Genomic DNA, 72089 nt, shown 5'->3' on the forward strand with positions numbered 1-72089 from the left:
AACTGAGGTAGAATGACACAGATTGCTAGGGGAATGACTATTCATGTGTGTAGGTCACTCAAATTGATAGTGAGTGAAGGATTGCCTATGATCACCCAAATAAATAGCAATGTCAGATTAAGCTTGGGAGATCATTATTTTGCTTAATTTTCCATGTAGATAACCATTGTCTGAAGGACTCCCTGTTGTCTTTGAAGGAATAAGCAATTGCTTTTCCTCCTTTCTTCCCTTCCTCCATCCCACACTCTGAATTCCTTTGTTAGTAGCTGATTTTTGTCTACAGTCCACATCAGCCCACATACCAAATCCTAGAGTGACTCCCGAAGTTCAGAGAAGCTCATTGACTGGGGAATGGCTAAACTGTGGTGCTTGGATGGATTAGCATATTGCTGAACATTAGTATATTGCTGAATATTAGTATATTGCTGAACATGAATTCAGAGAGACATGAGTTTTCCATGAATTGAATGAGTGAAATAAATGGAACCAAGGAAATAATACACATGACTACAACAATATAAATAGAAAAAAATTAAATTAAAAAAAGCAACTGAAAGCTATTTCACTATAATAACCAAATTTATTCCCAAATATGAGGTGAGAAATGCATTTGTTTTTCTTATCTGTTCTATTAAACTTGGTGAGTGTGTTGGCTAGTTTTTATCAACTGATTTTTCTTTCTCTTTTTTCTTCTTCAGAACAAGGGCTAGCTTTTTGGGTTTAGGAGTGTGGAAATTATGTTCATAAATGAACTTGATGTTTTTTTTTTTTTTTAAACTAGCTATCTTATTAAGTTGTGTGCCTTAGAGCCAGTCCTGACTCAGAATTCCAGAACACTGGGAATAACAACTGGTTGGGGAACAGATCCATCTCAGGACCAACTCAGAGTCACTTCAGAGACCAAGTGGGGTTTGTAACTGACTCACCTCCTGTGGCATCTTCCATACTAGGAGCTCTCCTGGACAAGACTAACTTGGCCTTTTCAATTCCCTTCTAGTCTTAACCAAATAGTCAGGGTGGCCCTGAACCCATTCTGGTGTCTGGCATGCACTCTGAGGGCCTTGTTTAACATGGAAGCCATGAAAAGACTCAAAAAATAGTTGTTTCATTAAAAACAAACAAAAAATACACATCACAAACCCCACTATATAAGGAGGTGCTTGGTATTCTCTTGTAAAGAATGATTCATATTGGACAAGTTTGGTTTGTAGGCGGTCAATTTGGTTGTTGGTTAAAGTTGTTCAAGATCACAGTATCTGTCTTCACATGAATTGGTCAGCTTAGTTCTAGTTCATGGCCTTGGGACTAGGGATCTCTTGGAGGACTGAGCCACGAATTGTGGAAAAACAATCATAAATCTATATGTACTACCAAGAAAACAACTTCAAGCTGATGTTCTACCTACCTATGCAGAATTCAGGAGGGGGAAATGAGAAGTAGGGGGAGAGAAGACAGAGAGACAGTAATAGAGAGACAGAGACAGAGACAAACTGGAAGGAAGGAGAGAGAGAAAGAGGGAGAGGGGGAAGGAGAAAGAGAGAAAGGAGAGAAAAGAGAGTAAGAGAGAGAAAGAGAGAGAAAGAGAGAGAAAGAGAATTAAATTTGCTTTGGCTTCTTCATTAAAAGGGAATTAGTTTAGATGAAAGCTATTTTCCAGATCACCTAGTGGCAGCTTAAAACATTTCTTTTCCTTATCTCTTTTTCCTTTTCAAAAGCAGTCATGTTTTCTCTACTAACTATAGAAAGTCCTCAGATATTCTACCTCCTGGGGTTCAAACTGGAATTATGGTAGAAGTCATTCCCCCTAACCCACCTTCTCCTTTGCTACTCCCAATTTAACTAACCTCTTCTTTAGCTTCAGACAGATGGAAGATTTCAAAATTATCTAGGGATTTTATTTTCCCTTCTCTTGTATAAAACCAGAAGCCTCTGTACTTTAAGTAAAGAAAGAAACTTTTGAAAGACCTTTAGACTTTAGGACTTAAAGAGAAATGAATGTTGAAATTCTTGAGTATTTTTAAGTCACCTGTTGATTCTTCAGTATGAGATTATCAGCATGAGAATTACTCAAGCCTCCTTGACTTCTCTCCTTTTACCTTTTGTAGCTTGGTGTCATTTCATTAGTCATTGGTGTCTAAATTAGCTGAATCTCAAAACATTTAATTACTCTCTAGTTACAAGTAAGTCTATTTTTATATTAGTTTCAAAAACTTCAAAGGGATCACTATGGAGCCCTTCAGCTCAGAGAACAGAAATTAAGGAGACAATAAAAGAAGACAAAGCTTCTCAAGCTGGCTTCCTCCAAAACCGGTGCCGCCTCTTTACAGGAAAGTACTGGGACACTTCCCTATTTCCAGAGATTTATAGAATCTATGCTCTGCAAATGCCTAGGGATCCTGTACTTTGCCAGCCATTACATTTGATTTACATTGAAATAAATACAAGTTTATAGCAACTCTGTGATCATTTTTTGTTACTCTAAGCTACCAATAGGAGTTTTTTATTAAAAGTAATTTATAAAAGGGATTGCTATAAGAACAATAGAACTGAGAAGCCAACTGCCATTGATCAGGCAACTCCAACCTAAACCAAATTACTTGTTATATTCATAAGTAAAATCCCAGCCAATGTGGAACCATGGGAATATGAATCAATAAAGTTTGACTGTGTACATAGTTGAAGAAAAATGGTGTAAGCATAAGAGCTAGCATTTTAAGGTTTGCAAGTGACTTTCCAATTCTTCTCATTTAATCCTCCAAGATTAATTCTTCTTGGAAGGTCAGTGATATTAGCATCCTCATTTTACAAATGAGGAAACCAAAGCTGAGACACATTAAGTGATTTGTCCAAGATGATACAGCTAGTAAGTGTCTGAGGTAGGATTTGAATTCAGATCTTCCTGACTCCAGACCCAGCACTCTCTCCACTGTACCACTGAATAACCCTTGATATGGGCGGATAGAACCTGGGATCAAATTCTGCCTTTGCAGTTTACTACCAGTGTGATGTGGGCAGTGGATAGAGTACCAAACTTTTGTGTCAGGAAGAACTGAGTTCATATCCAGCCTCAAACACTTAATTGTGTGACCCTGGAAGAGTCACTTAACCCTGTCTGTCTCAGTTTCCTCATCTGTAAAATGAGTTGGAGAGGACATGGTAAACCACTCTTAATATTTTTGCCAAGAAATTCCCAAAAGAGGTCACGCAGTCAGACACAATTAAACAATAATCACCTTTGATGACTGGGTATATCATCTACAATTGAAGTTCAAATGATCTTCAGGCTTTTATTACCTCTTTTTCTTTTTCTTTTTTTTTCAATATTATCCTTGTTTTCTTACTTTTTTCCTTTCTCTTTTTCTTTTGTGAGGCCTTTGGGATTAAGTGATTAGCCCAGAGTCACACAGCTAGGAAGTGTTAAGTGTCTGCAACCCTATTTGAGCTCAGGTCTCTATCCACTATGCCACCTAGCTACCTGTCTTCCCCCTTTATTTTTTCTTAAGTTTTTGCTCCTTAACCTCTCTGAGACAAAATTTTATACAGCTCAGTGTAACTCGATGAGGTTGGCCAGGAATTACCACAGCCCTCATTAATCCATTGTCCCTTTTTTATTTTCAGAAAAGGTGGCTATTAAGATCTTGGACAAGACGAAGTTAGACCAGAAAACCCAAAAGTTACTGTCACGTGAGATCTCCAGTATGGAAAAACTTCACCATCCCAACATCATCCGCCTGTATGAAGTTGTAGAGACGCTCTCTAAGCTCCACCTGGTGATGGAATATGCCGGAGGGGGAGAGCTCTATGTGAAGATCAGCACTGAGGGGAAGCTCTCAGAAATGGAAAGCAAGCTCATTTTCTCCCAGATTGTGTCAGCGGTGAAGCACATGGTGAGCTCCATGTTTCTGAGCATCGACAGGAGCAGGTCTGGCTAGGGCTACTTGACCAATAGGTTAAGCACCCCTTGCTGGTACCAATCTAGCCTTTCTATGGAGGTTAGCAATAGGATTTAGGATTATGGACCCGTGGTTTCAGACAATTTTTGTCAACAGGAATCCCCAAAAGAGAATAGACTCTGACCCCTGCATTGCCTCATCAAGTCTATCACTTGTATTTTATGCTCAGCTCAAGCTGTTCTCATTTCCCTCTTGTGCTCAGAACACTTTCCTTTCCCTTTCTATTCCATCAATCAAAAACCTGTTCTTTCCTTTAGGATCTCTCTCAAACCCCATCTTCCTCCATGTACTCTGTCCAAACTATTCCAACCTACATTAAATGTTCCTTTCTCTGAATTCCTTCTTTCATGTATATCCAGTGTTATGCCATTTAGCAGGTCTAAACTTTCACTTCATTATTTCATTGTGCAGTCCTATACTTTCTTGTTTTGGTTTTTAGTTTGTCCACATGTATAAATTCTATTGCCAAAATCAGAATGCAAATTTCAGGCTCATCTTTGCCCTTTTGTGTAAGGCATTTGAAAACTATTTAATACTTTTTACTTTTCTTTATTCTTTCCTGCCTCTTGTCTCAAACATGTTCACCATCTCACCTAAACCACATTTACTGGTACAATCAGCCAGGAAAAAAAAAAAGAGCAGAATGACATAGTAGAAAGAATAATGAGTTTGAATTTGGGCCTAAATCCTAGTCGTCCTCCTTATTAGCTATGTAACTTTGGTCCAATCACTTGCTCCTTTGTAAAATGGGGATGAGACAGGTATATTAGGTGATTTTTAAACTTCTGGGTTCAAAGCCTATATGAGGGTTGCCTGGTGCTTATTTAAGATCAGCCACTTTAAGGGTATTTTGGGAGGGAACACTGTCTTTCCTCATGGATACAGAGATAAGGTTATGGTCTGGGTCAATAAACTCTTTAGCTCAGACTGCTATCAGTGGCCTAAGCAGTTACTGGTAGGCCTTTGTATTGAGAATGGAAATTTGGCATGGGGTAGATAATAAGAAAAATATAAGATTTTCTGTGTGTGTGTGTATCTCTGTCTTCCCCCATCTGTCTATGTCTCTTTGCCTTTTTCCTTTTCTCCCTTTGTTTTTCTCTCCTTCCCTCCCTCCCTCCCTCCTTCTGTGTTTTTGGAAGGGCAGGAGTGGTAATGTTACCACTTAGTGGCACTGGTTGCCTTCTTTTGTTGGAGAATGGGCCAGCCCCACCATGGCTGTGTTTCCTGGTAGCATTATATCTTTGAGGCAGAACTCTTTCCATATATTGGTTTACATAAAGCACCATCTCCTCACTTGTACACCCACAGAAAAAAAATACAAAAGATTACCCAAACATCGATTATGTTTATAAATGATTATCAAATTTTTTTTTTTTTTAAGTTGAAATCCAGCATCCTTAGCTTGACAGATTGATAGATGAGGAAATAGACCCAGGGAAATAAAGAAAATTGCCCAAGCAATGAATAAATAAGAAAAGTAAGATTGATTATACTCAAGTCCTTTAATTCCAAAACCCATACTGTTTGAATTAATACCATATTGTCTGCTCCAAGACTGGAAGCAAACATCAAGGGCCAAGGATATATGTTAGGGGATTGCTAGGTTGGGATCAGCTTCTTCTGGAAGCTGGATTTTTCATAGTGTTTTGGTTGAAGTCAAGGAAGCCACCTACAAGGTTGTATTCCTCTATGGTCCTGGGCTCTAGCCCTTATTCACATTTCATTTTCAATCTTTTTTTGTGGGGTCTATGACAAAGGTAATTAGCTGAAAGTGCAGCCAAAGGGCTCATTGTACTCTTTGTTATTTTTCCTCAGTAGTGCTAAAGCAAAGGAGGACTTATCAAGCTAAATATTGTTTTGCCCAGGGAAAGCAGTAGCTAAAAATTTGTTTTTTAAATTTATTTTCAGCTCCATTCTCTCCCTTGCTTCTGTTGAGAAACCAAGAAAAAATTAAATTAGTTACAAATACACATAGTCAAAGAAAACAAGTTCCAACACTAGCCCAATCCAAGAAAACAAAAGTACCTCAATGTGCAGTCTTACTATCCCTCTATCTAGAGATGGGTAGCATATAACCATAAGTTCTTTGAAAGTGTGTTATTGTGTTGAGCCAGGTCTGCTTTAAAGTGCTTAAACAGGAGGCACATTTTCCCCTTCAAACCAATTCCTCATCAGTGTGTGTCAAAATGTAGTTCTTTCTTCCCTGGAATTATTCAGACAGGGCTATTATAATAAGGATTCCTTTGTTGTTTGGGTTAGATTGAATGACCTCTGAGGTTCCATCCAAATCTTAAATGGTCATTTTGATTCTATGTAACAAAAAACAAACTTTCCTTCAATAACAGCTCAGTGCCTGGCACATAGGTAGGATTTTAAAAAATGTTTATTGACTACCTTAAAAAGCCCATTGGGCTTACGGCTTAAAGCAGTCAAGTTCTCTAATGTTTAAATGAATTTTCATGCTTCTGTAAATGATTATCCAGGTGTCTAAATAGAATTATTGAATATTTAACACAGATTTTTATCTTAAATCATTTTTCAAATTGACTTTGTCCTTTCTTGCTTCACAGCATGAAAATCAAATTATTCATAGAGATCTGAAGGCAGAAAATGTATTTTATACAAGCAATACCTGTGTGAAGGTGGGTGATTTTGGATTCAGCACAGTAAGCAAAAAAGGTGAAACCCTGAACACTTTCTGTGGGTCTCCTCCATATGCTGCCCCTGAGCTCTTTCGGAATAAAAATTATGTGGGCATTTATGTGGATATCTGGGCCTTGGGGGTCCTGTTATATTTTATGGTGACTGGCACGATGCCATTTCGAGCAGAGACAGTGGCCAAACTGAAGAAGTGTATTCTCGATGGGACATACAGCATACCCCATTATGTCTCTAATCCCTGTCAGAGGCTGATCCGTGGCGTTCTGCAGCCAATACCTACAGAAAGGTATGGCATCGACTACATCATGGACAATGAGTGGATGCAAGGAGTATTACACCCCACTCCCTTGGAACCTTTCCAATTGGACCCCAAGTATTTGTCAGAAAAAAGCATACTTAAGGAAGAAGAGAACGAGGTCAAAAATACCTTAGAAAATCTGGGTATTACTGAAGAGCATATCAGAAATAACCAAGGGAGAGATGCCCGCAGCTCAATCACTGGGGTCTACCGTATCATTTTGCACAGAGTCCAAAAAAGAAGGGCTTTAGAGAATGTCCCAATAATGATGCTGCCAGACTCCAAGGAAGGAAACTCAAAGAAAGCATCCCGTGTCTACCGGGGCATACGACACACATCCAAATTTTGTTCTATTTTATAAATTCAATTAGACTGCCAATAAATTTAAACAGTTTTTGGATTTGTTTTTAAAATTTTCCACAAGCAAACTTGGATTATGACAATTTTCTAATTTTAAATAAACTCAAATGGTAATTTTGCAATCTATTTTTCTTTCAAATTGACAAAGCAATAAACCCCACTTAGATTTTCTGGTTTGAGGGCACCTTAAGAATGTGGTATGTGTTATTTGTCAAGTACTTATTACTCAGTTTACTTAATGACCAGTCACACTCCTAACTTCTCTTGAGGAATAATGCTCCCAAGAAAACGTTATGGCTTTGTTAGCTAAAATAGACAGTGCAGGTCAAAACCCAACAGAATGTCGTATTATTCATATAAAACAATTTGCCAAGGCAGGCAAGCCTTGGATAATACTTCAAGCAACAGCAATTATCAGTTTCCATCTCTATGCTGTGAATTTTCATACCTGAAATGTTATAATTGGCTATGATGATCCAATTTAGCCTTTCCTAGTTCTGCCTGGTCTTGCATATGACCTTTGTTATTTCTTTGCTTACCGTATTGTGTGGTTTAATGTTAAAGTGAATTACTCAATTCATCTTTTTTCTCAACATTGGCTTCAGTATTTGAGATGGCCTAGTTAGAAAGTTCCAGCTGTGTAAATAAAGGTTTCTTGGCCGGGGCAAAAGCATATAATTTAAATGACACTGTGTATCTCTAACTTTAAACAGTTCCTTTGCTAAAATTCCAGGCTGTTCTGAGTAGGGGGCTTTTTGCTCTCCAGACTAATTTTCTTCTCAATTCTCAAACCTAAACCAAGAGTTGGAACTCTCCCACACTTGAACTCAAGATTCAGGGTTCAGATGAAATGGGCCAATTCATGGTTCCTACTTTGAGAACTGTCACTGTTACTAGTGGTTTTGCATGTTTAAAGAACTTTTCCAAATCAAATTTTAAAATTTCATTTCCCAACTCCAACATTTGCCCAAATAGGGCAGAGATGCTACCTCCTTTTCTAGCCTTAAGTTTGCCTGAGAAGCTGAACCAAAGGAGGGAATCAGGGTCAGAAACAGTGAACATGTTGGAACAAATCAAGGTTACAGCAAGCCTATTTCCTAAGGGTGGGGGTGGGGCTGAGGCTGGAGAAAGAGAGGGACCCAAGAAAATTCACTGCAAGTTTGAGGATTTTTCATGGCACAAAAATCTCAACAGAATACCATTACCTCAAAAACAGATCCCACATGACCAGGTAAATTAATTCCTAACATAATACGGAGTCAAATAAGCATTATCTCCATTTTTTCCCATTTTGACTCCAGGCAGCTTAGCTCCTTAGAAACAGTATAACACAGTTTTGTGTTACCTCAACTTTGGCCTTTGCAGGAATGAGGCCTGAAGATTAAAAACTGTCGGGTGTGGAAAGTTCAATCATGGTGTGATTATTGGAGGCATTCAAGTTTAATATTGTCTTAAAACTTTTTTTTTTTCCTAATAGATTTAATTTTCAGCTTAGAAAAACAAAGAAACAAAAAAGCTCCTCCCTCCCCTTAAATAAAAGGATTTTTAGAAGGAATCACTTGATCTAGCTAAATTTGCATTTCAAGAAAACTAAGGCTACCAAATTCAAATGTGTCTATTTTTAAAAACAGGGTATTATGAAAATAAATTAATGCCAACTCAGTAACCAGAAATTCCCTTTCTCCTGTTTTTACTTTCCTGACCTATGCTTTCATTGAATTCAAACTTTCTTCCTCCCTCCAGTTCCTTTTCTCTTCTGCTTTCCCTTTTTATTATAGTCTAGAAAACCTGGTTTAAGTTGGTGGTCCTCTTGATCCTATATTTCTTCCCACATATTTTCCCCTCCCTAGAAATCTAGACTCAGACACATCTCTTAAAATGCACCTCGGGGCTAGTTTCCCCTTCATTCCATTCCTTTTCCCTTATCCTTCCTCACTCAAGCTCACATGCATTCTATCTTCTCTGCAACCTCTCCTCCTTTAATAGTCCTCCTTTCTATAATCAACTTCTCCCAGTTCTTGTCAGTCATCTACAGAATTGTTTTTTCTCCCTACTCTACACATCCTTCTCCCTCAATCACCAAGAACGGGGGCATTAATTTAACTGTTCTCAGTCTCAAACCCTTGTAGTGTCTCCCCCAGTTTGCCACATAGCTCGTTCCCTATCCTCTTCAAAGGTTTCCTCCACCCCACGTGGTCTTTCCTTTAAAACAAAATTCTTAAACCTTGCTACCTCTTTAAACTAGGTTATTTCCTCCTTTTTACCACCAAACCCCTATACCCCATCCATATCATCTCCCTTGAGATCTGGCTTGACCCTACTTACTAATACTACTTAAGTAATACTACTTACTAATCGCTCTTCAAAGTTTATTTATAGTCCTGAGTAACTCAATGTGATGACAGCTTATGACACAACGCCAACCTCCAACCATTGCTATTTTCTATTTTGCACAGTGCCTGGCACACTGCTGGTGCTTAGTTTAAGTGGTTAATTAGTTCTCTCTCTTACCGATAAAACTTCTAGTATCCTTTGCTGAATCACCACCAATTTTCCATCCCCTTAATGTGGAAGTGGACACCTGTAGATATTATTTCAAATTTCTATCCACATAGCCAACATAATTCATCCTGTCCTATATTCCTTGATTGATCTCCCTATTTCAAATCTCTCTTCTCTTTATTTTCCCAAAATATTCTTCCTAAACACATGGCTCCAACTAGTGAACACCTCCCTCCTATACAGCTCAACTGCTTTGACTTGCCTCTAAAATAAAAAGGCCTCTTGCTTAATTTTTAAGGTCCTCAAACTCCTAATTTCAATCTATCCTTTCAATTCCATTTCATTTTGCTCCCTTGTTACATATTCCTACATTCTAATCAAGTCAGATTTATGGATGTTTCCCAAATTTGACATTCTGTCTATTTTGTCAGGGCCTTTTGCCCACTAGTTGACATGAGTTTTTGAAGACATACTCTCCCTTCCCCTTCCCCTTTTTGCTTTTTGGGGGCCTCTTTCTTCTTCAAAGCTTCCTATCCTTTCTTTGGATGTTTTCCCTTCTCAAATTATCTTATGCAGTTATACTTTTATTTCAAGCAGACTATAAGCTTCTTGGAGCATTTTATTTTTTACATCTAGCACTTTAAACAAATCTCTACTTCTTCACAAAGTTTGTTATAGTTGTTTTCTTCAGTCATGTCCCACTCTTCATGACATCATTTGGGAGTTTTCTTGGGAATGATACTGGAATAGTTTGCCATTTTACAAATGAGAAACTTTGGCAAATGGGGTCAAGTACCTTGCCCAGGGTCCCAGAGATAGGAGGTATGGGTGGCTAGATTTGAACTTAGGAAGAATCATCTTCCTGATTCCAAACACAAGGCTTAATCCACTGTGCCATCTAGCAGCCTGAACCACATGCAACTAAACTACAACTTCAATCCATCACTGTGTTAAAAACTGAGTAAAACCAACAAATTCTTCATGCTAATTTCCCCTCAAAAAATGGAAACGTTTTGTTAAAATTATGTTCCCTAGCTTCTTACACGATAATGGTGGTGGAACAAAGATGTAGAATACATTTTTGTTTGTTTTTTTATATGATTTTAAAATCACCTATTACTGTGAGCTGGGCTGTACTTCCTTTATATTCCAATATAGAACTAGAGAATTCCACAAAAAACTTTTATAATTGTGTCATTTTCAGTATAAAAAAATTTAACCTAAATCCAACTTCTAAAAGCACTACTGAGGAAGTTAAACATCTCATTCACCAATATTGTCTACCCAATAAGGGCAGAAACAGGATTATGGGGATTATTTGGTTAATGATACACATAAGATTTCTAAGATTAACTCTGGTTTTATCACTTAAAATTATTTCTCTTTCCATAATTTTTTGAAAAACTATCTGCTATGCACACTAAGTGAGCTCTATTGTCCAGTGGCCACTTATGTTATACACAATTCATAGGCTACAAACCAGGAATGAAAAGTTTCAAAATGGGCTTTTAAAAATCTGTTTGTTTGGTCAGCTTAGTTGTATTTTAAAGAGATCAAATTTATTCTGAGGACTAAATCAAATTAAGCCCAAATATGGTAAAGGCAACAGAATTGGCTCTTACAGAATTAAACAGAATTTTAATTCTGGAAGAAGCTGGAGGAAACCAGAGCTCAAAGAGATACAAGGGATTTGCTGAAGTGATTGCTTACAGAATCTGAGTATCTGAGTTAAAGAAATCAAAATGATTGCTGCAAGGCTGACCAAAAATTAACAAGTTGCCAAGTCATACCACAGAATAGTTTGAAAAGCCATAGAATAGTTGTGTTATTTAGACAAATCGCTGCTATGTCTACCTAAATTATTTGATACATATAAAATGAAATTTATTATAGCTCTGACAATCACCTCACTAATTAGCTTCTTAAGTAAATTTTTAAAGTTTTTATTGTTTTAAATAAAATAAAGCCTAAACAAGTGATCTTTTGTGAAATTTCATATCTCAAAAGAGAAAGGATGCTTCTTAGTAGAATAAAAAGAAAAAGACCTTTATATGTTTGAAATTTCTCTTAAAACTTTATTTCAAAGTTATTCACCTCATCCTTAATGAAGTGTATTGAATTAATATTCTGTGCCAGTGGTACTAGGTCTGTCCATTGCCGGCAATGAACTTTTCATTCACCCAATTCTCTTGGCACCCAAAAGTTAAATTATTCTTTTCAGAACATTTCTAATCCCCAACACTTGCAAAAGCACTGCATGCACCATTTCCCCATCAATCTTTAAATCAGAACTTACATCATTAATCTATATCAGGTGTTAAAATGAAGTCATTTTAACTTGCTTTTGACTGTACAAATCAAGAAAAAGAAAAGCTACTAGTTAATATTAGACAAGAATAATTTACAAACACATTTACGCATTACCTTGTAATCTGAAACATTACATTTCATGTCTTTGTGCAAGTTTGTAATAGATAACTGAAACTTCACAGAATTTAACAAAATAAAGTATTAAAAATTAGTTCTGTACATTAGTTCCAACTACCTCTGTATTTTTATAACCTAATAAGGCTCATGTTGTAGTTCAGCACCAAACGGGCCTACATAACTGTCCAATAAGTCTTTTTGTTCATTCTGACATATTGTTCATTCTATGACATTTTTCCTTTGTGGGATACATAGTTTTCTAAGTGAAGGTCTGAAAGAAAAGCTTCATGAATCAGACTGCATGACAGTGATGGGAAATCCTGAATTATTTTTTGGTCTGGTCAAACAAGGCCAGAAAAAAACTTGGGTCATTCCAGCAATTTTACTTTTGACAAAAAAAATCACCATGGATTTAGATTGTCTGAAGTTAAATCTGTAATACTGAAGAGTAACTCTAGTAAATTGCTACCTTCTCTTATTTTATTCAAGTTAACAAAGAAGGCCTTCATGCTTATAGAAGGTACTTATCTTGTACCCCCACAAGCCCCAAGTTAAAATAAGGTACAAAGAACTGTAACAGCATAAGCCTCCTTATCAATCTCAAGCACTATTAAAACTCAATGACCAAAGAGCTGGCACAGAGATAAGAACTACTCCTACCAAAGTTGCTACATGTCACAAAAGGTCCTCTCCAGAAGGAGCTTGTTCAAGATCCCTATTCTTTAGTTCACAAAGGCCATTATTCTGACTTCTGGTCACTACTGGGCTCAATTCAAATAGAGCAATAGTATTACTTCCCTAAAACTTCATTTTCTACCTCAGCAAAATACTTATAAAATTTAGAAAAGGGACACTTCTGGTTTTGCCATTTTCCTAGGTCTTATGTAAACCATATTAAAAAAAAAACAAAACCTTAAGTTTTATTTCAAAAACCAAAGGTGCTTTTAGCAGTCTTACTTAATGCTATTTAAAAATATTTATATATTAAAAAATTAAAGGTGTCTAGTGACACCTCCATTTTCCTCTGCCAGAAGCACACAATTCACCTTGACCACATCAAATGCTGAACTTGATGCTTACAAATAGTTGAAGAGGTATGAAGGTTTACAGAGCCCTTAACATCATTCCAAATACATTCATGCTATTTTAGTGTTATGTAATCACAACAGGAAGCATGTCAGCAAAATGAACTAAACAAAGACTTTCAGAAGTACACGATAGTTTCCAGGCTCCAAGTAAGACACATCAAAATTTAGGCAATATGTAATCCCTTTTAAGTTTTTCCCAGATGTCCCATTCTTCCCTTCCCCACACGCCCCCTCCCACTTCCCACACTGGAGTCTTCCACCTCACAGAGGTATCTCAGTGCTCCCCATTACTAATGGTAGCTGCTTCTGGTTCTGCTGTCGTCGTAGGGAGTCGTGGCACTTTCTTAGCAGGGCTAGGAATGTGCTTTTAAAAAGAAAAAAAAGAAAAATTAGTTTTCACAAATTCACCTGAAAACAAGAAAACCTAGTAAATGTTTTATCTTTTAGACACTAATTTTGTAGGTTTTTAATGCAAACAGACCAAATACATATATACTTGAATAATACTGAAAAATTATCCATGCATGTCTTGTAAATAAAAAGCTAAAATTAAAAAAAAAATGGTATATAAGCTTTCAACAAAGCCAAGGCACAAAGAACTCTAAAGTTTAATGGATCAGGTCCCAGACTTAGTTACAGATCATGAGTTTAATCTGATAGAGAAAAATCCCAAGTGCTCATTTACATAGACCCCAGATTCTGTCTTCTTAAGAATAATAAATTTGAGAAGAGAGGCTAAATGCTAGGCTCTGAAGGAGTAGAACAAATCTCTTATAAGCTCCTTGTCTCTTTTCCTCCCTTCCCTTACGAGCACCTCAGAAGTATTACTTTCAGTAGTGACAATAACCCTTACCTCAGTTGCTGTGTTTGAATGTACAAGCCCAGCCCCTGCATCCAGAGTGCCATCATTTGGAGAAGGACGACGAGCATAAGTCCGTCGGTGCTTTTCATCCACTCTGACTAAGTACCAAGTTCCCTCAAAAAGAGCATCCACTGAACCTTGGGGAATGTAGTTAACTACACAAGGAGACAGAAAATTTAAAATATCAATAAAAACCATTTTATACTAGGTAACTTTCAATCTTAAATAGTAAGATCATGTAGCTGCTTTCTGCTATTACTTATCAATTAGCTGATTTTCAAATAAATTAGAAAAGCATATTCTGTCAAGCTGTTTTTGTTGCTGTTTTTGAAATGAGAAAACTTATTAACACAAAAATCTTTACCCAAATGATGAGTTTCTTCTCGGAGCTTCATATTTTCAGCAAAAACATCTGGTGCAACACAAATTCTTGAGTCAAGCCTTGTTTTCAGATCACATAAGCTTGTTGTTATTTTATCCAGGGCAGATCCTACATCAAAAAAATTATTACCATTAATAAGTTGCTCAACAAGAATCAATTCCTGGCCTACTTATAAATGCTGGCCAAAATTTTCCCTTTACTACCACACACATTCCTAAAATGCCTCTGTGGCAAATGAATGTATTCAAATTAGTTATACAAACATGAACACCTACGCATAGTACATAAGAGTAAGGTACCTCATTCTCAAAATCAAACAAAATATTTTTAGAGGTTATTTACATCATGAGAGTTTACCATTAGTGCAGGGTTAAGAGATTACTAAAGATACCCATTCTGCAGCTCTGCTTGGTTTCTACATCTGCAAACATCAGGCCTCCCCCTAGGATAAGCTGATCACATGACATCTCATCACCCTCAGCTGCCTCTCCCAATTGGAGGGCTTGAACTGAATTAAAAAGAGAGCAAACAGAGACATACCTGGCTTCTATCATATTCACTATCTAGAAAGCTAAATAAAAATGAATCACATAATTCCTTTAAGATGGTTAAATACTGGTAGGCATAAGCAGCTAAATTAAGAACTAATATACTAGGACCTGTGGTACAGTCATACTGTAACCAGCAAAGAGTCAGACGTGAACCAGATCAAAAAGTAATTGGAAAATATTTAACCAAATATATGTATATAGCTCTCTGTGTAGGCGTGTATGTGTGTACATATATGTTACACACATACACGCACACACACAAAATAGATATGATTATGTGGTTTTCTAAGTCAATTTGCAGCCTGTGGAAATCCATATGTTGCACACTGCACTTATAGTGCACCACAAAAACTTACAAGAAAAAGATCAAAACAGAAACAGGACAAAAAGTGTTTGTAAGAGAGGCATTGTGATTCAAACATCGCCCTCTTGCTTAAATGATGCAAACTTAAAAAAAGACATATATAAAAAAATCTTGTTTTCGTGCTTTTTATCCTGATATATATATACCATGTCAATGTCACCTGCTACTACAGTGAATAATTTTAAGTGGACAAGTGTTTTTAAACTGTTAAACCTTACACAAGTGAAATTTTAAAGATGAATTAACCACTTACCAGGAGTTGCATCTTGTGTAACTTTAAGAGAGTATAATGTAGCAGCAAAGCCAGACCCATAGGAAAAGACTCCAATCCTTTGCCCTGCCAACTGCTGAGGTGTGAACCTACATAGCAGAAAGAAACCTGTTAGCAAAAATCACACAATTGTCCCCAAACCCAATTAAGGGGAAATAATATGGGCCAAATGTTCATATCCATTAACCTATGGGTTGAATTTAATGTTGTAATTCCAAGGCAAACAAGTTGGAAATGCAAGACTGGAAGTTTCTGATTCCTGAAAAACCTAACTACTCAGTACCACAAAGCTAAGTAAGACGAAATACAATATTATACTATAAAAATCAGTTGTACTATAGCTATTATCCTCAATAGAGTTCAAGAATGAATGAGTCAGCAGCAGGATGATTTCAGAACGGCCTGGAGAGACTTACATGAACTGATGCTGAGTGAAACAAGCAGGGCCAGGAGATCATTATATACTTCAACAACAATACTATATGATGATCAATTCTGATGGACCTGGCCATCTTTAGCAATGAGATGAACCAAATCAGTTCCAATAGAGCAGTAATGAATTGAACCAGCTCCCAGTGAAAGAACTCTAGGAGATGACTAAGAACCATTCCATAGAATTCCCAATCCTTATATTTTTGTCCACCTGCATTTTTGATTACCTTCACAGTCTAATAGTACACTATTTCAAAGTCCGATTCTTTTTGTACAGCAAAATAACTGTTTGGACAGGTATATTTATATTGTATTTAATTTATACTTTAACATATTTAACATGTATTGGTCAACCTGCCATCTCAGGGAGGGGATGAGGGGAAGGAGGAGAAAAATTGGAACAAAAGGTTTAACAATTGTCAATGCTAAAATTACCCATGCATATAACTTGTAAATAAAAAGCTATAATAAAAAATATAAAAATATGAGGAAAAAAGAAAAAAAAAAAGAATGAATGAGTCAGAAAAGTAGGTATGGGGTGCTTCCCATATATGATTACAAGTATTTCAGAATGTACCATAATTTATGACTAGTTAGAATTTAATCTTTTCTTCTGCCAAAATTAAAGAAGCACAGACAAGTTGGCCGAGTTTGAGTTGATGTTTTTGGCTTTTTTCTTTATATATCTTGCCTGTATTTCAGAGTCTTCTCTTACTGATAGTCTCTTTTCCAGATGTTATCCACACCAATCTTTACACTTTCTAATTTAATTTGAGGAATATTTTTCCCAAAGGAAAAAAAAAAAAATCACCCAGTTCAAATGCGATAACTAGATAAGAAATTCTAATTCTGAACCAACTAGGTTGAAATTTCTTCAAGCTCCTAATGACAAGATTAGTCTTATTACATGTACTAGTACATGGCTTCTAGGCCAAGAGTCACAAGGACTGTAACTAAGCTGTTCAGTAGCTATATTCGGATTTCAAACAATATAATGTCTAAAGACAGGAATGGGCAAAATATGTGCTTTTCTGAGGGCAATAAAGAAGCAAGAATATATAGCCTTTTAACAACTGGCCATCTTGGATTTTGGCATAAGTGTATTTTTAAAACTAGAATTTATGCTTACTGTGCTAGGACAGATGCAAGGGAACCATAAACTGAAGGTGTATACATGTTTCCATTTTGATTGGATACGAGTAAAGATGCTTTGGTTTTCTGATTAAAGAGATCAGCACTGGCTTTCATAAACGCCTTTTCCACATCTCTATCAAAGTAGGTATCTTCAAGTTTAACATCCCTATGAAAAAAACAAAGTTTAGAAAAAACTCAGTTATATACAAAGTCTCAGAAGAATATCTTAGAAAATGGGTATGGCTAAAATTCAAACTTATTCTCCTTTTAACTCAATCAGCAAAGCATTTTTGGAAATATATGCTATGTCCCAGCCATGGAGCAGATGCTATGGAGTTTAGGCTTAGTCAGGGAGATGAGATATATGAAATAATCAGAGAATAAATGACTGACTGAGTGATAGCACCTATAAATATAACTGGAGTTCAGCAACAGCAATAACAATAAAACCAGCATGATTTGGAAAATTCAGAAATGCCCAGGCTGGAAAGTTAAATATAAGATGGGGCTCAAAGTATAGTACAAGCTAGGCATTAAACAGTGAAGAAAACATTCCAACTGCAAAGGATAGCTTGAACAAAAAACCAAGGAATAGCCAACTATTAAAATTCGGGAGGGGAAGGAAGATAAGACCATAGAAGGCTTTATAATCAGGTGGAAGACATTTATCTTGATGTAGCAGCAAAGGAGAGTGTCACTTTGGGTTCCTGATCAAGAAAAGAACATAATGCAAACTTTAAAGGATTGTGTAGGATGACGTGAAAAGGGTAGGAGAGACAGCATCTGGGAGACTATTACAGTCAACAACAGGAATGGAGTAGAAGGGACATATTTGTCAAGAAGTTACATAATGGCAGATCATAACTTCTGTGCCTCAATTTCTTCATCAAAAGGAACTAGGCTCTGGGATTCTCTCAGTCCTTTCTATACTATGACTTCCTCTGACTACCAAAAATAACAGTTTGGAAAGAGTAGGCTGGAAGGACGGTAATAATATTGACAAATGGGTACACTTGAGAGAAAGCAATCCAGTTCTTCTTTGGAAGAATGAAGGAGGCAGAAGTATAGGACTGGAGATTCTTTTGGGATATGATGAAATTTGTGATGACCTCAGAATATTCAAATCAAGAATCTTTAAGGCAACTGGAAACACAGGACTCAAGTCCAGGTGAAAAGTCAAGGCTAAAAGTACAGATTTGGGAGTCATTTTACAAAAGCAATAGAAGAAAAGAAAAATGAGAAAAAAGGTTTTGAGGATTAAATGAGCTCTTGACAAGAATAACTGACAAAAGAGATACAAAGAAAATGTCTGAGAGGTAGGGAACCAAAAATAAAATAAAAAACTAGTGTCATGGAAACCAAGAGACAAAAATGTTCTTCACTTCCCCCAAAATAATGGGTGTCCATTATCCACAATTCAGAGAGGATGTGAGGTTATGAAATCAGCTTTAAGAAGTTATTATTAGCTACTCAAGGAAGAATTTCCAAAGAATAGTTTAGGTGAAACTAGATTAAAGTGGGGTTAAAAAAATATATGAAAAGAATAGTTCAACAAATTGTGGTTCATGAAAATAAGAGATTACTGTACCATTAGAATGACAAATAGGAACAAAAAAAAGATGGTAAGATATACAAAATGATGCAAAGTAAAGAAAACAGAATTAGAAATCTAGTGCTGGAGTATATTCTGAAGCTATAAATGCTCTAATATAAAAGGAAAAAAAAATTTCTTCTTACCCAAAGGCTTCCAGGCTACTATATATGCCACTTTTGTCCCTGTTTTGGTCACTGAGGAAGTCATTCAGCAACAACCGAGCTAGAGACTTCTGAACCAGTTTACAATATGGTGAATGAAAAATCATGAAGCCAAAGTCATTCAAGGTAAAATCTCTATCATTTCCTTCTGAAACAGAGAAATGGTCCAAGAAGTTTGAAATTGAAATGTCAATGATTCTTAAATTTTGGTTAACACAAAAGGGACTTGAACTTAGTTTTGTTTTTGTTTTAGTCACAGCACAATGGAAAATAACAGCAAGTAGCAACTTCACGAAATATTTATCTTAGGAGACCTAAGGTACTTAATTAGAGGTACTCATTAAAAATAATGCCTCTAAAAGAAGATTAAAAATAAAATGCATTGTGATTTCTATCACATTGCTTTCTATCCAACAAATGCTTTTTCTACCTACTGTAAGGAATATTCAACCTGATCATTGTACTTAATTACTATCCCACTGCAACTAAGCAATTAACAACAGAATTCATAGATCTCTCTTAAATTACTCAGAATCAAATACAAAAGTAAGAAGAGCACAGTGTCTCATGTAACACTTGACATTATCAAAGAACATTCAATTCTAGAAACCCAAAATAGTATGACATCATTTCAGGTACTCATGCATTTTTTGGACTGCAAATCATTTTTATTGTTGCACCACAACATATAAATAAGCTCAATAAGAATGAAGCATACCTTTCTGCCATTTGGCACGAATCTTATTTCGGTAGACAGCATAGCAGCGATCTAATGCACTAAGGTAGCACTGTATAGACAATTTACCATCAACTACAGGATATTCAGATAGCATATCAGGCTTGTAAAAGTCATAGGCATGCTGCATGTGTGTCCCACGAAGTCCTAAGACACAAGTAAAATAACATCTATTTCTGCTTCTCATAATGCATGTTTCAAGAATTTACCAACAAAGACCACTGGATAATGTTATGCTGCCACAACGCCCTCAGTATATATATATGAATCTTGATACAAATCCTATGGAGTATGTAACTCCCAAGAATTAGTTCAATTACTTGTAAGATAAAAATTTGCCCCACTAGAAAAAAGTCAAGTTAGCAAGCCATTTATTAAGCTCCTAATATGTATCAACCACTATGCTAAATACTGAATATTTAACTGAAAGGTAACATCAAAAAGAAATCAGCCTTCACTTAATACAGCTTTTAGCACATAGTAAACATTTAATATAAATGCTTTTCCATTCATTTAAAGGAAATGAGTCATCATAACTATTAACATTCAAGCACAAAATCATTATAATGATTAAGTTATAACTTAAACACTTGCAAATATGTAGATAAGCTTCAGTTAGGCTTCCTCCCACCCCAATGGACTCACCTCGCTCTAATATTAAAGGTGCATTTGGGCCAATTAACATAGCCACAGCTCCAGCTCCACCTGTTGGTCTAGCATTTCCTGTGGCATATACAGCAATATCTCCAGCAACTACCAGAGCATAACGTCCTGTGATATAATTTTAAAAAGTTAACTTCAAAAAATGATCATTATCACAAAGCTAAATGCATTTAAACCTATCTATTCTCTATCTTAAGAAAATAAATTTCCTAAAGAAGTTGTGAAAATAACAAAAAATGCTGCTATCAGAACTTTTAAATGACTATTTGTTCAAATGAATGACGATAAAAACACATGAGCTAAAAGTTTGTAGAATTCACTCAATGTCCTAAAATAGTAACTGCAATTTTATATATATATATATATATATATATATATTGCAAGCAGCTTTTCTATAAAAAAGGCAACAAGGACTATTTGCCAAATATACTAACATACCATCCCAGGAACTAGATTCAATCCAGTTAACAGCATTGAAAACTGCAGCAGTGCCTCCATAGCATGCGTTGGTTGTATCAATTCCTTCTATATCTGTATTCCCCGATTCTTCAAATAGTTGCATTAAATTTGTCTTCACTGACTTGGACTTATCGATGATTGTCTCTGTTCCAACTTCTAGTCTTCCAATGCAATCATAAGAAAGATTGTTTCTCTCCATAAGATTCTGCACTACAGTCAAGCAGAGTGAGTTGATATCTTCTCTATCTGTACAGAAACCCATTTTGGCCTGGCCCAAGCCAATGGTATACTTTCCAGCATCAACACCATCATATTTTTCCAACTCTACTTGATCGACATACTGAGAAGGAAAATAGATCTCCAGGGCAACTATTCCCACATCTTTTGGCCAGCAGGCTTCTGCATTCAAAGGGAGGGACCCAGGCATGGTGAAAAAGCTTTAAAAAGGGGGGAAAAAAATCTGACTTTAGTATCTGGTAACAATTTAAGAATTTTACAATAAATACATAAACCTAAAAAACCTATTATTTTAACCCTTTAAAAACAGTTTAAACTTAGTAATTTCATTCATTCATTCATGTTTATATTAAGTACCATGTGAAGAAAGTTAACTATTTACATAAAAAATTCTATTACTTAGTACAAGTCCTATCTATATAGAATATTGTAAATCTTGGGGATTCTTGGAATTACATTTTTAAAGGTTGTCTAGCAAAATGTCTCCTATGCTATAAACCAAGACCTCTTACAGTAAGTCAATAAGATGAAATGTAACAATGTTAGAATGAGAATTCAATCCTATTCTAGACAAGAGTAGTTTGTTTCTATTGTGTATTTTTAATAATGATAGCACAAGTTCAAGCTAGATCAAAACAACTCACATTTTCCGGAATTCAAAAGTCAAAAGTCTAGTGATAAGCATTATTTTGAGGATGAGTTAATTAACTGGCTGTGTTCTAAGTAAGACTTCTTTGTAGGTGATGCTATTGTATCAAACTCTCTTCACCAGAGAACAACCAAAAAAACCATCTTACAAGATATCTCACAAGATTCAAATAAAAACTCTTTCTTAATTTATAAGGAAATAAAGATGAACACTCATGAATAGAATTTCTTCTACTAACACACACACACACACACACACACACACACACACACACACACACTTTCTTTAACTAGTATTTGTTATTATATGTTTTGAATTCTCCATGATGTTCTGCTGAGCACATGACAATGCTCTCTTTTATTTTGGTTCATTTTCTGTTTTTCGTTTTTCTTATTCTGTTTCTTCAAATAAAATAAATTTGAAAAAAAAAATCTCTTATACCTTCCCTATGTCAACACTATAAAAAAGCCTCAAGTACCTTCTGAATTAAAAAATTATAGAGAAAGCAATATCCAATATTATTCAAAATATTTCAAAGCTATTAATGTTAATGTCAATTCTTCATTAAGCAAGATATTCAATTAACAAGAAAATCCTATTCTCAATGGCAAATGGGAATTTAAGGTATCAAAGAAAATTGGCCATTTATTGCCATTTTGTCAGATTTCTACTTGGTTCCATAACCTCATGTCACATTGATGTCATTACCTTTCAATCACTATAGACTTACTGATTTTTAGTATTACAATTCTGAGAAAATCATTTAAAATTTCTAGACCTCAGTTCCTTCATTTATATAATGAGAGGGTCAGCCAACATAACAGAATGTCAGTTCAGTATTGATAGAATTTGATTTTCAGTTGCTCTGGTACAATGCTTGTCTCAAAAACCTATAGCATATGTGGTCTGTTCCATTATAATCTGCTACTTAGTCATATGTTCCTTTGTATTATCTCTTTTGGTGTATATCGACTGTGTCTTTTCAGCTAGATGAACTTCTGCCAAGTTGAAACCGAGTACTCTCCTACTTTGCACCTACCTGTGATAACTGGTGCAGAGATCCTATAGTACACTCACAGTGAGATCTCACTGCTTTTGTGACTAGCCAGTTCCACTACTCGATGGTTTTCATTATAAAGGAGCAGACATCAGTCTTCTGACTTTTCAAAATGATTCTGCCTTCTAAGTGAATGCAAAACAACTTTTCTCCCTCTTCTATATGGTAGCGCTTAAAAACAATTCTTCATTCCCTTTCATATCTTTTCATATTCTTTCCAGGTTGATTCCTTTCACTTTTCCCATGATGTGATGTATAAATCCTAAGAACTTTCACAATCATGATTCTCTGCTTGTGATGTGTGTAATAGTGTAGAAATGGCCTCCTAAACTTTGGGACTCAAAAGTCCTACCTAAGATACTCAAAATGTGTATAGTAAATCCAGAACATAGTAAATCTCTAATCTTTACAAAATTAAGGACTCATGACTATGTGTGGTCTGAACCTCACTAGGAATAAAGCTGTAGATCTATCTTGTCTCTGACTTTCAGGCTTGAAATTTGCCTGAGGCACTGAGAGGTTGATTCATGGTCACCCAGCAAATGTGTAAAATAAGTGATAAAGGACTTAAAATCAGGTTTTATGACTTCAAGTCTAGCCCACTAATCATTACACTACATTTTCTCTCTAACATCATTAATCAGCTACAATACTTATATAAAAAAAAAAGCCACTATCAAATTTGAGTCTCTTCCTGCCCCACAACAAACACCCCCCTCTACTTCCTGTGAGAAGTGATAATGGCTAGCATTTATAAGTGCCAACTATGGACCAGGGACTGTACTAAGAGCTTTACAAATATTATCTCATTTGATCCCCACAATAAACCTCTACAGTGAGCTATCTTTATCTTCATTTTATAATTGAGGAAAATGGAACAGAGAGAGAGTTAAAGTGATTTGCCCATAAATCATACAGCTAGTATCTGAGGCTGGATTTGATTCAAGCATCCCTGTATACAGAACCAGCACTTTATTCATTGTGCCATATAGCTGCCTAGAAAAAAAAAACACCAAAACTTCTTTAATAACTAAAATTTAATCTTAAAACTAAAATAAAATGATTCTACCGTTTCTCTCTGGTGGTTTTATGCTATCGCATTTTAGAAACCCTGCTGCTTAAATTTTAAGTGTTTTAACAGCAGAGTCAAGTGCAGATTGTATGACATAGTGCTAGAGAACCAATTCTACCTACCTTTCAAGCACTAATATTTATTGATACTCTTCAGGATGACTAAATCAGCTACAAATTTATCCAACTATCTAGTTGATAACATAAAGCCCTACCATTTAAGGCCTTAAGAAGTATGTGCTGGCAACATCTATGTTATGCGACTTCAAACTATTCTAATTATTTCATGAAGTGAAATTTTCTTAAGGAAACAAAATTTTAGCTGGGTTTAAAGTCTCACTGAAATTATATACTAAATAACTATTAAGTTGGGCAAATAAATCTATTCTGCCTTTCATCTCTTCCACATACAAGTATAGTTTAAAGAGGTGCCTTTTATTTCAACCAGGAAAGGGAATGTTAGTTGAATTGAAATAAAACAGAATTCAGAAACCAGCTGAGAGGGGGAGCTAAAGATTATTTAGTTCTGATTTATACAGTTCAAAACAAACACAACAAACAAGTGCAAACAAGCTTTGCCATTAGCAACAAAACCAAATGGGTGTAGGGTAGAATAGACTTCCAAAAGGAGATGAAAAGAGACGTTAATCATTTTCTTTAAGAGAATCTTTCAGTTCAGCTCAATACTATCAGTGTATGAATGATAAGGCTTTCTATGACACCTTCTTTGGATAAAACATTAGTCTTTTATCTTCTCATGCTCAATCCCTCCAATACTAAGGAATGAGTTTCAGAGTTTCACCAAACTTTCATTAAACTTTTAATTAAGTGTCACCAAGAATAGGCCCTACTCTCTTCAACAATGAGATGAACCAAATCAATTCCATTTGTTCAATGATGAAGAGAACCAACTATATCCAGCGAAAGAACTCTGGAAAATGAGTGTGAAAATTCCTGTTTTCGTCCGCTTGCATTTTTTATTTTCTTCTCAGGTTAATTTTACTTTATTTCTAAGTCCGATTTTTCTTATACAGCAAAATAACTGTATGAACATGTATACATATACTGTATTTAACATATACTTTAACATATTTCATATGTATTAGTCTACCTGCCATCTGGGGGAAGGGGTAAGGTGAAGGAGGGGAAAAGTTGGAAAAGAAGGTTTTGCAAGGATCAATGTTGAAAAATTACCCATGCATATATTTTTAAATAAAAAGCTATTAAAAAAAAAAAAAAAAAAGAACAGGCCCTAACTTGTTTGATCAATTTTTATATACCTTCCACTCCAAGTAAAATAGTCACTGCTGCCAACAGTTTCTCCTGCCCCTGGCACCTTTGGTTCACTTTCTCCTACCTGGATGTTCTCCACTATCCTCTTATTAAAGATTTTCAGTATACTCTTCCCCCAAATACTGCCTTCTCTCCCACCACAATTTCCCATTCCTCTGACCTTTAACACATCTTGTGTCTCTTACTTATCTTATAATTATGTACTGCCTTATGATATGTCTTGTACTGAGCAGGGAAATCAATTGGAAAGAATTTCACTTTTCAAAGTGAGCAATAATTGAGGCTGGATTTAAACTCAGGTTTTCCTTAATCTAGGCCCAAAGTTCTCTTCATTGTGCCATTTTGCTGCATATAGTGATTTTTTTTTAAAATGTTTGCTTTTGGAACTAAAACAACTTGATTACACTGTTTTCTCTCGCCAGTTTTGTGTCATCACATGCAAATGTAATAGGCACATAACTGCTATTATTTGTTGTAAAATTATTAAGCATGGGAAAGTAATGAGAATGTTGACTAAATCATATTTTGCTTAACAGGAAGTTACTACATATATTATACAAATCTACCAGCTGTCAAATTAAACCACACTTAAATATGCTTAAATATGCTTGATGTTAAGACCATACTTAAATTTGACTGATAAATATTTATTCAGTTAAAGACGATTATTTCATTGTTATCTAGGATTCTAGTGAAGAGAATATGTCTACAAGCTAGCTGGATCTTACTTTTCAAAGGGCATAGATCCTCTTCTTGCTTACTTTCCATTATCAAAGAGGCAGACAAGAAAAATGGATTTCATGTCACAAAATGCATTTTATCCCTCTTTTGCCCCTAAAATTCATTCCTCTTTCCTGATATCAATAAATCCACTTCCCCTCTTGTGATCAGAAGTAACTTTTGCCATTAAAAATTTTTTTTTAAAAATATTTTATAAAGAATAAAATATTTCAGAAGTCAACTCCCTAAGTAATTCTTTGTATTAGACTATACAATATTAGACAATTAGACAATACAAAGTACTAGTCTTAACAGTGGTAAAATCTACAAAAACAATCAATATGGCTCATGATTCTGGTACCTTATAAACCTGGAGGTTTACTCCTTTAGGAACAGGAAAAGCTAAGTGAATCAAAATCAAGTAAGAGTTGCTGGCAAAATGCACACTTTGATTATCAGGTAAAAACTCTTGAGTTGTGAATTTTTTACAACAGCTCAGTATTTTTAAGAGTGCCATGGAATTTCAGAGTTGGAAGGAAATTCAAAGATCATATGGTATTCAACTCATATCTTAATCATGAATCAGAAGACAAGCAACCTCCCAGCTTAATGAAGACTTCCTGTAATATGCAATTCACTGTTTTCAAAAGAAGCTATTTTGTTTCTGGACATTCCATTTTTCCTTATATTGAATGACTATCTTATCTCCTTGTAATTTATATCTATTCTACTTGCCCAAAATCAAAGTCTAATCAGCAACCCTTGAAATACCTGAAGCCAGAGCTCTGGTTCCCCTATTCTTTTGACTACTATGAACCATATAATTAGTTAAAGAAGAATGCATCTTGTGAGATAGGGTCCCAAGAAAAAGATTATTAATGAAAGCAATATATTATAATAGAAAGAGGCCGAGATATGTAATCAGTAGGCCTGAGTTCTAATCCAGGTTTGGCTTTTTTTTTTTTAAATAAATCTGAGATTTTGGACGAAACCATCTATATTTTTCCTAATGAAAGGGATAGATAAAGCAGATTGATTTAAAGTTAAAGTGCTGGTCCTATTTCTCCTACTGACACTGCAACACTATACAAAAGTCACTTAATTTTAAGATTTCGCCTACAAAATGAGCTATTTCAAGATGAGGTCTGTTCCAGCTCTGAAAGTATGCAGATATCATCTATAGTATGGTAAAAAGATCAAAAATAAGAAAGAATTGGCTGAAAAAGTTACAAAGAAGTAACAGCCTCTACTTATTCGTGGCACTTCTATGTATAACCACAGAAATTCCCTCCTTGGGAATATCCTTTTTTCCCTCTTCAAGCTCTTTCTATCTGATGGCTGCTGCCTGATCAGCACTTAGCAGAGCCCCTAGCACATTGAGGAAGCTTAATAAATGGTAACTGATTGTTTGGAATGACTTCCATCTCTCTACCTCCCAATTCCTTACTCAGAGATCAGCCACCTATAAGCAAAGGCTCAGAAAAGACAGAATAATGTTATTCTGGAATTGAGATGAAACTTAATTCAGTACTTGTTGAACAAAGACTGTCATCTATATTTGTGAAGTTCAAATAAGATGGAAGAATAAAAAACATGTGGAAAAAGCCTTTGGACTTAGTTTTATTGTTATTATTAAAAAAAAAAAAACAAAAAAAAACTTGGAACTACACTCAGGGGCAGAAACAAAGAAATCTGGGAGAGGTTGGGAGATTGCTCTTCACAATGGGCCAAGAAACAGAGAAATTCTAGTTAGAGGCAACAGATATAAATGAAAAGAGAAGCAAATAATAAAGAAAAGAAATGAACAAGGAGTATGACTAAATAATACCATAGGATCTTTCCTACCCCAGGCTATCAAAACCCCAAGTAGTAAGTATTTTAGAGGGGGAGGAATCCCTAATTCTAGATATTTGCTGAATACCAGTTCCTACTTATGTGGATTTATTTTGGGAGAGAGGCAAAGATCCATTTTTAATTTCAGAAATCCCTAAAAGATAAATTCTGGACCATGATTAGAAAAAGAATGATATTATAATATTTCAGGGGTAGAAAGTATTTTTTATCAGTACAATTGGTTGGTGATAGCAAGGATAACCTTCAATAAATGGGGGTAACCTTTCTACTCTCTTCTATTCCCCCCTCAAATTTTCCAGGTTCTGCCCTAACCCCCTTAATACTCTTCCTCAGGTACCCAGCTCTTTCAGGAAAGCACAGAACCTTCCCTAGCACAAGTGCCCCTGCTGTTAACAGCCAATTTTTACCATTTGTGGCATGATGAAAGACTACCTTAAACATTTTAGAACAAGTTAAAAGCTACATGACTTTTAAAAATATTTTTAGCAATTCTCTTCTTAATAAATTTTTTATAACAAAAGATCTTATATCACAAAGTTTTAAGTTACTTTTCTTATAATGCACTGAAAAAAATTCCCCCAAATCTCCCCATATTAATAATATAATTTCATAAGCACTGATTTTGGCAAAGCATAAAAAAATTAAATCAAAACTTACTCATTTATTGAATACTGGCTGACAAATTCTAATATATAATGGTTCAGGAAGGTACTGTAACAAGATGATATTAACAACAAAGTCACTAAGAACTATCTTTCATCATAGTACCTAGTCATCTAACAATCTTTATTTAAAAGTTCCTTTAGCACAGGATAATGTACAGAGTTCCCATTATTTAGAAAAATGTCTTCCAAGCAGTGACTCTGAGCATCAGTACATTTCAAAGAATACTATAAGCAAAAATGGCTTTCCACATAGGTTTAATTCCTCCCTACCAAGCCAAGACAGGTCTCTTGAGCCTATACCTCCTTGCTGACTCATGTCTTTTCCTACTCATGGGAGTAGCAAACTACTCAAAAACTATGTTTTTCCTTGCAGCTAGGTGGCGTAGTAGATGGGGTACAGGGTCTTTCAAATCTGGTCTCAAACACTTACTAGCTATGTGACCCCATGGGCGAGTCACTTAACTCATCTGTAAAATGAGCCACAGGAAACAGCATACTAACTCTAGTATCTTTGCCAACAAAACCTCAAATGGAGTCACATGAAAACCAGACATGACCGAAAATGACTGAATAACAACAATCTTTTTGAATCTGAGCTCAGGAGAGGGTAGAACCACATTGAATAAGATGATTAGCAGATCCTCTCCTTTGTCGCCAAAAGCCAAGGCATCAATTTTCCCAAGTCTTGTATCTTGTGTTCTTTCTCTGTCACTTAGTTTAGAATCATCAATTGAAACACTATTCTTATCCGTGGACCAGAGGGTACATTCTCCTTTCTTCTACAGGGGTATTGTAGCTAATTTGGGATTTTCCTTTAAATTATAAAGGTTGGGCAATACGGATCTAGGTCTAATCTAACACCAACATTATATGTCAAAGATCATATATAAACAAATAATCACACAAGAAGCTGATTTTTACAAGAACTACATTGTGGGAAGAGAGTTCTTCAGCAATAATGTTTCAACTCAATCATAAAGCAGTGAGAACACATACTTGAATAACTGGTTTTATCAACCATAATGTACACGTTTAACTTCCTTGTAGTTTTTGGACATGTATACATAGTCTAAAAAAGTCCTTGTATCACTTTACCTTCAAAAGCATTACCCAAAGTACAGCTGCTATTTATATATAACATAAAGCAATGTTTCCTCTGATCCGCAAAAGAATAAAGGTGAATGTACCTAAGAGAATTCAACTATAGGGACAAACAAGGCCATTAAAAAAAAAATTACATTATCGTAGAAATCACTTGTCTCAAAGGTAAAGTAAATGAAGATTCTGAGGTCACATTTAAAAGTACAAGTCACAAGAGTGACTTGTGCAGGCAGATAGGTGGCACAGTGGATAGAACACAGGCCCTGAGGTCAGGAGGACCTTGAGTTCAAATTGTTTGAGACATTTAATAATTCCTAGCTGTCTGATCCAAGGCAAGTTACTTAACCCCTATTGCCTCAGCAAAACAACAACAAAAACAAACAAAAAACACAAGAGTGACTTGTGATTGTCTGACTTCCTGTTTAACGTTCTTTCCATGGTACACAAAAAGAGAATCATACACAACTTCACCTCTAGGCCTCAGTTTCCTACTCTGTAAAGTAAGGAACTATGATCTATGGACTATTTCTAGAGATATGAAGTGCAGATATGATCTCCTGAACAGAAACAGAAGTAACAAAAACACAACAAAAGTTATTCTAATAAATGAAACATGCATTAATACTAAGACTAAGGGAAATCAAAGGGTTTTTTTTTTTTTGGTGATGATTGTGTCTTTTTAAAAATTACATATGCAATCTATACATAAGTCACTATTCCAGAATGAATGTTTATTTCACCTCCTTATTCAAAATGCAGAGGATTTCTTTTGTTACCTTAGAAGAGTTATAAAGCACTGGCCAATTAGCAGGACTGACATACCTGTTTGAGGAATAGAGGATTTCAGTCTCCAGGTCTGTCACTCTGTCTCCTTTTCCAAGCACTAGGAATTTCATAAGATTTTTTTTAAGTCACAAATTGCCATTCACATTTAAAAAAACAAAAAACAAAAAACAACAACCCACCTCAAATTCAAAAGGATTTTGCTATGATAAACACTTCATTGTTTAACTAGAGTACATAGAATATAGTTTGATTTCAATTACTAAACAAAGTGGGCAAGAGATACAGACACTTTTTTCATTTACAATAATTGTAGACTAAGACCAAGAGTAGATTTTTGTTGTTGTTAAATTGATAACATGAATAAATTGATTCAATTCTAAAACTGAGTATTACTCCAGCCTGATACTGAGAAAGGAGTGATATAACTTAGAAAGGGACATATATCAAGTGGTGAGAGAGGACAGAAGCAGAGAATAGTATTGCAAAGATTTAACTTGGGCATGGTAGTATCCAAGTATGTAGATCAAATACCTGAGATTGTCATGTAATTGTGTGGGGGTCGTAGGCAAATGCAGGAACATTAGGTAAAAGTCACAAAGAAGCACATTTGGGTTTCAAACAACAAATGAGACCTAAATCACTGGGCTGGCTCAGGAAGTAGGTTCCATTCCCTGGAGGTCTTCAGGTAAAGTCTAGATGACTCCTTATTGGATATTCAGTAGAAAAGTTGCTTGTTCAGACATAGGGGGTTGTGCTAGATAAAGGACCTCTGAAGTTTCCTTAAGCCCTAAGATTTGATGACTTTGTGAATGTAATTTTTTTAGTTAATAGATGAATACTGTAATACTTTGCAAGACTTTTTGTAGGACATCATTTTTCTAACTAAAAGTATTTAGGGCAAAATGAAATAAGAGAATTTGTTCAGACCTTTATTACACCTTTATGTCTTTTTTTGGGGGGGTGGATTACTACCACATTGAATAATTATTTCATATTTTCTTTTCCTTAAGCCTGACAACATGAGATAAGAATCAGCATCTATGTCAGCACCAAGATACAGGAGAGTCATCCTTGTTTTAAGCAGAAATAAAATGGCAAGGTAATGCTTTAGACTTCTTTAGCTCAGTACTCAGTCTGTTTCAATTACATGAAAAAAGTGGCCAGAATCTTCAAAAAGTATTAAGTTCTCTCTTGGTCCCTCACAAGATTAAGTTTTAATTATTTATATGAAGACTATAACAAGTTCTTAAAGTATTTAATAACTCCTTACAAGAATATACAGTGAGCTAATTATCTTCTTTTGATCATCAACTAAATTTAAAAAACAACATATCACCTGATGTTATCAGTTGAAATATCCTGTTTCTGAAGAACTTTGAGGAAGGTTGGAGAAAGAGTAATGTCCACTCTACCCATGTATACTAGAGGTGAAGAGAATCTTCAATTGAGTGATTAGCCTGGAGTCAGAAAGTCCTGAGTTCAAATGCAGCCTCAGATATTTACTAACTGTGTGACTCTGGGCAAGTTACTTAACTTCTGCTTCAGTTGCCCCAGCTGTAAAATGGGGATAATATAACACTATGGATCAAATGAGATAATCTTTGTAAGGCACTTAAAACAAATGTTTGTTCCTTTTCTTATCCTCTAATACCCATGATGACTTCAGAAGACTTAAAATCTTTTTTAGCAAAAATTCTATCTTTGTATTACTTCAGGTATCCTATCCCTACAACCATGAAATAATCCGATACCAGCTAATTCATTCTTCTTATAATATCAGACTCCTCTTTATGTCCTCCAATAAATCCTCCAAAGTGAGTCCAACTAATATACTGGAGGATTTCCTCTACCTTTCTTGAAAAATCCTTTCTATTCAATCTGCAAATTATGTATTGCTAATAAACAGACCACAGGAAACCATATTGCAAAGAAATTCTTTATTTCAACCTAACGATAAATAGTATTACTTCTTTTTGAAGAAATTTTGTTCAGGCATCCAAAGGCCATATACTTCAAGGCATTCATTTCCCCCTCATTCAACTGTCATATCATTTGAATACTGATTATATAAACTATGAGAAAACAAAAAGAGGAAGATATCCAAAATATGTGACTATGATGCTATTCAAGAAAGGGATTAAGCCTGATTTTGCAACCTATATTACTCTAACAGGGAGTATATATAAGGACAAGCAATAGTGCCTGGTCTCCTGCAATTTTTTTCTTTTGCTTCCTAAAGTTCACGACAGCTGTTCTTTAGCAAAATTAAAATTGCTCTGACTAGGAATGTTAGGTAGCAAAAGCAGGTCAAAGCTGTGCTTCTAAATTTTTATTTTAAATATTATGATGGAGGATGGACTGAAATGTTAAGTCAATTTTCTTCAATCTCACCACAATGTCACTCTAAAATTACAAAGTATTACAGAAGTGGGGAAATAATGAGTACAGAGAAGTATGACAATAACTAGTTTAATAAATAAGGAAGCTGAGACTATATAAGACTATGTAGTACTCTAAATAAATTACATTTTCACCCAGTCTCCTACTTAACTAACTTCTTTACATATAAATTCATAGCTCTTATCATATTTTCAGCGTTTTTTCCTAGTTTCCTTCTTTTGGAGACATGATTGACTCTGAAAGAGGCTTTTTCAAAATATATTTAAATTAAAGTCAGGAATTATAACCAATTTTCTTCTCAGTTTATTTCTATTGTCTTGTGAATCCGTGTGGCTCACTAATCGGACTGGCTTCCTTATTTAACAATTTCTTAGAGATATACAATGTGCTAATTACCTTCTTTTACTCATCAATTAAATTTAAAAGACAACATATCATCTAATGTTAAAAGTTGGAATATCTTGTTTCTGGAGAACTTTGAGAAAGATTGGGGAGAATGTACTGTCCATTTTACCATATATATTACAGGTGAAGAGACTTTTCAATTGAGCAATTAATCCAATAATGAATGGGAAATCTCCCTTTGTGGAAGCTTGGTTAAAAATCCCCTTTTAGGGGGAAGCTAGATGGTGCAATGGATAGAGTACTGGCTCTGAAGTCAGGAGGACCCAAGTTCAAATCCAGCCTCAAGACCCTTTTAACACTTACTAGCTGTGTGACTCTGGACAAGTTGCTTAACCCCAATTGCCTTGCCAAAAAAAAAACAAAAAAACCCTTTCAGTTTCTCTAGAAATACTTGTATCATTAACTTTCCCCATCCCTGAAAAAGACATGGACCAATGTAAGGGCAATTTCCTCCTTCCTCTATCCCCTGAACAGAACAGACGGCATCCATTTCCTGAGAAGTAGCCTCTTCCATTCAAAGGGGAGACACTCAAACTGCTATCTACTCAATTTGTATTCTTAATACAGATCTAAAGGAAGAATCCAGGAAATCCTTTACAAGAGTAAAGACTGATCTAGGAAGAAGGGATTAGATATAGAATTACTCAATTCTGGAATGTTAACTCAGGTTAAATTTTAAGATTTTTGTCCTCTTTTTTCAAGATTTCTATAAAAGTTACCAAAACTGTCTTGTGATGTCAGAAGCATGCCTGTTTGGACCTTTCTCTTCCATGCTAGAAATGGTTTGCTTAGAGAATGTTTTTATTAAATAAGTCTTTCTGGCAGACTAGTTTCTAAACACAGACCACTATGTTATTATTAATTTTTTTTTCTGACACCTTCCCTGGGAGGGAACAATCCAATTCTGACATGTAGTACTTCTAATGCACGCATACACTGATATGTTTCCCTCTACTGAAATACAACTCAGAAGACCTGGATACCCTATGCATATCTGAAGGAATAACTGATATTCTTTCCTGGGGCATCTCTGAACATCTTAGTGAAAAAGCAACATCTCTTCCCCATGTTGTTAACAAGGGGGTAAACCATTCATGTATCACTTAGTACTAACTTTACAACAATATATAAATGTTTTATTTGTCCTAAAATCAATGATCTTAACCTGAAACAATTTGTTCTTATCCATCTTTGCACTCCTTATGAGGTCTGTAAAAGAAGCAGTCCCATTCTCCACACACATTTTATACAAAAGGAGCCTCAAAGAGATTAAATGACTCTCCTAATATTAGAAAGCTATTAAATGATGGGAACAGGAATCAAGTCCCAATCTTCTATTTCCAAGTCCAACCATTTCTACACAACTTTACAATATCTCTCTAAACAACCAAGGAGCAAATAACCTTAATATAAGTATTTATATGAATACCATTTCTAAGAAGTCCAGTAAAAAAATTAATCATAGGGAGGAAAGACCACAGTACTGGGAGATGCAGTGAAAGGAGTCAAAAGACAAAAATCCCGCCTCTGACACTTTGCTGTGTGACTTTTTTATGCTACTAAGTGAAAGCACCAAGTTTTGCGACTTCCTCAACGTCATTCTGTAAGTTGGAAAATAACAGAATTCAGAGTCCTAGAGGTGGCAAATCTCCGCCCCCCCTTTTAACCTTTTATATTTGCTCACATCATACCTATTCCCAATGCTGGTCATCAAAAGCTTTCATTTGCCAAACCTTTCAGCCTGCTTCCTAATCTCCAAGATGAGGGCATTAAATGTATGATTTCTAAGTTCCCTTCTATCTCTAAATTTATAATGCTAAAATTTTGCTCCTCTTTCTATTTGTTACCTTGCATATAAATAACCCACTTGACTACACTTCCTCATCAGTAAAATGGAAAAAATACACAAGCCAGCTTCATGTGTTTGTTGTTGTTTAAGAAAATATATGTGAAAGAAATGTGTAAATAAAGCACTACTCAATTAAAATATTTTTGTAAACATCCTTTCAGACCAAAAATTTTATGATTTAATAAAACAGTATTAAGTCACCTCTCCAGTGGGTTAAAGGAAAAAAACTAACTCAAAGTACACAGATTTTTTTTTTTTAAAGATTCTAAATTCCTTGAAGTAGATGGCCAACTAAATATTTTCATGTTTTCTCTAGCTAACTGCTAAAATTTTCAAGGTTATTCATTAATCTCACAAAAAAAAAAAAAAAAAAAAAAAAAAAAAACCGAGATCAAAGAATGCATGCTAGCTTGTTTCTAAAAAGGATGTAGATGTTGAATGATGTAACTATAGTCACCATATGCAACTAACTATAATAACCTGTTAACTGATGCTTGAAGTCATGAATATCTCACAGGGGTACAGCCCAGGGCAAAATCCCAAAATTCACTTTGATCCAAAGAACCCCAAGCTTCCACCAACCTCTATGTTTTTTCCTACCATTTTTGTTGTTCAGTCATTTTCATTAATGTTTGATTCTTCATGGCCCCGTTTGGGGTCTTCATGACCGTCTTCTTGGCAAAGGTACTTAAGTGTTCAGTTTGTAATTTTCTTCTCCAGCTCATTTTACAATTATGGAAACTGAGACAAATAAAGACTGAGTGACTTGCCCGGGATCACACAGCGAATAAGTATCTGAGACTGGATTTTAACTCAGTTCCTTCTAACTAGAAGGCTAACTGCCAACTAGATAGCCCTTTTACAAAAATTTTTATTCTGAGTTAAAGGTCCAATGCCTTCCCCAATTCTGACTAAAATTTCAGTAATCCATCCCATAATTAACAGGAAAAAGACCAAAAAGCATTTTGTTAGGGGAAAAAAGGTTAAAATATACATTTGGCTACCCTCAAAGAATATGCATTTCTAAAATGAGAAGCTAGGTGCCACAGTGGAGTCACTGGCTCTAGAGTCAGGAAGTCTTCAAATTCAACCAGACACTTAGCTATATGACCCTAGGCAAGTCACTTAATCCCATTTGTTTCAGTTTCTTCATCTGTAAAATGAGTTGGAAAAGGAAGTAGTAAACCACTTCAATATCTTCGTGAAAAAACCTCAACTGAGATCACAAAAAATCAGACTCTAGTAAACAAATTTACAACAATGACTTAAAAAAAAGAAAAATAGACATATGTGTATACACTGAAAAATATCTTTTTTTGGTATGATTATATCACATCAGATTAACATCTCCTCCTCCATTAAAATTTACCCTTAACTTAATCTTATCTGGGATGTAGCAAACGGACCTGGATGGAGGTCTTCTAGTCTCTCTAGCTGGTAGCCCAGACTCACAAAAAATAAATATGCAAAACTAAATAAAATTGTAGTGACTTTAAAAAAACCTATCCCATCTCTTTTCATCCTTGACACTTTACTATCAACTTAACCACAATATCTTATATTCAAGTTTTGTACAAGCTATATCTGGAAAAGGAGGGAATTATTATTGTGCTATTGAGGTTAACTCAGTACAAGAACACCACCACTTCATCTCCAGCTTTGTTATAGGACCAGGCAAATATCCTCTTAGAATTGGACCGGCCTCTAAATGTTAAAGAGGCTTAGAAGGGGCTCTAAGAGAACTTTCAGAGAGAACCTTCACAAACTCATGTTTTAAATATTTAAAATAAGAATTCACAAAGTGATTCTCATAGAAATATGCCTTTTAATAGGTTTTCTTACATTCCTTTGGACACATCCATTTTTTTTCCTAGATGTGATTAGAGAATGCCTAACATTTCACCAAAATCTTCTTGGATTCCACTATGATCAGCCAAAGTAGACTTCTTGATATTCCTCACCCAACAGGTTCCATCTCCTACTCTGGTTTCTCCTTCATCTCTGCCTCTTAGCACTCTAGTTTGATTCAGATTTCTGCTCAAATTTGACATCTTACACACTCCTTGAGCTGCCAATTCTTCCCTAGTTCTCATTACCTATTATATTTGTTTATATATGTATATTTTAAATGTTATAAAGTCTATAGAATGCCAGATATTTCATTTTTATCTTTGAACAAGTTCTGAAGCTGAGATCTGGTACATACTTTAGATCCTTAATAAATGCTTTCTGCTTAGTTTTTAAAAATCCCATTTGTAAGAAGGGATTTGTCAAATAAACACTAATATTGTCTTTATTATCATAGAACATATATTTATTTTTGCTGAGGCAATTGGGGTTAAGTGACTTGCCTAGGGTCACATATCTGGGCAGTGTTAAATGTCTGAGGTCACATTTGAACTCAGGTCCTCCTGACTTCAGGGTTGGTGCTCTATCCACTCCACCCCCTAGCTGCCCCACTATAGAATCTTTATGTTAATTTGTTATGACCTTTGTCACTGTCTCTTTATATACTGTTTAGACTATGTTAGTTCTTATAAAAAAGCAAGATTCAGAATACATCAGCACCACAATTAGTTGACATACTGTAAGAGGGAGGGGCTGCAGAAGATGCAAGCAGAAAAATAAACACCTAACAAACACACACACACAAAAATAATCTCCCAAAATTTCAAGTTTCTTTTGTCTAAGACATTAGAACCACCTTAACCACCTTTCAAGTTATCACTATATGTCAATGGATTACTTATTTACATTTCCTAAAAATTACTTATTTGTATCTAAGACTACTATGTAATGTTTCTGGGAGAAGTCACAATTAATTTCAGTGAAGTAAAGAAGCCAAGAAGGAAGCACTATTTCAGAATGATGAATAAGCCTGTTAAAAAAATAAAAGAGTGGCTAAAGAAACTAATGAAGCTGCAGAAGATAGGAAGAGTTTAAGTGGGAGTGAAAGATTTAGTGTAAAGTTAAGATCTTTCAAATTAACATTCCAAGCTTTTATGTTGAAAATGCTTTACTTCCAAACTTATATCAGTGCCATTCATCCAAAAAAAAAAAAAAAAAAAATTTGAGGCCTTAGGTGAATTGTCCAGATAGTGTCGGATATGGAATTTTAACTCAGATCCTCCTGACTTCAGGGGATCAGTGCTCTATCCACTGCACTACCTAGCAGCCCTCACACAGATTTTTTTTTACTATGTACCAGTCAACTTAATAAATAAACTCTGGAATAGAAAGAAAAGGACACTGTCCCTCTCATCAAGGAACTAATATTTTAATGACAAGACAACTTAATAAAAAAAAACTATGGATATATACAAGATATACACAGGAGAAAGAGGAAGTAATCTGTAAGGGAAAAGGAAGGAAAGCACACTGGGACACTTTACCTATATAGAAGAGAGTGGGATTTGAGATGAATCAAGGGAACTAGAAGGTAGAGCTGATGAGGGAAAACATTTCAAGAAAGAGCCATCAGCCAGTGAAAGGAAAGGAAATTCCAGTAGCTGGACAGTAGGGTTTGTAGAGTGGAATCAAATAAAAGGAGACTGAAAAATCAGAAAGAATCAAGTTGCAAAAAAAGACTATAATCCCCTCCCCACCCTCATTCCCCAAAAGAATCTTCATATTTGTTCCCAGACAAAAGATACCCTCTGGAGTTTGCTGAGATAATGAGAGAAGGGGTGGAGAAAGGACATGGTCAGACCAAACTTGTGGAAAATCTCCTAGGTAGCTGATTGGAGAATAGTAGATGGAGGGAACTTAGCTTGAGGCAAAGACCAGTTAGAAAGCTATTAAGCAGTCCAGTTGAGAAGTAACCAGGTACTAAGGGTGGTGGCTTTGTTAAATGTAGAGAAGGGGACAAATACAAGAAAAAGCCTTGAAGGTAGTAGAAAGGATAAAACTGACAACGAATTGGTTTGTGAAGACTGGGAGGATGACATGGAGGTTTTGAACCTGGTGATGGAAGGATATTGGTACCCTCACAACAATAAAAGGAAAAGGGTAAGGGAGAGAAAATATCGAGTTCTATTTTTGAAGTATTGAGTTTAAGTATACAAGTCTATAAATTACTTCACATATATCTCTTTGCCAGAATCCTACTTTTCTACTACAATGGGAACACACTGCCCGCCAGGCAACAGCCGTCCAACTCCACCCAGATTCACTCCTCGAAGAGAGGGAAGAGACATCCATCTCATACCTTTCCCATCTAATAGGAGCTTAGTAAATGGTCGTTTAATGCAACTGAATCCATCCCTCCATTCTCCCTTGCTTTCACTTCCAACCCACCTTTATGGGTCTTTGTATCTTCCATTATAAAAAAGCTCCTTATGCAGGTGGTCGGTTCATTCTTTGTGCTAGCATCTCCTCCTATCTCTCACACTTACCACGCCCAGAGAGAGCACAGTACCTGACATACAATAAGCACTTAAAGAACATCTGCTGACTATCCGATCTTTGCATCTAAGTCTAGTTTCTCTGTCGACTTAACTCAGTAGCTGGTACATAAGAGATTCTAAACAATGACTCGGATTGATTGATGGCTCCATCTCTCCAGCTCGTTCTGCAGGGCCCGCACCGTGACGAGTTTTTTAATAGTAGGCATTTAATAAATACTTGCTGATTGATTTCTCTACCTCTTCAGCTAAGGCTACTTGGCTGTAGTAGGTACTAAACAATTATTGATTGATCATTCCATCTCTCCATCTAAGTCTAGTCCTCCAAGGGCGCTCTCCGAGCCCATCACATAGTAATCACTTAATAACTTATTTACTGATCGAGTCCTCCCTCTCTCCAGCTCCCTCAACTACTTAGCCCACTGCCTGGCATATAGTAAGCGTTCAATACCTGCAGGATAGATTCCACCCCCTTTCATTTGGTCCCTCTCCAGTCTTTTTTTGCGACTCCTGGTGCTCCCTCCATCCTCACTTGGTGGCTTCTCGTTTTCCCTCTAAACCTCGTCCACATTGTCGCTTTCGACTAGGCTGCCTACGTTCGGGCTGCAGGTGGGAGGCTCTCGTGGGCACCGGCCGGGCCGCTCCCAGCTCCTCCCGGGGCCAGTCTGACCCCGGCGCCCCTTCTCGCACCCGCAGCTCCCCGGGGCCTAGTCAAGGGCACTGGCCACCCTCTCCCTCGCCCCGTCGACAGCACGGGCCAGGTTAGATACCCTACGACCCTCCCTAGCCCTGGCTGACTCTCTAACACCGCCCGAGGAACTCACCCAGGAGCGACCGGAGACTCGAGCCGGACGCTACAAGACACGAAGAGAAAAGTGAGCGGGGGCTCCCCCTCCACCAGCACCTTTATAGCTTGCCTGCTTGTCCCAACTCCCTCATAACTAAGAGTCGGTAGAAAGGCGGAGCGGCGGCCCCAGCCTCCAATCGCAGCCCGCTCAGCCGTCTGGCGGCTCCCGCCTCCCCTGCCCCTTCTCGCCAATCAGAGAGAACGGGAGGGGGTGTGGTCTCACGCGGGCTTCCCCTTACGGCAGGTCCAGGCGGGGGTAGGATAGGGCAGCAGAGGAAATGGGGTGAGGGAGTGACGTTGTGTGGCCCGAGAGCAGGCCGCCCAATGATAAGCGGCGAGAGGCTGCGAGAACCAACGGGAGCTGAGAGAGAGCGCCTTCCGGCCAATGGGAGGGCGGCGCGAGGCTTTGGAGGCCAATGGCGACTATGCGTCCCACCGCTGGGGAGAGATAGTGAGGGTGGAGGGGGCGGTCCTGTCCCCGCCAGGGAGTCAGGCAGGTTGCCTGGCAACCGGAGCTAGCTTCGCCCTCTTGATTGATGAAACTTTGGCTGCTTTGAATGAAACCTCTAGATTGTCGGTTACCCAGAGCTGGATAAGAATGGCCCTAGCACCTGCCGCCACAATTCTTTTCTGCGTATTGCTATTTCTCTAATCCAGACCTCTCTTCGGAGGGTTTCTTGTATATAAAAAGGGATAAGTGGCAGCTTTTGGGCGCCGTGATTCAATGTTGGGGTAAGTTCCTGAGTCCCCTTGTTAAAGCAGAGATGGGTCCAGAGCTTCTGCATTGAGAGGATCTGACAACTCAAAGATTTCCAGATCAGGGGATGCTTCATTCCAAACATATTTCTATGAAAAAAACACAGGGACTTGGCCAAGTGAGTTGAAGTTGGAAAAACTTGAAGGGTTTGGTAGCTTGAATCCCTCTTGAATCCAAACATAGAGGCTGGTTTTTAGGTTAAAACGACAGGGAGATTGTGAAGTTATCGGGGTTCTTGTCTCTGAACACTTTTGCTGTCTCTCAAAGTTTCACTAGCTTCCAGGAAGTGAGACCAATTCTCAAATTTCTAAAGAGGGTCCTTTGAAAAAACTAGTCCAACCATTTAAATTTAAATTTAAAAACGAGAAAAACAAGGCCCAGTTAGGTAGATTGAGGTTTATCTGATTCAATGATTATGTAACATTGTATCTTCTCTATACTTATACCACATTCTTCTTACCACACCATAAAAAATTCCATGAGATTAGGGACCATGCCTTAACCAAACTATCTCCCCTAGCAACAAGCACAGTTCACTTTGAGTATAAGCATTTAGTACATTTGTTGGTTAATATTTTCTTAGTTCAATAATTCTCTTGGGACTAAAACTTAAGTTATGTTCACTGTCTAAGATATTTTATATCATATCCACAAAAGCATCTATTAGCCATGTTTTTGTTTTTGTCACCTCATCTACAAACTGATCAAATGTAACAGTGGAAGGATTGTAAATTTTGCCACAGAATTGATTAAGAAAAAAACTAATTGTAGTAGTTTTTCACTGATGCAATTGCAAATTGGTAGGCCATTTTAAGACATGACTTTCTATTCTAGCCTCAGTTATTCATTTTTTAAGGTTCTAAATCCCTTATTTTTTCTCCTCTAATCCCTAGACAAAATCTTTCTTCCCCGGCTACCATTCTCCAGTGTGAATCTATCTCATGTCCAGAGTCCTCCCTCTGTCTTTTCCTTCCATTGTATCTTCCTAGTCTTATTCTGGTTCCTCACCTTGATGTCCAATCACTCTACCATCCCTTTCCTTCCAGTTCATAATTTTTATTAGAACCTCATTTTCTTCCCTATCTAATCTTGACCCAATGGTTAACTACTTCAAATCTGTGCTACCTTCCAGTTGCTGTCCACTTGTCTTATCTCCTCATGCCTTGCTAAACCCTACCTCTAGGTTACTAGTGGTCTCACCATCATGACTTCTCCAAGCATACTCTTTCATGATGCTGAACACTGCTGGAGCAAGTCATATAACTATATGGAGTATATATTATCTAACCTTAACTGGGCCTTCACAGATATATACCATTCCTTTTATTTTTTCCTAACTGACTCTGCCTCAAGGCCATTAGTCACAATTTTAAACTTCTTTTGTCCTCCAGCTTCTTACATCACATGTTTCCCCAATCCCTCATCCTTAACAGAACCTTTTGCTACACTTTTATTGAGGAAAAATAGACATTGTTGTCTACTGAATAGGATCAGAGTGAAATACAGTCATGCCAAATGGGCACAATTCATGTAATTTAATATGAACTGGGTCGTAACTACCTCACAGCAATTATTTTATTTTTTTCTTAATGACTTAATTTCAGTCCTCACAGATTTTCCTAACATATACTCCTCTCCAATCTTCTCTACTTCCCAATTCGTTATTCCACTCAGCAGTCAATCAGTACACTAGTAGTCATTCAGCATTCAATGCCCAGTCATTATGCTAAGCATTGGGAATGCAAGAAAGGCAAAAACCAGTCCCTTTTCTCAAGAAACTTACAATTTAATGGGAAGATAAAATACAACCAACTATGTAAAAATAAAATATATTCATGATTAATTAGCAGTAGTCTCAGAAGGAAGGCACTAAGGTGAAGGAAGACTAAGAAAAGCTTCTTGCATAAGATAGAATTTTAGCTTGTCTTTGAAGGAAACCAGGGAAGCTAGGAAGCAGAGATGAGGATGGAGAGCATCACAGATCTGCATGACTAGTGAAAACACTATTCAGAGGCCGAAATGGAGTCTTATGTTTGAAGAACAAGGAGGTCACTATCACTTAATAGAAGTACATAGAAGGGAGTAAAGTATTAAGAATCCTGGAAAGGTAGGAAGGGTCCAAGTTATGAAGGAATTTAAAACCAAACTAGAGTTTAGATTTTATTGTGGGGTCCTTGAGTTTATTGATTGGGCAGGGGGAGGGGAGGAAATATGATTATCTGTGTTTTGGGAAGATCTCTTTGACAGATGAGTGAAGGAGGGACTAGAGAGAGTAGGGAAGAGACTTAAGGCAGAGAAACCAAACACCAGGCTATTTCAGTAGTTCAGATGTGAAATGATGAGAACTTGCCCTGGGATTGTCAGAGGAAAGAAGAGGATGCTTTTGAGAAGATGTTATGAAGGCTATTAAATTTGGCAAGTAAGAGATCATTAGTAGTTTTGATTAGAATCTAGATCTCCAGCTAAATGAGATTACTTCAACTGGTCCCACCAAGATAAACCACTTTATCTTGATTCCCTGGGTAGGGTCTCACAAAGATAGAGTTCAAGGAGAATCTCTCCTTCAAGGAGTTTCTCAAGTGCTCCCCTTGTCAGTAATATCTAGTGTAAAATTTGAATTCTGTGCTTTGAACTTTACTTCTAGACTGACGGTAGTTTTGATTAGAATCATGATTGCAAGTAATGAGATTGGAATCTAGATCATGAAAAGCTGAGAAGTAAATATGAAGAAAGCAAGTAGAGGGATCTGATGTAAATGGTTTTCTCAAGGAGTTTACCCAGAAAAGGAAAGATTTGCCCCCAAAGAATCTTACCTCCTAATTTTCCAAGAAAACAAAGGTCATCTATTATGACTTTCCCTTATATTTTATGTCAGAACCACAAAATATCATGTATTCCTTCCTCTGCTCCATTTTCTAACTAAGCGATGGCCCTTTTTTTCTTGCCAAAACTGCCCCTTCTATTTTTGTCCTTGATCCTCCCAGTCTCATCAGGGAACTCAATGAATCCCTATCTCAGACTTTAGTCTCTATCTCGTGACTTTTTCCATGCTGTCCCAAAACATATCAAGGTTTTGCTATATCCTTCTAAAACTTTCCCATCACTGCTCAAAACATCATCCTAAATTTTTCTTCCTCGAAGTCAGACCGATAGAAAAAAACATCTACATTGGCTGTCTCTACCTTCTTTCTCAACCACTGGTAGGCTGCATTGAAATTGTTTCTCCAAGGTTACCAGTGTTCTCTCAATTGCTAAATCTGATAGCCTTTTCTTAGTCTTTATCTTGTTTTATTATCTTATCCTGAATATTCTCTAGCTGGCACAGAGGATAGAGCACAGAATGTGCAGTCTGGAAAACCTGAGTTCAAATCTGACACTAGAAATTAGTGACGAGGGGAGCACTTGAGAAACTCCTGGAAGGATTCTCCTTGAATCCTGACTCTGTGAGACCCGCCTCAGGGAATCAAGATAAAGTGGTTTATCCAGTGGGACTAGCTGAAGTAATCTCATTTAACTGGAGAGCTAAATTTCTATTGACCCCTATTGTTGGCTCAAACCATTCCCAGTAAGTAGTCTCATCTAGGTCTGGAGGCAGTGATAGCATTGAGGGAATCTCATTCAGTTGAAACTTCAGTCTCAGATTTCCTTATAAAAACAGCAATTTTAAACTCATTTCTTTGCAAAGGACCTAACATGCCATGCCATGCCATGATATGCCAAGGAACCCTCTGCCCACTGAAATGTAATTCTCTTTCAGTGTTATCCCCTCTTTATCTTTTTCACCTATTTCCTAATAAGACTTTATACCTCTTTGTTGGGATTTCTCTACTAGAAACTTTACTTCTCTGTCAGGCCTTGCCACCAAGGAATTTAGTCTTTCTATTCATGCAGAGTAAAGGCTGACTTCCCAATGCCAATAAAAAACTTCTTTTTACCAGTCTAGCTTTTTGGGTTTGTAAATTATTTTATAAAGGACCTCTGTGCTGCCAGAAGGGGGTTCCCACAACTCTCTACCCTGCGCCAAATCCCAGGGGGATTTTGTTGGTTCCCTGAATCCCAAACCTGCCACTAACCTCATCATTTAACTTCCTGACCACCAGGAACCCTAACCTTATCATTTGGTTCCCTGACCAGGCACCCCGAAATCTAGACTTCATCATTACTAGCTGCGTGACCCTAGCTTTTTCCTAATGGTAAATTGGGAATAATAATCACCACCTATTTTGCAGAGCTGTTGTGAGAATCCAAATGAGATAATATTTGTAAAGCAAATGTTTGAGACATAGTAGGTACTATGTAAATGCTTATTCTTTCTCCTTTCCCATTGTTGGTTTTTTTTTTCCCCCGACACTATATTCCTTTGATTCTTCTCCTATCCTTCTGATCATTTCTTTATAGTTTCCTTTGTTGGATCAACTTTTGTGTCCCACCCTCTAACTGTGTGTTCCATAGGTCTTATCCTGTCTCCTCTTCTGTCTCAGTACATTCTCTTAATGATTCCATTAGTTCTTTTGGGTTCAATTATCCTCTATATGCAAATTACTCTTAGTTTTCTATATTCAGTCTTAATCTCTTTCCTGACTGCTAATCCTATATCACCAACTGCCAAGTAGATATTTCCAACTGTGTGTCATCTAGGCATCTCAAAATTAAACATCTCTAAAACAACTCATTATCTCAAGTTCCTTTTTCTGTTGAAGGAACCACCATTCTTTCAGTCTCCAAAATTCAATGTCAGTGTTATCTCAATTCTTCCCTTCTTTGTACCCCATATATCCAATATTTAAAAATATTACCATTTCTATTCTATAACATTTCTTATAGCTTTCACTTTCTATTCAGGTCTTCATCATTTCTTACTTGAAAAATAATTGACTTTCAGTTGGATTCTTTGCCTCAAGTTATTCCACTTTCCAATTCATCCTTCAAAGAACTACCAAAATATTTTTGAAGTGTAAGTCTGACTGTATTACTCTGTTGCATCAAAATTAAAGATTCCCTTTTCTGTCCAGAATAAAATATAAAATTTTCAACTTGGCCTTTAAAAAACTTTTCACATTTGGATTGTAGCCTTACCTTTTCAGGTCCATATGATATTTTCCTTCTCATGTATTTTCTGTTTTATCCAGACTACCCTATTTGCTGTTTCCTAAAAGTGACTTTGTATCTCTTACCTCATTACTTACTCCCTTCTGCCCCTGAGAATGCCTGATCTTCCCTCAAGGACCCATTAACATGCAATCTTCTGATTCCCCTAGTTGTTAGCGCTCTCCCTCAAATAATCATGTATATATACTTAACTATATGTTCACTCTTTAGCACTCCCTCCCAAGAATGTAAACTCCATGAGAATAGGAACCATTTAAAAAAAAATTTGTCTTAATATCTTTAGAGCCTAACTTGATGTCTTAGACATAATGGGAACAAAATAAATACTTGTTAGATTGGATTAGGATAAATCATCAATTTTTAATACCAATTTTTTTTAGCAATAAAAGCATATGAGAAAAAGAAAACCTATGTTAGCTATACAAAATAGTGTTATCATCTTTATATAGTGCTTGAATGATAGCAAAGAGAAGGTTCCTTCATTTGACAGATTGACCCCAGATTGGCTTGGGGGTCATTAGTATTTTTCAGGAGAAAATTCTAAAAATCTGGATAAGTTTGAATGGATATATTTTACATAATTTTGAATGAATAAATAAGATTCTGGTTAATTTTTTTTTTCAGGAAAAAAAAGGAATTGATTTTTATTCAAATAAAAAATGAGAATAGGAGGCCCATGATGGTCTGGGCCATCACCATCTGCCTAATAGACATTTCCTAATAGTCCATCCTTCTACTCCTTCTCCACTTTAACTGGATATTTATCCTTTGACCCTCCCAACTTGAGAATTACCAAAAGAAGGATTCAGATAGAAGAAGAAATAAATATTAGAAGGAAGTAGATAGACAGTTCCCCTGGGGCTCATCTCTAACAATGTTTCTTTTTAATATTTTAGTCATGGTGTCCACCATCCCTCTCACAGAGTTCTTGTAAAGATTTGGGGAGAAAAATGAGCAGAGTGGATGGAAGAGAAATTGAGAGCAGATGAACATAGGAATCAATGGATCTACATAGCTCAGTGGTTGGCAGCCAGTGAAAAAACAAAACTCTTTAAAAAACAAACCAACAAATCATGTTCAGAGGTAGACTGGATTGAATTTGGGTTGAAGTGCATTAAGGACTTTTACAAGATAATTGCACTTTAAAAAACATGAAAAATCTTACTCTACAAGCATAAAATAGGAAATGATTAGCTAGATGTTACAGAGGAACAATTTGTACAATCTAATTTTCCTACAGATCAGAGGCTATTTTTTATAATCATAGAATGTTATAACTGAAGTGACCTTTTGATTAAATTAACCTTCATGTATATGAAACAAATAATTTAACATTATTATTAAGTACTGGGAAGCAATAGCAACAGACAAGGGTAGAGAGTCAGATATAATATAAAATAGACCAACCAGTTTAATTGAATTGTATGAAACATAATCCTAAACAGCACCAAGCTATGGGCTCGAGATAGGAACGGCCTCACAAAGCAAAAAGCTTCCAGAATAAGACAGGGCAAAAAAAAAAAAAAAAAAAAAGTTCCTAAATCTAGAACAGAGATACCCAGCTTTGCACAGAATGCAAGAATGAGCAACTATGGACACCTATATTGCTCACTCTTTAATTCCTGGTCACACATTTAGGGCAGACTGAGAAGGGGGACCTTTTTCTAATGATGTCATTTCAAATTAAAGAATGATCAAGGTTCTTGAGCTATATATGGAACAAGGAGACAATTTAGAAGCAAGCAACAGCTTGTATGAGCCAAGGAACAAAGTAGAACAGGCATCCCAGGAAGAGTTCCAGCTTCAAGACCAAACTGAAACATAAAAGGTAATAACTAGAGCAGGAAAGCCAGAATCAAAGGGGATTCTGCCACCCTGAATGACCAGAGCTTTCCTCTAGCTGCCTAATAATAGCTGAGTCTAGCAGCGATCCATTGAAAATTTCAACAAAGGTTAAACTAAATAGTGTATTACTCAGACCCCAAATCAAGTCAAGAACTTGCAGACTTCAAACCAGAAGGGCATCAATCATATTTTGCCCTGAATCAGATCCTTTTGAATCAGATAGTTTACAGATCCCTACCCAGAAATGTCCCAAGATTATGAAATAACACAATACTCAGTATCCCTGAGAAAGCATTGTTGGGATACACACTAAGGCCAGACATTCTGTCAGTCATTTAACAAGCATTCATTAAGCACCTTACCACAGGCTCTGTGCTAAGCACAGAATACAAATACAAATAAAATTAAAATTAGTTCTTGCCCTCAAGTGCTTTATGCTCACATTCTAATGAGGCAAGATAACACATTAAAAAGAAGCTTGGGGGGGTGGGGGATAGGGGGGAGATATGTCCAGTGCAGAAGCATGATGAAGTCCTGAATATAATCTGTTGAGAAATGAGATAATTGGACCAGGAATCTTCCTTAAATGGAGGTTCTAATTGGAGTCATCCAATCAGGAGCAGAGGATGTGAATTTCTGAATAGAAATAATCTTCTATGAAGAATATGTGGCTGAAACATTGTGGATAGGTCCAGAGAATAGCCTAAATCCTGCCTATCAGGAACCTAAAAACCATTTCCTCATCTTTTATACTGTTCTCTTGGAGAAGACTTGACTAGTAATTAGGAGGGAGACAAGGACAAGAGACCTCATATAGGCTTCAGTTGAAGGAACTGGGGATGGTTGAGAAGAATTAATATATGATAGTTGTCAATTTGAAGGACTGTCATATCAAAGGGGAAGTCAGCTAGATGGTGCAGTGGATAGAGTGCCAGCTTGGAGTCAGAAAGACTCATCTTCCTGAGTTCAAATACGTTGCCAGACACCTAACTAGCTATCTGACCTCGGGCAAGGCACTTAACCCTATTTATCTCAGTTTTCTCATATGGAAAATGAAGTGGAGAAGGAAATGGCAAATCACTTCATTATCTTTGCCAAGAAGACCCCAGATGGGTTCACACAGAACCTGACATCATTTATAATGGCTCAACAATATACCAAAGGGATATTAAATTTGGCCTAGATTAGATACTAGAGTAGAGACAATGAAAGACAAATAACCCAGAGGCAGAATTAGACTAAGTTATCCAAAAGCGGAATGGATTACTTTGGGGGGTAGTGACTTACCCCTTCCCCACTAAAGGTTTTCCAGGTGATAACTGCAATTGTCAAATATTAGAGGATTACTACTCTAGGGATGGAGAGGTTCTTAAAAAGCATCTCTTCTAAGCCCTTCATTTTACAAATGAGTAAACTGAGGGTTAGGGCAATTAATTGACTTTAAAGAAGATTTTCATTCAGGTATGCATTTTGCTAGATGACTTTTGAGGTACTTCCAACTCCAAGATTCTGTGATTATATGACTTTAAAAAATATCTAAGAGACATAATTTAGCCTACAAATTGGGCATACTAGTTGTAATGAAAAAACATGAGCTTTGAAACACATGAGCAGGTCTAGCTTGCAGAATGTATATACAAAAAAAAGTATATAAAAACAAAAACAAAAAAACAAACTTTATCTCTCTCCCTAGTTAGACTGCCTGTAGAACTTTGAACTTTGGAATCACCTCACTGATTATCTGTGAGAATACAAACAAAAGTCATGTAATAATAATGAGTATAGAAAGCAAGGTATCATTCTACATGGAAAGATAACTAGATTTAGTTTGAGGATCTGACTCTGAATCCCAGCTCTGCCATTTGTCCTTGTGCAGACTTCTATTTTCTTACTTGGAAAATGAGAAGGTTGGTCCTGATAACCTTTGAGTGCTAAATCTACATTCTTCTGACCTAATGAATCATTGGGAAACTTAAAAGTTAGTCAGTGGATCATTCATCATTGTCTTAGATAAAGAAGATATATTTTCAGAGAAGTTGATAGTCAGTGGAACCCTAGAACACATTTTCTAAAGATTATCCATAACTTAAGGGTATTTATTTGTTATACTGTACCTTGATTCCAGAACTAAATAGCCTTGATATTGTGATTAACTATTAAAAATCTTATCCCTTGACTTTCCTTTCCCTATTTTCTCAGCTCAGGACACCTCTTTCTTTCCTTTCCCCACAAACCAGGAACATTGCTTCTGTTTTCACCTCCTGCAAACCAGGACATAGCTTCCTTCAATCTATTAGTAACTAATAGAAATACTTCTTTTGTATGGCATCCTGCCACTTCTGATCTTATTATACATTTTGGAAAGTTGAATCTGAGCACATAAAGGATCCTCTCAGGATATGGAATCCAAAGATCTGGATTTGAATTCTGACTCCTCCTAACTATTTCTTTTTTTTAGGACTCAGCTTCCTTATCTGTAAAATCAATGGTGTCTAAAAACAGAACACTGTAATTATAATTTCAAAAGAACTTGGGTCGTGGAGAAGAGTTCAGAAAATACCAATCCCTCTTTTGTTGAACTGGAGGACTATAGGGGTGAAATAATGCATATATATTCTCAGACTAAGTTGGTATATTGTTTTTTCCCACTTTGTCTCTTTCCATATTTGGAATTAAAACATTTAGACAGATTGTGCAAAGTTTTATCCCAAAGAGCCAGGAGACTTTCCATTTGGGGATAGCTGCAGAGAATCAACCTGGGATCCAGGCCAGTGAGTATAACAGAAACTAGGGAAGTCAGTCACAAGCAGCATCTCATTCATTTAGCAACTAAGTGAAAATAATAAAACCTAAAATGCATATAGTGTGTTTTAAGGATTATAAATTTCTTTACAAATATTCTCTTATTTGATTCTCACCACTCTGGTAGGTATTCCATTTTACAGAATAGGAAACTGAGGCAGACAGAGGTTAAATAACTTGCTCAGGGTCATAGCCAATAAATGTCTGAGGATGGTTAGAAACTCAGGTTTTCTGAATTCCAGGTCCAGGATTCTGCCCACCGCACCTCACAAGATATAGTTAGTCCCTTTCCTAGAGAAGCTTAAATTCCAACAAAGAGGAAGCAGACCAGGTTCTCTTAATGGTTTTCTAAACTCCAAGTACTGTGTTTTGGGCTAAAGTTAACAACCACCATTGACAAGATATTTTGTGAAATTGTGGACTTTGTCTTTGCTTGTTCAAAGACATAGTTATCCAGTCTCACTCCTCAGGGAGAGAAAGAGATAGCCCATTCTTTGAATCTATTGATGCATAAATTGCACTGTCTGTGCCATTTGTCCAAATACTGAATTCTTATTACATCTCCCTGTATGAAAAGTTCATGATGGAGCCCTCCACGAATATTTCTTGACTCTCCTTATTTTTTTTCATCCATGAAATGAGTTTGTTCAACTCTTAACATTAATGATGATAATCATGAACCAACTCTGATGTCTATGTCCTCCCAGAAAGGCCCTAGCCAATGAAATGTTATGAAATGTAAAGCAGTAGAAATGTGGCCTATGGCATGGAAACAGGAAGAAACACAGATTATGTAGACTTATCTACAGACAGACCAGTGTCCCCTGGTTAAGGCTGCAGCAGGAAGCAGTATTCTTAACAGTGAAGGATACAAACCCAGGATCACATTTAGATGTTAAGCCATTCAAAATCTCCCAGGAAAGGCAATATTCCATAGTGCTGAGAGGTCTGGTCCTGGAGTCTGGATGATCTGGGTTCAAATTTTACTTCTGAATCATTTGATGCTGTGTGACTTGGTGCAAGCCACTTAACTTCCTATAGAGGCAATGCTATAACACTATGAAATGGGAGAGTTGCTGATATGCACTAATGAAGGGAATTTCTTCATTAGGAGAATCATCTGTAGATGAATCATAGGATTTTTGCTCTTAAAGAGGTTGGTTACATCATAGCGGTGGAGAAACGAAAAAAATTGTATATTTATATTTATAATGTAAATGAAAGATAATCTAGAAGGATATATAGTGTTATGGATGGGGGATCAAGATATAATTTGAACTGAATTTGAAAGTTTAAACCATTGAAATCAAAATCATACCATAGCAGGCTGTTTTAAAATTTTTTTTAATGTAAAAGTTTTAATAATGTTTTACTTTTATGGAATATTATTGCTCTGTAAGGAATGACCAGCAGGATGAATACAGAGAGGCTTGGAGAGACCTACATGGACTGATACTAAGTGAGATGAGCAGAACCAGGAGATCATTATACACTTCGACAACGATATTGTATGAGGATGTATTCTGATGGAAGTGGATTTCTGTGACAAAGAGACCTGAGTTTCAATGGATAAATGATGGACAGAAACAGCTACACCCAAAGAAGGAATACTGGGAAATGAATGTGAACTATTTGCATTTTTGATTTTCTTCCCGAGTTATTTTTACCTTCTGAATCCAATTCTCCCTGTGCAACAGGAGAACTGTTCGGTTCTGCAAATATGTATTGTATCTAGGATATACTGCAACATATTTAACATATATACGTCTGCTTGCCATCTTGGGGGCGGGGTGGAGGGAGGGAGGGGAAAAAACGAAACATAAGCGAGTGCAAGGGATAATGTTGTAAAAAATTACCCTGGCATGGATTCTGTCAATACAAAGTTATTATTAAATAAAAAAATAATAATAAAAAAATAAAAATAAAAAATAAAAAAATAATGTTTTACTTTGAACTTAACACACAACAAATAAAAACAGCATTTCCATAAACTAGGACAGAAAAAAATGATTATATAAGAGATTGAAATTGTATATAGCTAACTTCTCTTTTTAAATGTTGAATGTAACATGTAACTTTTTTTGATAATGTAGCTATCAAAGCTGTCTGGTTTAATACGTTTCCTTTTTGACTTTTTTTCTTTTCTAAAATAGCTTTTTTTTAAAAAAGTGCTTCAATTGCTCTCTTTCTTTTTCTTTTCTCCTTCCCTCTCTCCCTTCCTTCCTTCTTTTCTTGCTTCCTTCCTTCCACACTATTACCACCCTCTTATTGGGGGGAGGAGGGGCAAGCAAAGAAAAACAATAGCCTTGTAATCAATATCTATAGTCAAGCAGAAAAAAAAAAATCCCCTCAGGCTATATTAAAAAATGCCTCTTGACACATTGTTTTTTTTCTTTTTCTTTCTTCCTTTCTTTCCTTCCTTCCTTGTTTCTTTCTTCTCCCTTCTTTTTTCCTTCCTTCCTTGCTTCTGATGAGGTTTAAATTTGGGGTACCCAAATGAAATTAGGGTTTCTGGTAGTCAGGGAGTTAAATGAGGTCTAGTGGCAGGTTTGGGGTTCAGGGAATCAAATGGAGGGGTTTGGCTCCCCTGCAACCCCTCAGGATTCAGCACAAGGGTAGGGAGTTTTGGGGAACTCCCTTCTGGCGGCTCAAAAAGTCCCCTGTAAAGGAATTTACAGACCCAAAAACCTAGATTGATAAAAGAGGTTTATTATGGGGATTGGAAGTAAGGTTAAAGTCTAGTTAAGGAAATAGGTGAGGGTAAAGAGAAGATAGCACTGGAAACAGTATTTCAGTGGGCAGAGACCCTTGGCATGCCAAGCATAGGGCTGGCATGTTTGGAAACTCTGCAAAGAGAGGATTTTAGTTTGGTTCTTTATATAATGAGAGATTTAGCTAAAGGGGGCTCGTAGATGGAGTCCCAAGTTGACTCAGATCTCTCCTATTGGAATTCAGAGGAATGCTTTTGACTAGGATTTGTGAATCAAAGGTCCTAGCTTCCTGAATTGATAATGCATCAGCCAGGAGGGTTTGGGAATCAGAAAGGAATAATTTCTTAAAGGGACCACAACCTGTTTCACTTTCTTTCTTTTCCTTTCTTTCTCTTTCTTTGTTTTTCATTTCTTTATTGTCTGTTTCTTTCTTTCCTTTTTAAGACTTAAAATAAATGCCCACCTAGTCAAAGATGGAAGGCCAAATAAAATGGAATTGGCTGGTGATTCAAGGTTCTAGTGAATGGGAGTAGCTTTGTATGCATAGTGATTAAACTAGGAAAGGCATCATTGTTGAGGTTGAAGGACAAGTGCAGGAAGGGAATGAATGAAAATCATTCTTTTTTATTTCTTTCCCCTCTTCTTTTTTTTTTGACCTTTTGACTTCCCAGAATGCTCTCCTTTGTTATGTCACCATCCAGCAGCATAATGCAAAAACTCAGCTGCATCCTGTAACTTCATTACCTAGTTCAGATCCCCAAGCCAAGCACAGAATTTGAAGCCCAACTCATACCCCAAGACAGGGGGACACTAGACACTATTCCTAAACAAATGAGAACTGCTAAGAGAAATCCTAAGAGATTTTCTCCATTTGTATCCTTAGAGGAATTTGTCTCATAGTGATAGAAGAAAAGAAATAAGTAGCATATCCTAAAGCCATTTCCCACTCCTTAAAAACAGGAAGTGTTTTCAGGATTTTAAATAAAGTCAGCTGAAAAGCAAACATTGTCAATAAGCTAACTTTATTTATATGAAGAGAAGCAACTTTTTTTTTTGGTCTTTAAAACACACACCAATTCTAAGTTTTCTTTTCTTGTAGATAGAAAGAAAGGAAGGAAACATGTACTTAGGGACCTACTATATACCAGGTACTGTCTTAAGAGTTTAACTAATATCACATTTGATTCTCACAACAACTCTATAAAACAACTACTGTTCCTGATTCATTTGAGGAAACTGAGGTAGACAGAGCTTAAATGACTAGTAAGTATCTAAGGCTGAATTTGAACTCAATTTTTTCAATTCCAGGCCCAGAGGTAACACCTAGTTTTAGTTTGATGTAATGTGATTTTTGTGGTCCCCTAATTTTAAGGAGGCTTCTGTTCTAATAATAAGTTAGTCCTAACTCATTTCTGTTTTGGCTTTGGAGTTTGCCTCAGGGACTTCCCATACTCCCAAACTAAGAACAGCAATCTTTGTGATTATGAATAGACCCTCTTCAATTCATTGCTGCCTGTCAGATGTGATATGAGAGCCACCTGCCAGTGGCTTCTAGAGGTCTAACTCAGACCTGTAGAATGGTTCTCTTCATGTGAGATGGATGATGATGATGATGATGATGATGATGAAGAATGATGCAAAGAGATTGAGAGGCAGCTGCTTTACCTGCCTCTCTCCTCTTCCCCTGCCTCCAATTTATTTCATTCCCAGTCCACAAGCAACACCTGTGTCAGTAAAAGCTGCTTTGCAACTCCTTCCAATGTTATGATTCACAGCTGTGGAGGCTTTTGGAGAATTGACCTGCCCCTTCACCTAGACATGGTCCTTAACAGTCAGATAGCTTCTGGCCTCAGGATAGTCCCATGGACTGAATTCCTGAGACAATAGTGATAATCTTTTCCAAGTGATAACCAAATTCAGGTGACCACTCCTGAACCTTAGAATTAGCATGTCTATGATAGAAAGCTGGATAGATATGCCTCTTGCCTTCTGTTTCTCTGTTGAATTCTCTTAGAATTCAGTCCACTTGTAATAGCATTACAATTACAATAAACTTTGCCCCTTGGCTAAGGAGATGGGTTCAAACCTGCAAATGTTTTTGAGACACCACACAACACACTAGTCTATGACCTCAAACGTTTGGGGTTTCTTTCCCAACTTCAGCAAGTTAACTCTGTTACTTAGTAATGAAAACCAAGACTCTGGTTGCTTTAAATTTTGTTGATCACAACAAAGCTTTAACTTTAATTATTTTAAACTGTTAAGCTCACTTTGCCTTTAGTTCAACCCTGCCCCTCCCTTCTTATTAATATAGTTGGATGGAAGGAGTATGTGAAATTCCCTGTTGCATATCCAAACACTAGCTTTTGGTTCTTGGCACTGCTTTGCACATAGTAGGCAATTAACAAATGATTATTCATTGATTAGTATGCATCATAGAATTACAGAATCACAATCAATGCATATGTAAGAACTGAAAGGAATCAAGAACTAATTGTTAGGCTTTAAGCACTTCTACACTAATATATTTCAAATGACATTTCCAGGATATGATATTAGAAGAGCCAACTAGAATAGTGAAATGCTAAATAGCCAAGAAACATAGATTAAAGAAACAAAAATTATGTTACTTTAATAGGAATAAAGATACATTTTAGGGTGAACAAATGGATTGTTTATAAGAAAGAAAAATTTATGTTAATTGGTTGCATAAATTGTTTTGTTTTGTTTAAGATGATAGGAAAGAGGAGACAAGTTATTAGCAGACAATGAATTTTTCTTTTTTTTTTTAATTTTTCTTTTCTTTAATAACTTTTTATTGATAGAACCCATGCCAGGGTAATTTTTTACAGCATTATCCCTTGCATTCACTTCTGTTCCGATTTTTTCCCTCCCTCCCTCCACCCCCTCCCCCAGATGGCAATCAGTTCTTTACATGTTGAATAGGTTACAGTATATCCTAGATACAATATACGTATGCAGAACCGAACAGTTTTCTTGTTGCACAGAGAGAATTAAATTCAGAAGGTATAAATAACTTGGGAAGAAAAACAAAAATGCAAGCAGTTTATATTCATTTCCCAGTGTTCTTTCTTTGGGTGTAGCTGCTTCTGTCCAACTTTGATCAATTGAAACTGAATTAACTCTCTTTATCGAAGAGATCCACTTCCATCAGAATACATCCTCATACAGTATCATTGTTGAGGTATATAATGATCTCCTGGTTCTGCTCATTTCATTTAGCATCAGTTCATGTAAATCTCGCTAGTCCTCTCTGTATTCATCCCACTGGTCATTCCTTACAGAACAGTAATACTCCATAACGTTCATATACCACAATTTACTCAACCATTCTCCAATTGATGGGCATCCATTCATTTTCCAGCTTCTAGCCACTACAAACAGGGCTGCCACAAATATTTTGGCACATACAGGTCCCTTTCCCTTCTTTAGTATCTCTTTGGGGGATAAGCCCAGAAGTAGCACTGCTGGATCAAAGGGTATGCACAGTTTGATAACTTTTTGAGCATAGTTCCAAATTGCTCTCCAGAATGGCTGGATGTGTTCACAATTCCACCAACAATGTAACAGTGTCCCTGTTTTCCCACATCCCCTCCAACATTCCACATTATCTTTCCCTGTCATTCTAGCCAATCTGACAGGTGTGTAGTGGTATCTCAGAGTTGTCTTAATTAGACAATGAATTTTTCAGAAAAGCTTTATATATATATATATATGCTTTTCTCCTTCCATCCAATTATATTAATAAGGTGGGAGGGCAGGCAAAGGGAGCTTAATAGTCAAAAATAATTAAAGTTACGACTTTGTTGTGCTCAACAAAATTTAAAGAGACCATTCAGATTGTTGGTTTTCATTCATAAGTAACAGAGTTAACTAAAGGAATCTTTGAGTGGGAAGAGTAATACTTCAATAGTGGGAGAGAAGTCATGGGCAGTGATTCAAGTAGGCAGCCCTCAGGAAAAGGAAGCAGGTCACCCAACTGGTAAGACTTGAGGTTCCTATAATATATTCATCCCATAACTACCATTCATTTCCTTTCTTCATCATCATTAAGTAAGTGGGGCTACCTTTCAAATCTTCCAGACCACATTCACTCCTCCAATTGTTCTTTTGTAATTTCTTTTTCTAGCCCCTTCCTCACTCCAGAAATTGAGCAGGTGCAATCCTTAAAAGGCTGCTCAGACATCCTGGAGGCTGCTGAATCTCACTGCTGTTTCCAGCAAAAAGATAACCTTATGATCTGGACTGGCTATATTCAGGGTTATGACTATAGCTCCCAATGTTTCTTCATCTGCTGCTTCATCATCATTACTTTTTGCCACAGGACTTTGAGATAGGTAAAAACAGTAAAATGGTATAGGTGATGTCTTTTGATTCTTGTATAAATTGGATCTGAGGCAGAGTTGCACAAAATCATCAGCCTCAGTCTCTCTTCTAGAGTCACTGTCCAGTGGCAGGACAGAATCAAGATAGCTGGTGATACCTCAAGATGTAGTGAATGACCTTGATGTCTTTGATATGTAACCGACTCTAAGTACTCCACAACAGCCTGTTTCAGCTACCTTTGTGGCCATTAGAGCAAATTGTTCTCACCCATTCTCCCAAGAGAGGTCTTCACATACTTGGGGTAAATATCTCCTTGAAATAAGTAACCAAAAGGACCCACATGTGCAAAAATATTTGTAGCAGTTCTTTTTGTGGTAACAAAGAATTGGAAAATAAATAGATGCCCATCAATTGGGGAATAGCTGAATAAATTGTGGTACATGAAGGTAATGAAATATTATTGTTCTATAAAAAATGATGAACAGTCTAATTTTAGAAAGCCCTGGAAAGATTTACATGAACAAATGCTGAGCAGAAACAAGCAGAACCAGGAATACATTGTACACAAAAACAGCAAGAATGTGTGATGATCAACTATGAAAGACTTGGTTCTTCTCAGTGGTTCAGTGATTTAAAGCATTCCCAATAGACTTTGGACAGAAAATGCCATCTGCATTCAGAAAAAGAATTAAGGAAACTGAATGTAAATCAACACATGCTATGTTCACTTCTTTTTTCTGTTTTTTTCTCTCCCATGGTTTTTCCCTTTTGCTGTGATTTTTCTCTCCCAACATGATTCATAAAGCAATATATGTTAAAATAAACAAATAAAATTTTAAAAATAAATAAGTAACCAATGGGTTTGAGACCCCTCAGTTATCCTCAATCTGATTTAGCCTGTCTGCCAAAATGGTTTACCAGACTGCTGTGTATGCTACAGCTTCTTGGAACCACAGATGAGAGTTAGGTAAATCAGGTGGACAACAAAGGTAGAAAGTGACCCTCATACTAGTCTTTCCTAAACACAGGAGCAGGAGCACACTACAAAAAGACAGGAATATTAATGCCCTCCTGGTAAAGGTTCATATATTCCAGATAATAATTTGGAATTATGTTAAAGAAGAGACCAAATGTCCTTACTCTTTACTAAGAGATTTGACTGCAAGACGTATACCTCCTGGAAGTCACTGACAGACAGGTTTCATGAGTATCAAAATATTCATACTAGAACTTTTTGTGTTAGCGAAAATCTGGAAACAGTTTAAGTACTCATGATTAGGGAATGTCTAAAATTGTGGTACATAAAAAATATGGCTGTGCAATATAGGAAAAAAAAACACGTGAAGAATTCAGAAAATCATGGAAAGATTTTTATGAACTGAGTGGAATTCAGAGTGGAATAAGCAAACAACAACAACAACAACAAAAACTGCAACAGTGTCAATGTAAAGGACAATTGAAAAGTCATCAAACACAAATTGTAAAATGAGCAATCTTGGCTCATTGGAGTTGAGAATAGAAGGGAAATATGTATGGACTATTGTATACTCATCAATCATGGCTAATGTGTTATTAGTTTGGCTGAACTTTTTGTCTTTTAACATCTTTGTCATGGTATGACTCATGGAGCAGGATTTAAGTAAGATATTTATTTAGAAATGAAGGGCATACAAAAATAAAATATGATCAAAAAACTACAAATAGTTGCCAATAAAAATGTAAACATGAACTTAAGAAGGGATTGTTTTGTTTTTGTTTTTTTATCTTCATCATCTAGGAACTCAGTTCCTGGCAAATAGTTACTTAATAAATTACCTGATAATTGATTGATTGATAGCTATAGAGAACTTCCTATTGTCCTTTACTAAATACTTCTGACTTAAAAATTAGAATGAGACATGATCCACAAACAAATAAAAGGACTTGGGGAAAATATTTTTGGGAGTCTATAGTCGTACAGGAGCATTAGAGGATTGCCTAATTTGGGAAACCTCAAGTCTTAGAGTGTTACTTTTTTATGAATTCCCTAACTACTTGGGAGTCCTGTTAGAACAAACTTCCTTTCATCATTGATTTGCTATATGTGATAAAGTTGGATACCTACCATTCTAGAACTTAAAAAGGTGAGGATTTGAAATATAACATATTGTTTGCCAAGCCCTGACCATTAGCTTCCCAATACTGGTGAAAATGCAGATTCAAGATGAAAACATCCTGTCTTAGTTTTAGCCACACCATCAACTCCTTGGCACTCATTTTTCTACACAGCTATACTTGCTATGGTGAAGTAAGAATTTTACTTTTGTAAAGCAAGATAGACCTTCGACTAAACATCTCATAATTAAATGTTTCTTAAATCTGAATATTAGAGGGATAGGAATGGGATGAAGCTGAATGATCACATAGTCTTGCCATGCCAGAGATGGATAAAGGAAGCAGGAAAGGCAAGAGAAACCATTCTGCCTGTTTCTGGACAAAGGAATAACATTTAAGACATTCCTTCTTAAGGAAATTCTGGCATACATTGGGTAGAAATCCAGTGAAGTGATTCGTAGAACATCCAAGCACCTAAAACATTGAGAAATGAAATATAATATCTAAATCATTGCTCATAAGTGAACCTAGTATGTGCCAACTTCAATATTTAAACCAAAAATAACTATCATGCTATGTCACTTCCACTGGCCTCATCTCCTTCCTCCCAATAATAAATACTTATTGATTTATTGAATAAGCAAATAAGTAAAGAAATCCAACTTCCTGCTAAGAGAAAGCTGACAAATCAGAGAGAAGAAAGATACATCTGCTGCTCAGGCAGCTTGTAAAGCAGTTGCAAAAAACAGTGAGTACATTAACACCCCCTGAGTCAGTTATTTAGAACACTAAACATTTCCAATAAAGCCTTAAAGTTTGGCTATAACTGCCTGTGAGTTAGTGGGATTTTAGATTTTAAAAAGAAAATCAATGTAGGTCATTAAAAGTCCCAAACTACGTAAGGGGGGCTTTTTATTTATTCCTTTATACAAACTTCATTTTAAGATCTCAGCAATATGTTCCATGTACTTGGATGATATCAATTATTTGCAGTTCACAGTGGATCCCCTTGATATAAGATAGTGATAAGTAGTAAAAGGAATAGAAGCACCACAACACAAATGATATCTCTGGCACACATCAGATAGCAAGTTAATTTGAACTAAAGAGACTAAGAAGTTATAAACTGGTTGTATTTGACCCATCCTGATAACTAGATATATACCACAGATCTCTACCCATTTAATATCCTTGGCTCACCTTTCAAATATTACCCCCCTTCCTGAGAGCCACATCAGGGGAATGATATACCTTTGTCTTTTTAGAGGCCTGTCTAGAGAATGTCTCATTTTTCTTTAAGGAGTACATAAGAATTTTTGCTTATCACCCAGGATTGCCAACAAGTAGATTAGGAAATCTTCCTTTCTTCCAGGCAAATATACATTCGCCATTATGTTACGTTCGTTTAATCATAATATTGGCAAGATACCTCCCAACATTACCACCTCTGGTTCCCACTCATTCCCAAGCCCTTTCTGGGAAGAACTTGTATACACATCATCCCAAAGGAAAGGAAGCCTGCTAATTGACAGAGATCTGAGCTATTTTCCCAGATGCTATGTATGAAACCCTTGGAGGGAGCAAGGATCTTGAAGCTCACAGTATTTAGCACCAAGAAAAAAATTTTTAAAAAGCCAGAGACTTGTTCCAGTGCTGGATCCAAAAGCCCTTCCACTTTCAAAAGCAGCATTAATTTATAATAGACATAGTTGCTGGGAGGTGGGGAATATGACTTATGACAAGAGTGTTATGATACAGCTGTTAATAAACAAGAACAAACCTTCTGACTTAGATTTAAGAGGGCCAATTTGCTCTTTGGGTATAGGTTATAGAACACTTAGAACTTGTAGCTCTTTCAATTGTGACAAGAGTCCAGTTGGACAGAAATTGGCTCAGATGAGAGTTGGTCTCATCCTTAATTAGATCATGGGATTCTATCCCCAAAACATCATGGAATCATAGCTCCTGTGTCCAGGTTGTTAATGGATGCAGTTCTCAAGCTCTGTCACTGTTTTGATGATTCCTATCTGGTTGTTTAGTTTAGGGTACGCATCATGTCTTGGATAGTTACATATTCTTCAAATAATGGTTTGCAGTGGAAGGCATTGGCCAATTTATTCCTTTAATTCTGACCCCAAAAGAAAGAGTCTTTGTCATATCTTGTTTTTTCCAGGCCCCAGAACACATAACAGAAACAATTTCTAAGAATCAGTATACATGAAGATTTACTCTATCCCAGTCCTAGAGGCTCTGTCATATACCATAGCATTCAAGATATGGCTCAGCCTACTGGGAGGACTTGCCAAGATCTTTATTCAGTGACAGGTCACTGAAGTCCAAAGTGTGTCTCTCTCCTAGTGAGTAGAGTTATGGGTAAATAAGGCAAAATGTCATTCCTCTGGAGACAGGTCCACCTGGGAGGGGAAAGGAGTCCATTAGATTAGCAGAAGAGGAAGAGTGTCAAAGTTTGGACACCTCTTTAAAATAATCATAACTTATTTATGAAGGGCAGTGGCAAGGTTTAGGTACACAGAATTTTGAATGTATAGTGGTCCTATACATCTTGTTATAAGAACTTTTTTACATCATCCAACTCATAATCAACTCTGGACAAAGGATAATTGTATGACCCTATATCAACTCTAATAACAACTAGGACCCAGTAACAATTTAGTGACTGAGACAATTGGGATTAAGTGACTTGCCCAGGGTCACACAGTTTAGAAATGTTAAGAGTCTGAGGCTGGATTTGAAGTCAAGTCCTCCTGATTCCAGAGCTGGTGCTCTATGTACTTTGCCATCTAGTTTGTCCTAGTGACTGCATTTCAAAAGTGGTATGGTAATTAGCCATTTTGGGGAGCTTGAAGCTCCGGATGCCTAATGATCACTTATATTGGCCACTCCCTAGTACCCACTACAAGTTGCATACAGTCTGGCCTTTATGAATAGGGATCTCAAACTGCTAAATGGCCTGCTTTAGAACTTCAAGAGCCCGTAGTTACTTCTGGGTCCCCTTCAAAAGAGATCAGCTTTAAAATAAGTAGGTCAATAGCCATCAGTATATCCAGAAGGAGAATACGAATTTCCCCAAATCTTCAGATTCTAATAAGCCTCTAGGCTTCCTTTTTAGGTTGTAGAGATGCATATCTCTCATGGTGTCCATTTGACCTAGGGCCTGATCTACTATGACCTCAAGCAACCTGGACAACATTCTTCATCAATACAATGGTATACATCAGAGCACTTAGAAAGAAAAGCTTCTTTCATGTCTCTCCCTATCAGAATGTAGCAATATAAGGGAAAGTTCAGAGAGCTTTAGGTAAGGATTATTGTCATATTTGATTCCTTCCCAAGTGAAAGTGAACTATTCCTGACTGGTCTCAGCCACAGAAATAGAGGGGAAAAGTGTTGGTGGGGTCAAAAATCCCATAACATTTACCCTGATCCTGAGATACCCAGTCTCCTATATTGACAAGGTCATGAATATTTGTAGTGTTGAGCATGAAGACTTCTTTCGTTCACCATAAGATCCCAGGTACCATTCGTCTTTACAAGTCACAGAGGATCATTGTTAAAAGAATTGGTATAATGAAGTTACTATACCTTCCTCTACAAAAGAAATACCTTTCACTCCACTGAAGATTTGCTATTTTTGATTTGTGTCATTGCAAAGATTTCCATTTGACCTTACCCACAATAATTTGCAACACACAGATGTTGACTACCAAGTGCTTGTGATACCCCTTCATACCTTGCCACAAAAAGGTAGGATGTAACAAGCTTACTAGCTATCTAGGTACTGACTCTTTCCCTGAAAGATGAGGAAAAAAAAAAGCAAACAGAACTTTATGTCAGGGACAAGGTTTATACTGTGCCTCTCTTTGTCACAGCTTTCTGACAGCCTCTAATCATATTGACATGGTTTTTTGATCCTTTTAGTGGGGGAGATCCAGAACTTAGATGGAGAAAAGATAGATTTTCTTTGGTGTTGAAGAGGATAGAGATACTTGCCTGAAGTCAAGAAGATTTGAGTTTGAATCCATCCTTGGACACTAACTACCTGTGTGACCCTGAGCAAGTTACCTAAGCCCATTTGCCTCAGTTTCCATATTTGTAAAATGAGCTGAAGAAGGAAATGGCAAATTGTTTCAGTGTCTTTGCCAAGAAAACTCCAAATGAGGTCTGGAAGAATTGGATACAACTAAAAATGAATGAACAGCAAGGGAAATTTATAATTTCCTTCAATTACTTAAAAACATTCTATTTGCACAAGTTTAACCTATTGCTTGCTATCTGGGGGAGGAAAAAAGGGGAAAGGAAGGAAGAAAAATTTGGAACACAAGGTTTTGCAAAGGTGAATGTTGAAAACTGTTTTTGTATGTATTTGGGGAAAGAAACTATCATAAAAGAAAAAGAAGCTATGTCAGAGCTAAGTTAATTCAAAGCAGCTTTTTGATTTTATCATACTTTTGCCTATTATGTTTATGCATGGAAAACATTTTTATTAAAGCTTTTTATTTTTCAAAACATATGCATGGATAATTCTTTAACATTAGCCTTTGCAAAATCCTGTGTTCCAATTTCCCCCCCTTTCCCTCATGCCCTTCCCTAGATGGCAAGTAGTCCAATATATGTTAAATATGGTAGACATATATGTAAAATCCAATATATGCATACATATTTATACAATTATCATTCCACACAAGAAAAAAAGAGAAGCGAAATAAAATGCAAGCAAATAACAACAAAAAGAGTGAAAATTATGCATGTAAAACATTCTATTATTCAATGTCATGAATAGATTTAATAGTGCCATAAATACACTACTTGATTTAGGTTTTAATTTCATTGTAATAAATAATAAATCTGTTACCAAAATTAAAAAACAAACAAACATTATTTTAAGAAGGAATCCATAGACTTCACTGCACTTCCAAAAGAATCTTAGTACAAAAAAGGTTGATTCCTGGCCCGTGGAATCACTCTGGTCAAGTCTGGGCTTTTGGAAGATAACCTGAAGCTATGCTATCTGTCATATCCTGAACAATAAAGTGAAAAAGACATTTCTCCAAAGGAGATCAAGGGGACTTCATCTACCCATATAAGTAGATTTGTTGAATCTTTTTCTATCTTACACCTAAAAAAAAAAAAAAAAAAAAACTCCTTTTGCTAATTGTTGAATGACCTATGGGTGTCTTATTTATTTCAAACTTAGACTAATAAGGGATCAGCCTGAGTCAGAATCACCTATTACATGGGCAAAATGGTTTCTTTGAAAGCAAAGAAAAATAATTGAGGGTCTAGAGTTTTGCTGGAATAAAGTCTAAGGTTTGGTTGCAATTACAAAGCTTGCAGTTCCTTCTGTAAACACAGGATAATAGTTCTTTGTAGAACTTCAGTTATATCACAGAATATTAAAAAAAAAGAAAATTCAGCTAAAATATTTTGAAAAATAAAATAGCAGTTCCTCTTCACTTGTCCTCACTTTGCCTGCTTTAGACATCTCCAGTTTCATTCACATCTTCAAGACACTTCCTCCATCTGTATCTAGTTAAAAAAAAAAAACAAAACACCTAAACCATAAAATCAACAGTTATTATCTCTGAGGAGGAAAAAAACACGAGAGTGCTTGCTTTTTTACTTGCTATCTTACTACTGGAGGAGAAGCAATATAATTTTTGTACTATCCCAAAAATAGATAAGGGGTCAAGGGAAAATAACATCCCTTCTCCCTTTTTCCACTGATATAGCTGATTGAGGAATCAATCAACATCTAGTCTCTTAATTACTATCATGATTGGCAGTTGTAACCTATTGGTTTGTTTTGTTTTGTTTTTTTAGAAAAAGAAACATATACTTTTAAGCTTATTTTTCTTTGCAGTATAGGTAATATTATTTCCCTCTGACATAAATGCCTTTGTAGATGATAATAGAGTTGGGAATGGATAAGCATAGCATGACACATGATGATAATGGGATATTACTGCAGTATAAGAATGAAGACAAAGAATATAGAGAAGCATGGGAAGAATTAAATTAACTGGTGCAAGGTAAGATAAAAAGAACATTTTTACACAATACACAATAACAGTGTTAGTAAAAGGAACAATAACCAAATAAACCATGCCTTATAAGGATCAAGTTTATTTCTGAAAAGATAGGAGAAAATGCACTCTCCAACTTTTATCTTTTTACTTACAGAAATTGGGGGCTATAGTTGGGGAATATCTGTTGGCAAAGTAGGTAGATGTATTAGCTACTTTTGTTTAATTACTTTCCCCTTCCTCCTTTATTTCTCACTCTTAGTTTTAGGTTATGACTCTCTGTGTACCCTATTGTTCAAACTGATATCTATTGGTAACTATCAGACAGTATTGCTGATTTAAGACAAGAAGAAGGTTCTAGGTATCAGGTCCTTCCTGCTTGGGAGGCATATTTTTAAAAATCAGAATAACATAAACCAAGAATCACCAAAGCTATCAAGCAAGAATCCATAGCCCTTAGGAATACTGTAAATTCTAATTGATGGCAATATTGGTATAAAGAATAAGGCACTGAACGTGTAATCAAGAAGACCTGAATTCAAATCTTACCTCCAACACTTACTAGTTGTGTGACTTTGAGCAATCCTTTTGCTTTTCTTGAGCCTCACCTCTATAAAATGAGGATAATAACATCTGCTTCACAAAGTTATGAAGATCAAAAGAGATAAAATATGTAAATGTCCTGCAAACCTCCTCCTCTTCCTCTTTTTTCTTGTTCTTGTTCTTCTTGTTCTTGTTCTTCTTGTTCTTGTCTTCTTGTTCTTCTTGTTCTTGTTCTTCTTGTTCTTGTTCTTCTTCTTGTTCTTGTTCTTCTTGTTCTTGTTCTTGTTCTTGTTCTTCTTCTTCTTCTTCTTCTTCTTCTTCTTCTTCTTCTTCTTCTTTTTCTTCTTCTTCTTCTTCTTCTTCTTCTTCTGTTTCTGACCTATAATATGATGTTATTTGTGCTTATCTAGTACATGCTAGAACCTGACCTCCATACCCTCCTTTAAATTGTGAAGATTTGGAATTCAATTAAACTTCTTATACCATCTCTCAGTTCAGTTCGCACCTTAGTTTCCCATATTGACCACAGCAACTTCTAATGTGTTTCACCTCTAGCAGGGACTTTGTTGTTGTTGTTGTTCAGTTCTGTACAGTTCTTCATGACCCCATTTAGGGTTTTCTTGGCAGAAATACTGGAGTGGTTTACCATTTCCTCCTCCAGCCCATTTTAAAGATGAAGAAACTAAGGCAAACAGGGTTAAATGACTTGTCCAGGATCACATAGCTAGTGAAATATCTAAGGCTGGAATCTGAATTCAGAAAGAGGAATCTTCCAAACTCCAACCTCAGTGCTCTATCCACTACACCAGCTAACTTCACTCTATTCCCAAGTAATACTGTATGCCCCAACCATCAGGTAGTAAAAAGTATTGATGTGAAGGATTGAACTTGTGTTGGATAATTCATGATTACCTCCTGTTGACTCTAGTAGGAAAAAACAGTCTAGATTCAAGTCATATTATTTGATAGTAATATAGAATTCTCAAGATGCTGGATTCATGCCTAGAATTATTGATAGTTTTAGTTCTTATAGTTGCATTTCCAAGTCCAAGCCAGTGCATAGAACACAGTATATGTTCAATAAGTGCTTATGGATTGATTGATGACTCTTAACATAAAACAATTATTGGCAAGAGATTTGCTAGCTTTGTGGCCTGGGTCACCAGGAAGAACAAAAATCTCATTAATAAGTAGCAAGACCTAGAAATAACAAAATTTTAGAACTGGAAGAGATTATCTAGTTCAGGGGTCCCTAACCTTCTCAATGTATTATGGACCCCCATGGGAGTCTGATAAAGCTTATATAGACCCTATAGGAAGAAAGTTCTAGGTATCAGATTCTTTCATGCCTGGGAACCATACTTTTAAAAATCAGAATAATATAAACTAAGATTCACCAAATCTATCAAGCAAGAATCCAAAAACCCTCAGGAGCATTGTCATTTCTAATTGGTGGCAGCTAGTTGGTGCAAAGGAGAATTATGTTTTTGAATGCATAAAATAAAATTCACAGAATTACAAAGAAAACTAATTATATTTGACCCAGTTTTCAAAACATTTTTTTTAAGTTCACAGACCTCACATTAAGAATCCCTCATGTAATCCAACTATCCCATTTTCAGATGTGGTGACAGAGATTTAAAGAAATTTAAAGATTTCCGGAAATTACATTATTAATTAGAAGGAAAGTTAAGACTAGAACTCAGCTGCTAGAACTCCAGTACTTCATGCCATTGTAACCTGAAGCTCAAAGTCAATTTGCATAAGCCTCTTCTCATTGGTAAAAGTAGATTACTCAGTGCTCCAGGCCTGTGTAAGGGATGGAGTTGATGGTGGCTTGAGAAAGGTGAGATCCTGGTCTTTTGGTTACCAACTTTGAGAAAGAAGACTTTGCTTCCAAAAAAGAAGAATTTGCTTCCAAACTTTCTTTAGGTCCTTGAAGGAGAGAAGGACTCTGGGAAGAAGCCAATGTGCACAGCACCTAACACCTCCATTGTGTCCCTAACCCCTACTTACTACACTAACTAACTAGAACACTATAAGTGTTAGGAAATTTCCCTATGAGTGAAATGATCTTGGTTAAGCTAAAATATCTCTCTTTCTCAGTAGAAGGACTTATTCTCTTGGTGCATTTTCTGATATAGCTTCATTCTTCTAGGTATATAGCTTAGTAGTAGATAAAGCACCAGGCCTGGAGTTAGGAACTTTTTTGAGTTAAATCTTAACTGTTTGGCCCTTGTCTTTAATGTGTCATTGTCTGTAGGATGGGGACATACTAGAAAATGAAATGGTAAACTACTTTGATATCTTTGCCAAGAAAAAGTCTGGACTTTGTCCATGGGATCAGATAAATCAAACATGGCTGAATGACTGAACAATACCCTTTTTCTGATTGATGTTTGCTATGAGCATGGATAAATGGGTTTATTGGCTATTTACAATGTGTGTTTTTAGTTGACCTTCCCTGTTATGGTATAGTGATCAGAGGCTCAGCTTGAACCCAGCACTTATTTCCCCTAAACTAACAATACTTGGAGCAGGGAAAGATAAAATTCTAGCCTAGTAATCCTTTTCTCTAAGGAGAACAGAATGGTCAATCTCTGACTAATTTTTTGTTTTCTTTCCTGGAAGGAATCAAAGTCTCACTTGGACAGATGAGGAACTAAGGCAAATAGGGTTAAGTAACTTGCTCAGGATCACAGAGCTAGAAAGTGTCTGCGATTGGATTTGAACTCATGAAGATCAGTCTTCTTGCCAGGTCCAGTGTTCTATCTATTGCACCATCTACACGAATTTTCCTCCAAGGTCCTAATTGGCCTCCCAACCTCAAATCTCTTTCCTCTCCTATTTTAGATTTCACAGAGCTGCTGGAGTGATTTTCCCAAAGTGTAAATCTGACTGTCATTCAGCTGTTCAGTAAATTCCCCTGCATCCCTTCTATTTCCAGGAACAATTACATATTTTTCTTGTTGGCATTTGACACATTTTACCTTTCTAGACTTATCATATAAGTCCTCCCTTGAACACACTCTTTGAAATAGCTTAATTTGTCTTCTTTTTATTTCTCATCCTATCTCTGTGCCTTTGTACTGGCTGTCCCTCATGCCTGGAATTCACTCCCTCCTTACCACTACTTCTTAGAATCCCTAGTTTCATTAAAAAACTGAAATGCTACCTTCCACATGAAATCTTTTTTGATTCCCCTTAGTGTAAGTTGTTTTATAGTCTTTCTTCTCTTTGTGACCATTTGGAATTTTTTTGGCAAAAATACTGAAGTGGATTGCCATTTCCTTTTCTAGATCATTTTATAGATGAAGAAGCTGAGGCAAACAGGTTCATGTAAGTGTCTGGGGCCACATTTGAGCTTAGGGCTTCCTGACTGCAGGACCAGCACTTTATCCACTAAGCCACCTAGCTACTTCCTATGGCAGTATGTACTTCTCTAAAAAGACTTGCCATTTATTTTGTATTTTTAATATATTTACATATGTACATATCTTCTTCTATAGCTAGAATATGTGCTCTTTAGGGCCTGGAACTATCTTATAGTTCCATATCAATAGTAACTAACTCAGTGCCTGACACATTTATAAATATTTGTTGATTGAGTGCTTGATTAGTTTCTTCAACTAGACTTGTCTTTGAGGTTGGGCCCTACATGTAATAGCATGAAGTCATGGACTCTTCATTCCAAGTCATTTAGAGATAGTGAATCTTTTTGCTTCTGGGCAAGACTATTCTTCCCACCCTTTCCCCATTCTCACACCCCCATTCCTGCTACTCATTGAATAACAACTACCAAAAAGAAAAACTTCATAACAAATATGTATAATCAAGCAAAACAGATACCCAATTGGTATTGTTCAAAAATGTATGTCTTACCCTACATCTTTATTCCATCACTTCTTTGGCAGAAAAAGATAGTGAGTTTCATTTTTGGTCCTTGGAAATCATGGTTTATCATTGTATTAGAATTTTTAAAAGTTTTTCATAATTGTTTTTCTTTATAATTCTCTTTTTATTAATTGTTATCTGAAAGTGCAGATTTGACTATGTCATTCAGCTGTTCAGTCAAACTTTTCTTTCTCCTTCCATCAGACTTCGACTATATTAAAGTCTCTTTCTCTTCTGGTGGCTCATTCCTAATGGAATGTATTTCAGGTACACTTTAAGCAAGCTAAAAGATAGATCAGTAAGAATTATATATAGGATAAACATTGGTGTCATTTAATGAAATAAAATAAAAATTAACAGTAGGATCAATATGAGTATGACTTTCAACTCATAGCTTAGAAAATTAGAAAACAAAAACTTTTACCAATAAAACAGAATACCCAAATATGGATGTTCTGGTGTTAAAAACTTGATTCTCTACAATCAAAAGCTACTTTTGTTTAGCAACTGTTCTCAAATATTTCTAAAGGCAGATGAAAAGGCACAATCCTCAAGATCAGGAAAATGGAGTCCTAGAGCCCGCTCTGTAACTAAATAGTTAGTTGAGCTTTGGGGCAAATCATTTAACTTTCCAGAGTTTGTTTACTCTTCTGTAAAATGAAGAAGTTGACTAAATCTCTGAGATCCCTTCCAGCTCTAAATATTTTTTAATCTAAACTTTAACTCATGAAAATGCAGACCCAGGCCAGTTATCACAGGTTCTTGATGAATAATCTCCTCTATGTTAAGGGAAAAAATGTTTCTATTCAAGTTTACAAAGTTCGATTTGTTGAGGCAGATGTGCATTGTTGAGCTTGTTCTACCTTGTCCTGCCAAGGACATGTACATCAGCCTCTACATATAGAAAAAGGCAATTCAGGCTATATGTGGGATGATTGCTGGAAGGGAAGAGAAACTAAGGAAAGAAAGAATCGGGAAGAAAAGGAAAATAATCTAGTTATAATTATAGTTGGCCTGGATGGAGAAAGGGACACACCAAAAAATAAAATTAGCATTAATCTTTGGGATGCAACTAATACAGGCTACTTAATAAAAGGGGAGCATATCACACAATTTAATTTTACTAGTAGTTTGGTTTTATTTTGATTTCTCTTATATGGCTTATTTATCCTTTGATTGGCTGCCATTAACATTACTTTCCTTATTGTTGGGGTAATACCTCTCTTCCTACTTCTCAGGGGTGGTAGCGACATTTTTTTTTTTTTGACCCAGGATAAGAAAGGATTCCCATTCTCTCATCTCCCCTTGCAGAGAGTGTGTGAATGGTTTGCATATTGACTAAATCATCTGCCTTGATAGCTCAATGATGGGTGCCAGGGCCAGTTAGTAGTAACATATTGAAGCCATTGTAAGGCAGATGGAAAGGGAAGAAGGAAAAAAGGTAGAGGCAGAAGAAAAGGAAAGAGAAAGAAAAAGAGTAATAACTATGAGTTCATAGAGAGAATACAAGCTGAGTGTTAAGGTACCTGGATTCTAGTGTATCTATGTCTCTGATAGAAGTTATTATTTTTTTAATATATGTATAATTTGCATTATTCTTGTGTGAGAGTTAGAATAACACATTATCCATGCCTGAAAATATATGCTTCATTCCACACCTATTGTTCTTCTTTTTTCTGCTAAGAGATAGAAAGCTTGCTTCTCCATG

The 72089-nt window shown here is 36.3% G+C and overlaps 2 protein-coding genes across 3 annotated transcripts in view; one reads left to right on the forward strand and one right to left on the reverse strand.

Annotated features, from left to right (window-relative positions):
- Positions 1 to 7446, forward strand: part of NIM1K (NIM1 serine/threonine protein kinase) — a 16647-nt gene extending 9201 nt beyond the window's left edge. The window contains exons 2-3 of the mRNA XM_051990493.1: positions 3619 to 3887; positions 6524 to 7446. Coding sequence (XP_051846453.1) covers positions 3619 to 3887; positions 6524 to 7273 — 1019 coding nt within the window. The 3' untranslated portion in view covers positions 7274 to 7446. The remainder of the gene's footprint in view (positions 1 to 3618; positions 3888 to 6523) is intronic.
- Positions 7447 to 11820: 4374 nt separating this feature from the next.
- HMGCS1 (3-hydroxy-3-methylglutaryl-CoA synthase 1) lies at positions 11821 to 40339 on the reverse strand. Of its 2 annotated transcripts, XM_051990480.1 has the most exons (11): positions 40213 to 40339; positions 30368 to 30428; positions 20878 to 21335; positions 20422 to 20547; positions 19759 to 19923; positions 19023 to 19188; positions 17281 to 17451; positions 15702 to 15808; positions 14516 to 14641; positions 14143 to 14306; positions 11821 to 13653 (listed from the first exon to the last, which is right to left on the reverse strand). In XM_051990480.1, exons 3-11 carry the CDS (start codon positions 21323 to 21325, stop codon positions 13564 to 13566), a joined length of 1563 nt encoding a protein of 520 aa, XP_051846440.1. In that variant the 5' UTR covers positions 21326 to 21335; positions 30368 to 30428; positions 40213 to 40339; the 3' UTR covers positions 11821 to 13563. The 2 variants fall into 2 exon arrangements, with proteins under 2 accessions (XP_051846440.1, XP_051846445.1); XM_051990485.1 differs by lacking the exon at positions 30368 to 30428.
- Positions 40340 to 72089: the final 31750 nt, after the last annotated feature.

Source organism: Antechinus flavipes, chromosome 1, assembly GCF_016432865.1.
Source record: "Antechinus flavipes isolate AdamAnt ecotype Samford, QLD, Australia chromosome 1, AdamAnt_v2, whole genome shotgun sequence".
Lineage (NCBI taxonomy): Eukaryota > Metazoa > Chordata > Mammalia > Dasyuromorphia > Dasyuridae > Antechinus > Antechinus flavipes.

Excerpts from the sequence above, each read along its gene's own strand:
- HMGCS1 (XM_051990485.1), bottom strand. The coding sequence starts at position 21,325 with ATGCCTGGGTCCCTCCCTTTGAATGCAGAAGCCTGCTGGCCAAAAGAT. Across the intron at positions 20,548-20,877 it reads TGAATCTAGTTCCTGGGATG|GACGTTATGCTCTGGTAGTT; the intron begins GTATGTTAGTAT and ends ATTATATCACAG. Across the intron at positions 19,189-19,758 it reads TCGTGCCAAATGGCAGAAAG|AAGGAAATGATAGAGATTTT; the intron begins GTATGCTTCATT and ends TCTCTGTTTCAG.